The sequence below is a fragment of the Enoplosus armatus genome, chromosome 11, assembly GCF_043641665.1.
Source record: "Enoplosus armatus isolate fEnoArm2 chromosome 11, fEnoArm2.hap1, whole genome shotgun sequence".
In the NCBI taxonomy this organism is placed as follows: Eukaryota; Metazoa; Chordata; class Actinopteri; order Centrarchiformes; family Enoplosidae; genus Enoplosus; species Enoplosus armatus.
The window spans coordinates 10,536,365-10,596,197 of record NC_092190.1 but is presented as its reverse complement, the minus strand read 5'-3'; the positions used below and the strand labels follow the sequence as shown (position 1 = coordinate 10,596,197).

General features: G+C 39.8%; 5 protein-coding genes across 5 annotated transcripts; 3 read left to right on the top strand and 2 right to left on the bottom strand.

The window, feature by feature from the left end:
- The first annotated feature begins 2,575 nt into the window (after positions 1–2,575).
- Positions 2,576–5,265, top strand: LOC139292955 (B- and T-lymphocyte attenuator-like). The gene is made up of 6 exons (XM_070915365.1): positions 2,576–2,663; positions 2,991–3,323; positions 3,408–3,446; positions 3,528–3,656; positions 3,757–3,788; positions 4,966–5,265. Exons 1-6 carry the CDS (start codon positions 2,576–2,578, stop codon positions 5,263–5,265), a joined length of 921 nt encoding a protein of 306 aa, XP_070771466.1.
- Positions 5,266–10,104: 4,839 nt separating this feature from the next.
- LOC139292895 (OX-2 membrane glycoprotein) lies at positions 10,105–18,951 on the bottom strand. Its single transcript, XM_070915295.1, has 6 exons — positions 18,870–18,951; positions 18,448–18,768; positions 16,664–16,993; positions 12,790–13,074; positions 11,669–11,770; positions 10,105–10,198 (listed from the first exon to the last, which is right to left on the bottom strand). The coding sequence occupies exons 1-6, from the start codon at positions 18,949–18,951 to the stop codon at positions 10,191–10,193; spliced, it is 1,128 nt and encodes a 375-aa protein (XP_070771396.1). The 3' UTR covers positions 10,105–10,190.
- A 1,521-nt stretch (positions 18,952–20,472) lies between these two features.
- Positions 20,473–26,320, top strand: LOC139292384 (Golgi pH regulator). Its single transcript, XM_070914712.1, has 14 exons — positions 20,473–20,579; positions 21,728–21,787; positions 21,931–22,034; positions 22,121–22,227; positions 22,354–22,455; positions 22,611–22,731; positions 22,870–22,950; positions 23,039–23,148; positions 23,274–23,362; positions 24,534–24,626; positions 24,808–24,903; positions 25,241–25,330; positions 25,448–25,513; positions 25,613–26,320. The coding sequence occupies exons 1-14, from the start codon at positions 20,538–20,540 to the stop codon at positions 25,817–25,819; spliced, it is 1,368 nt and encodes a 455-aa protein (XP_070770813.1). The 5' UTR covers positions 20,473–20,537; the 3' UTR covers positions 25,820–26,320.
- Positions 26,321–26,870: 550 nt separating this feature from the next.
- Positions 26,871–31,385, bottom strand: pdzk1 (PDZ domain containing 1). Its single transcript, XM_070915165.1, has 7 exons — positions 31,179–31,385; positions 30,063–30,276; positions 28,239–28,571; positions 27,958–28,154; positions 27,657–27,881; positions 27,258–27,581; positions 26,871–26,924 (listed from the first exon to the last, which is right to left on the bottom strand). Exons 1-7 carry the CDS (start codon positions 31,383–31,385, stop codon positions 26,871–26,873), a joined length of 1,554 nt encoding a protein of 517 aa, XP_070771266.1.
- Positions 31,386–39,084: 7,699 nt separating this feature from the next.
- cckbrb (cholecystokinin B receptor b) lies at positions 39,085–59,204 on the top strand. Its single transcript, XM_070914789.1, has 5 exons — positions 39,085–39,247; positions 49,175–49,426; positions 53,678–53,939; positions 55,237–55,364; positions 58,666–59,204. Exons 1-5 carry the CDS (start codon positions 39,085–39,087, stop codon positions 59,202–59,204), a joined length of 1,344 nt encoding a protein of 447 aa, XP_070770890.1.
- The last annotated feature ends 629 nt before the right edge of the window (positions 59,205–59,833 follow it).

Genomic DNA, 59,833 nt, shown 5'->3' with positions numbered 1-59,833 from the left:
ATTATAGATTTAGTTTTACCTTTCCTTTTCTTCTTTATCCTGTCAGTAGAACGAATTGAAATGATGAGACCACAATAAAGGCACAATCATTCATATCAACATTAAACATAGAACAATAAAACTTAATTAGTGTGGGATAAATAAAAAGACTGGTGATGATAATTTAACCTCCACTTAGCGGGTAATAATGTCTTAAAAAAATCATAGAATACTATCTACTATCAGTTTTTTACGGGTGTAGGTTTTACCCCACAGCAGTGTTTCCTTGACAGCTTAACAGATGACGTGTGGTGCAACAGGAAGCACTTAACATATGCCTTCAACCCACATCTGTTTATATCCAACTGCCTGTGTCAGTGACAAACAGCACAGGACATGGAACTTTGAATGCTTCTAGGTCAACATCATAATGTTATAATAAATAAATATTGTAAAGCTGCAAATTCTTTATGTTGACCTGTCGTTCACAAAGACAGTGGCTGAAACTGAATCCGTTCATAACGCTATTTCCTTGATGAAGCAAATGCAGAAGCTGCTTGCAGTAGAGCCAAAATACAACATTGTTTAATTTGGACAAGTACATCCAGGTCTCTAATATTGTTTTTTTTTTTTTTTTAATGATCTTGACCACATTTCCTTGTAATTTAATCACTCTCATTTTAAAGATGTTTTAGATGTGAGTGTGCCCTCTACTATGTGTATATATCTAAGGATGATTTCTTACCTTGAAGTGCAGTTTCCCATAATGTGCCCACAGAATCTGGATGTTCACACTGTATTTGTCGGCAGGTGGCAGGTAGCAGAGCTTGGTTGCTGTAGAACAACCCCAAGCTTGACACTGTGGTAGACACTGATCTCACTGATCTCTCTACTGCTGTATCTGAGTGCACACACACACACACACACAGAGAGAGAGAGAGAGAGAGAGAGAGAGAGAGAGAGAGAAGGGGGGAGCATACAACGGCCTTTTTGTGTGCTATTTTGATTTCCTGTGCACGATGGTTTCTTACACCACACACACGCACATGCATATACTGATGTTGCAGGAGAAAACCTCAAATACATTAAAGGCTCAGTTCACCTGAATCTAAAAAATACAAACAAACAAAACACAGCCCATCGATTTTTACAAAACAAACTGATCCACTAAAAACTGTTGGTGGTGATATCTTTGAAGTTGCCAAGACTTTTCTTCCAGAAAGACTGGAATGAGTTCAAATGTCATTTTTTTTCAAGCCTCAGCAGCACATATCTCAAAACATATGCAAGTAAAACCAAATCTATCAGCTTTGCTAGATACCGCAGGGGGGGTAGTATAGATCGAGCTTGAGGCAAGCTGACCCTTAACTGTGATGTTTGCTCTTGTAGCTGTATTGTCTCATTTGCATGATTATGCAAACTTTCTTGATGAGGAATATGAGGAAGTCACAGACCTATTTTTGATGTTCAGTGTACAATCTATGTCTTTGTCAAGAGTAGAAATAGACCTTTATGGATGTAAGGATCATTCAGAGATATTTCTGTAATATGCACTATGCAGTAAAATCAGTTACTCAGAATGAGGATGATTCACTGTACTGAAAGTTTGGATCAGATTCAGCTAAATGTCAAATGTCAGATGTTTGATATCAGATAGATTTTTAAAAAATGTACATGGTGTATGAATTAATTCTAGACCATGTATACATATGAAGTAGATGATACTATGCTGTACACTGGAGGGCGCTGTTGGAGCAGTCTGGGTGATTCACATACCACTGAGCAGGAACATGCCTTATAGAAAGTTATGGATCATCTTACACCATCTACTGGTTGCATTGAAACAAACAAGAAACATAGCACATCAGTACATCCACATCCACAACTGTGATGAAAACAAGTAATTGCCATGTATATTTAGTAGTTTTAGAAATAGTCTTGGGTTGAAAATTGTTTATTCAAGTCACAGTAACCGCTTGTGATTGCACTTTGGCAGACTTTTGGTCATTTCTGCATCTGCAGGAGCTGCAGATGTCTGCACAGATTGGATAAGGGAAGCAAGCAAGCATCTTATTATTTCATAATAAGATGTTCTAGTCTAGTGTTCACTGCTGACTAATGTTAGCTGTTCACATGCATGTAGCCACTCATTGGAATGATATGTACCCAAGGCCTCAGTCTGACTTTGAGGCCACAACTTCCTGCTGGGCCTCAGCTGGGCTCCGAGTGCTGTTGGTTGAAATGATGAATCTGTGCACATTACAAAGGTCAACCCCAGTCCCGTGACAGAGAGTGACAAACCCACTTAATAACCTTAATAACAGTGTCTCAGCTTTTGTATTGAGGATTACCTACGTGTGTAAAGAAGTGTTTTTTTCAGCGTGTATTACAAAATTAAAATGCAAAGAAACAATAATACACAATGTGCAGTTTTCACAAGCATTCAACTGTGTTTCATGACATTGAAATACACACACGTGCAGGATGGTCTTCGAATATATGTAGGAGGACAGGAAGTGGTGAGCTTGTCACAAGTGAAATGAGCCCATGCAGTTGCAACAGTTTTAGACCCTCTGTAAATTCTCAGGTAACGAACATGTCAAGCCTCATGGATAGACTGCCGTTCACCTATCTGCCGATATTTTGCTGTTTTACATTTGTCTGTATGTATGGAAGAGCTCATGGTAAGCCTTAACACTCTTTTATCTTGTGATGTGACTTTCAAGAGAGCATGAGGGAACATTTTGAGTCATTAACTGCGAAAAAGAGAAAACAGTAACACTTTAGATTACAGGCCGTAAATTACAGTGTAATCATTTAGTCTATGTGGGGTATCATTACAATAAGTATTGGGTACCAACTGTATATGCAAGTACAAGGAAAGAAGGCAAGATGTTAGGGAATAAGTGGTCAACAACTTATTGGTGAAGTTAAGTTCTGTTGTCTTGTATCAGAATAGACAAGACTAAGGATTTTGAGTGTAATTTGATTGACATTTAATTTTATTTTAGGCTCTATTCCTTCATGTGAAGTTGGGTTGATGGTCCGAAGAGGCATGACACGGAAAACTGCCCCTCGCCAACCTCTGACAATCAGATGTCCTGTCAAACACTGTGGAGAATCACTGACTGTCACCTGGTGTAAACTACTCGACACAAAATGTGAACCGATTAATTACACAGAGAATGTAGAAATAATACAGATCAACAAACTTCCTAAGGATGAACTGATCTCCCTTTTGACTTTCAAACGGATATCCATTTCTGACGACGGCCTGTACAGGTGTTATTTAAAAGACAACAAACATGAGGAGATCAGTCACATCATCAACATCTCAGTTTCAGGTAGGCAGTTTTTTCTCCCTCAGAGCCAAATTATGGATTTAAAATGTTTTGTTTCAAGTGTTAATTCTTTCTTTCAATCTACAGACTTAAACCAGTGGGTTAAAAGCTCTGACAATAATGCTGGTAAGAACCTGTATTTGTCAAATACATATATTTTAATGGATACAGACTAGGACTACTGATCTGATTCTTCTTCTTTTGTAGATGAGTTACCAAGCGCTGCTGGTGAGAAGGATGTGTCCTGGCTGCCCTACTTCTACATCTGTGGAAGCATAGCTCTTCTGGTCTTCACATCGACAGTGTTAATCCTCCTGAGTTCTTATGGCTGGAAAAGTAAGACCATTAACATGTATTCACAGTTTGAATTACTGTGACAACATTTCTAGATCTTATCTCCTAACAATGGAGCATTTGTTTTATGTCTTCTTCACAGGAATACTGACCTTTAACCACACAAAGGGGCAGGTAATGTGATGCAGTATTGCTAACTTTAAGGAATAGTTTGACATTTTGGGAAATAAACTTAGCTACTCCCTTTCTTGCTGAGACTTAGATGAGAAGATTGATACCACTCTCATATGAAGCTACAGGCAGCAGCCAGTTAGCTTAGCATCTCTAAAGCTCACTACTTAACTCATTATATCTCGTTTGTTTAATCAAGACAAAAACCGAAGTGGGAAAATGTTGTGGTTTTATGGGAGTTTTCTAATGTTTTTCTCTGAAAGGTTTTAGTCGCTAGAGACCCAAGTTTTTATTCAGAGTATGCTGGATGTAAGTGATAACAGGTAATGTTGAATGACAAAGCTAGCTCAGACACATGAGCTTTGAATGGCACAACGGTCAAGATACCGACCAAGTGGCGGTCCTAAGAGATGTTAGGACTGATGAGGGAACCTCATGTAGTTATCTTGAGTACCTTGACCCTGCACAAGTAGTTTTCCTGGCCAAACATCCTTGACCTTCAGCTGTTGTGGCCATCGCTGGAGAAAAGGAAAGAGGTGCCACGACTTCCAAAAGCTGATGGATCCTCTAAAAGTCTTTTGTTTGTCCAGACACAGAACTGTATCAGCTGAGGAACTCCTGTCTATCTACGCTCAACTGCAAAAAAAAAGTAGAGCGTGTTCGCAGTGCACACAGCCATGTTACAATGATCAAGCAAATAATTTGTCATTACAGTGCTGAGTAATTTGGGTTTGGTTGGTGCCAGTCTATGAGACGTTTTAGCAGTCTATGTGTTAGGTAGAACAGAATAAACTAACAGAAAAGTTACTACTTTTGGAACATTTTACAAGCAATATGTATGTATAAATATATCTTCCTATGATAAGGGTTAATTAGTGAGCTTCAGAGGTGCTGATAGGCGATTTTGTTACCTTTGGACAGAGCCAGACTAGCCCGTAATTCCTGTCTTTGTGCTAAGGTAAACTAACTGGCTGCTGGCTTTTAGCTTCATATTTGGCTTACAGACACAACAGTGGTAATGATCTTCATCTAACTCCTTGGCAAGAAAGCAAATAAGCGAATTTCCCAAAACGTTGAATTTTTCCTTTAACTCAGATGTTCAAGAGTCATGATATTGTCAAGCAAGAGTAGGGTATTTTATTTGCTAACCTAATCTTGTTCTGGTGTTTTGGTGTCACAGGAAATTTCCACCCATGTGATACCTGACCTCCCCAAGGGGAATGCTCATTCCACTCTTGGCCTGCAAACCCACTTTTCCATTCCGAATGACATCTACTCTCCGAAAACTGCTGAAAGACCACTATCACGACCTCCCCTGATGACCAATGGGAACCAGCGGGCTGTGGCAAACACAGCAGATGAAAGTCAAGTGTCAGACCATGCAGTGTATGCTGTCATCAACCACCGGCAGTCTGGGATACCTGCCAGAGAAACGAAACAAAATAAAAACGCAGAATATGCTGCCATCAATGTTTCCTGAACATCTTTGATTTGTCATCGTCACATGCAGATGAAAACATGGCTGGAAACTTCTACACAAGAAGGTGGCGGTGTCATGGAACAGGCAAGGAAGTGAAGCGATCAACCACACAGCAGAAGGGGTGAACGGAGGAGGCTTGTGGTGGTACAGTACAGTCATCTTGAAGTACCCTGGCTAGACCAGAAGCAGCATTGCATTTATTCTTTTGCCCCCTTTGTTCCAGACAATTCTGCTTTTTATTATTAATTTCTTATTTCATATATTGTTTTTTCCCTCCAGTCATTTAACTTACGTGACTTGGAGAGCTTTTTTTGGACTCATTTAACTTTGTTGGCTAAAGCATTGGTGGTTTGTACAAAAAAAAAAAAACAGTGGGTAAGTAGATGTGTCATGTGCAGACTCACTGAACACTTATTGTGCATACTTATGTCTGATTTGTTATTATAAAGACTGAAGTTTGGTAAAGAAAAAGAAAAAGAAAAAAGTTCCAATAAAACACATGTTGTTCTTTGAAAGGTTATGGATGTGGTGTCCTCAGTGATTATGTTTTGATTACTTTCAGCTGAGATGACTATTTGAATATTTTAAAGAAAGAATAATTTGGCCAACTCATCCTATTGTTCTTTGTGAAAGAGAGATGACATTATGAGAAAACATATTACTTTCTTTATCTGAGTCTTTATCTTACACATTTTCTGTTCCACATAGAGACCTCAGTGTATTTCCCTGCCACTGGCGGAAATGCAGTACCTGGCCTGTCGACCATACCGGTGGGGTTTAGTTTAAATGTGCAGGAAGTTAAAGAGGGGGTTGAAAGAGTTCCGACATAATTTGTGGTAGCAGATGCACCACCTGTTCTCAACCACATGTGGTTTACATACTGAGGTACTGTAGTTTAGGTAATGGTCTTATCATTATGTTGGTCACATGTTCAGCAAGTTAAATAACATACAGGAAGAAGGAATATTGATCGGCCGAAGAATTTGCCAAAACCAATTAAAAATTTTATTAAAGACAATAATATGTCACAGTAGAGCAGGGATTTGTGGTCACCAACCTTAAATATTTACCTGTGACCCTTCATCACAAGTTATGGCCTCACTGCAGACATGAGTTTTGAGCAGTTCGACTAAAGACTTTCCCTCTCAGGTTGTTCAGTTTGAAGGATTTAAGAGGCAGAAAGAGGTGAAAGAAAAAAAAGCAACATTCATAGAAAAGTAAGATAAATGAATATCTATCTTGTGACCCCTTCAGAGTGATCTATTTTTCTATATTTTAGTCAATTGTGAACAGAATCAGAAAAGCAGTGTTTGCCCTGCTCACCTTTTTTAACACCTAAATCCACAAATCATCCATCACTGCTCATCACGCTGAACACATACAGTGTGTCATATTGACAGATATGCTGATTCAGTTTTCTTTAGATGATGTCCAGTAGAGCACAGTGTTCCCTGAGTTGTAAATCCTGATGGTAATCCATTTACTGATGTTCACAAAAGGTCCTTTCACTAAATAAATGTGACCTGGCTTTTATGTTTCTTACAGTATATTCTCACAGGAGTGCATACTCAGGGGAGGAAGGTGAAAAGTTGAAATGTAGTTTACATACTTCACATGAGTTGGTCAACTTCTTTTCTGCCTCTGAGTGGAAATGTTTCATCTCAGCAGCGGTGTCTGATAGCTACAGCCCACACACAAGTTCTGCTCTTATAGCTTCTCTCTCTCTCTCTGACTCAAACACACACATGAGTAATTGTGTTTTTTCTCTGGTGGACAAAGCCCTGTTTCAGACGGCAGAGAGATGGAGAGCGTGGAGGCTTGTGCGATGGCAGCGTTTGAGACAGGCCTGATTAGATCAAGCCTGCGGTCACTCAGAGAGTGTGTGGACGCTGCAGCGACTGACAAGTCGTCGGACAAGGTGTACAGATACTGTATCTTCTGACGAGGACGTGCATGTTATTCAAATGTAAAAATCTGAACGGTATTTTTAATGTACAGTGAGTGGGAATTTACATTTAACAGCTTTAATTTTAAATCAAGTAAAGTGAAATGACAGTGGTAGCTTCAACATTATATTTTAGGCATGTGGGTTGCACTTTGATCCAGAGCAACAGACAAGTGGTTTTTAGGGTTTTGTTCAAGGACACTTTAAAGGAGGTAGAGTGGCTCTTCTGGTGGTTTAACCTGCAGTCCCAAGTAACAGGATCATTTGTTCAAATGTATTATTCTTTTTTAAGTGGGTCTTGTAACATACACTCGACCACACCGTCTCAACACTTCACCACAGCCTGACCTGCATACACTCACACTCTCCTCCTCACACACATGAACTCGCCTGACTGTCTGTGAAATGCAGACTAGCAGACACGGCGAAAAAAGGGTATCAACGTTGCAGCTTTAGGGAATACATTTACAGATTTTTGACTGTGGAATTTAAACTCTAACACACGTGCACATGCAGAGACATTCAAAGGGACTTTGAAACATGCAGAAATGTTTGAGTGAGGTGGGATTTGACTGAGCCTGAGTGTTTGGCCTACAGTCTACAGCTTAAAAGCCTTCTGATAGGTAAGCAGGAGTGCTAAATGCATGTGGTTTTGGCCCAAAAGACCTCTGCAATTTATGATGTGGACAGCCATGTTATTCAAATGACAGAAATCTAAGACATATTTTTTTAATGAACGCTGAGTGAGAATTAATATTTAACACTGTTTTAGCCACACATCCTTCAACCAAACTGTCTAATATTAATTAATTCGGACTGTAATGTGATATGTTATTTTATTATGTTTTGTATATATGTTTCATATTTATATATATGAATACAGAAATGAGTATAAGTGCTGCGTTAAATACACAAACAATGTGTCTGACAGAATTAATAAATACTGTATGTTATCCCAGAGCTTGTGAATACATCAGAACAGCATTGGCATGTGCTGCAGGCTCTGTGTGTGAATGTGTGCACAACATGTGTGTGTTTTTTTGCTCTGGTCCGCCATAACCCGTCTGGCTTGGGATGAAAAAGGACCCAAAGAATGAGCATCTGGAAACCAGGTTTGGCACACCAGAAAGGAATTTCATGTTTTTCTGAGAGGTACAAAGCTGAGCTGAAAAAGCTGAAAGAATGCCACTGGAAGATTTTAAAATGATGAAGAAACGTATATTTTTATTATTCTGTTGGTTGCATTTATTGCATCAAGTTTACATAGTTGGTCACAATGCATCGTTTCATATTTTCTTCTTCTTTTATGGGTCTACAGTTGCTCTGTACAGGGCTGGATACTATGTCACATTTCCATTTACTTAAAAAAAAAAGTTCTTAAACCACATTTCAGAATTATTCTATTGTAAGCTCTGAGCTCATAATCGGTATTGTATGCATATAGTGAAACTATGCTGCTTAAACTCTTAATTAACCATCACCATTAATTAATGGTGAGGAGTGTGATGTCCCCGATGTGCATGTCATTCTGTTGACAACTGACTCAAATTCAAATCATATGCTTTGATATAGAATATTATTTCAGCGTAAAACTTATGTTTTTAAATGCCCCTGTACACATGCAAACATGATATATCCCAAAAGCCTCATAACATTATATTTTAGGCATTTAGGTGCCACTCTCAGCCAAAGAACTAATGAGCAGGCATGTTTTTCACAGAATAGTGGCACTTCTGGGCATTTAATCATTATCAAACCACTAAGCCACCCCACCACAGCCCAACCTGTACACTCACCACACCTTCACACACATGAACTGGCCTGACTCTGTCTGACTGTAGACAGGCAACAAGACACGCATTCCTTTCAGGGGCACCAAAAAGGTTTCAGTGTTGCTTCTTCAGGGAATTGATTGAGTCTGACCGTGGAATTTAACCTCTAACAAATATGCACACACACATACACACACATTCTCTCTCACAACACACGCAAACACACTTTGAAACATGTAGAAAAGTTTGCAATAGATATTACACAAACAAGACATAAGTATGCAGCCTTCTTAGTTGAACTAATGAAGTACACCCCTGACCCCAACCAGCTTTAACAGTACACACAAGTGACGGAGACCTTTAACTGAGGTACAAGAAGTAAAACCTTAAAGGTGAGCTCATAGTGCCAATTAGCGGTGTTATTTAAAGGATAAGGCTGGCGATATTCTATATTTTTCCTATTGTCAAGAAATCCCACGTAGATAACCAAAACTATCAAAGTGTTCGTCCATCTCTACAATACTGGTTAACTAAGACGTGAATCTTTAAAAACAGGGCACACATATGGAGTTTCAACATTAAAAAGGCTAAATAATTCCCTTAAATAGGGCACTGTAGTTTATAGCAAATGGAACTTAAACAGGAGTAAATAGTGTTATTTGTTGGGGACTATTTTCAGCTGCAGATTAATACACATTTGGTGTGTTAGTGAGTATTTACTGAAGCAGGACGTGTATATGGGACCGACCTAAGGTAAACTACAGTGCCCATGTTCATGTCACCGGAGCATCATGTGGCTAATTAATGTGTTTTTAATAGTAAATCACCAGACTTATCCTTTAAGGACCTGGTAAAAGACAGAGACAAAGCATTTTAAGTGACTCTGATGTGTGTTGTGGGATGTGTGGCCATCGACTCAATCAATTACAGAGCCAGAGAGAGAAAAAAAAATTCCACTCAACATTTCCTCATTGACCTCATGTGAGGAAAACCTGGAGATTATATAAGAGTCCAGTGCAGAAGAGCAGAGATGAACGTCATTGTACAGTTGGCGCTCATACATAGGATTGTATTTGACATCCTATAGAGGTGTATCTTCCTTTTGTACCAGGACGATGATGAAGACGATGATGATGCAGGGAAACAATTCTGCTCGGGTGGCTCTGAGAAGCATCTCTTCTTTTCAACTTCGGGACTCATCTGAAAGATTAATCAGCTGAAAAGAAATGCATGGAGAAGAACAAGTTCAACTCTCAAAAACTGCTGCTTGTAAAGAAACACACATAGAGATATCACAGCTGCACATTCAGCAGCTAAATGCATACTGGCAAAATCTTATGTTACACCTGTAGGATTATTAAAAAATACAGATCCATGGTTGATTTACTTACAGAAAAAATTCATTAGACATGCCAATAAAGTGCAGAAGGAGTGCAGGTAGCAAAAAAATCAAGATGAAATGGTTGTCGTGTTCTGTGTGGATGTGTGGATGACATAATCATCATCATGCCACTAATCTATATAAAGTGTTCAATATTAAATAAATCAATAAATCTTATCATTCTCATTCTTGTAATAACAGAGTTGTATCTTTTATTTTATTATACAGTTTTAACCCTTTTCAAAAGCCTGTTTATATTTAATTTACTGCCCCCTCACCTTTCAGTCAAACACATGCTCCAGACTGAGTGTGGAATATGGTACAGAAAGCATTGAGTTACAGAAGATAGTGAAACAGAGGCTATAGCAGACGTCATACCTTCGGCTCTCTATACTGTGACTCATTTCACAAGGCCTAGGGGCATAACTGAGACAGGACACACCTCCTACCCTCTGAGATTTGCCTTTCTGACCTCTATTTTATAGCAACAGTGTTCATCCAGATGGGGCGCTGCTCCTTTTCATTGTTTCTGTAGACACCCAGGCAGTTTGCCAAAACCCACAATAGGGAGGGAACCCTACAAATTTAAATTTATTGACTTTCGAATGATTACTTAAGTTAAAGAGAATGACGGTAGAGTGGATGGAAAATCTGCAGAAAACCTCCCAAATAAATCAGGAGAACAACATCAGCTTCATAAAGGTGCAGTACTACACAAACTGCAAAGGCACCACAAAAATCTTTTTTTTTTTCCATTTCCAGCTTAATTATAGCCATAATTCTCTGATTAAGTCTCTGAAAATCACCTTAAATTGAAATAAATACAAGTTCCAAGTTATAATCCTGTGTCCCTCTCTCTTGTTATATCCCAATTAATAGTAGTATTCTTATATTAAAATGTCTCTCTTCTCTCTTCCTGTAAAATGTTAAAATATTTTTGATAACTCATCTGGAACTCGGGGTGTTAAATATAAATATATCCAATCAAATATGATTTGGGGTGACTAGCTAACCCCACCCATCATGTAAAACAGCAATTGACCGTTAGCTTGTGGGTTGTAGTAGCTGGCAGGTATTTGTTTGGATATCAGTTAGAAAAAACTTGGTTTACATTTCCAAAGAAAGTGGTTGAGGTGTCATTTATCAGTTTCTCCCAACTGTCTTCTGCACATCTGTATCTAAATGGCCCAAAGGGTGTGTGGGCATCAATCAGGTGTTTAAGAGTAAGATAATTTGTTTTCCCAGAGTTCTTGATATAAACATGAAAATATACAAAAGGCATGCCACACATACACACAAACTCACCTTCTTTGTGCAAGAAACACTTCCAAAGGCAGAAGCAGAGGGACATGACCAACAGAGCTGCCACTGTAGTGACTGAGATCAGGATGGTGAGAGCCGTCCCAACTAGGAGGGAGAAAGACAGACACATTTCTTTAAAAATAAACTACAGCGTGTAAATCCTGGCCTTGATTAAATGTCATGAGGGGCAACATGTGTGTGTCTGTGTGTTATAAGGCCTGTGCTAGTCTGGACACTGCTTTCCTTTTATGGACCATCACTGACTAGATTTGAGATTTAATTGTGTGTGCACTCCTGACCCACGAAACCAAGGTTAAACTAAATCAGCAAGCTAAAGCCATGACAATCCCTGCTGCCCATGATTAGCTGCATTAAAACAAATACAGATTTTTATTTTAGTTCAACACAGTTTGAGAAATAGGAATAGTAGAACTTCTGTAATCTCGGCTTTCCGAAGGCAAAAGTCAGAAAAAGATCTGCACGCTGTCCCGGTAGCTCCCAGTAAATTTAATTTAACATAGCAACATTTTGATCTAACAGAAATCTTCATCAGGCATTGTCAAATAAACGTCACAAAGCAGAACAAGCAATTTAGCCCACTTGGGTGGATATGGTCTGCATGATTAAGAGTAAATCTTCTCTCAGACTGGACCAACCAGAGTAGAGCTGGATTACAGTCTGATACTTCTATATAGAGGACAACGCATGCCTCTATGGAAAGGGCCAAAATAGAAAACAAAACACTCATACATACATGCATACATATTGAATCTCATATGACAAAGATCCAGCAAAATCTAATATAATCTCGTTGAAACCTTGCTCTGTTAAATTAAATTCACAGAGGGGTGTCAGTACAACGTGCAGATCTTTTGTTTTCAGTTTGTTTGTTGATCCAGAACCTGTTAAAAAATTTTGAATGCTACACTTTGTTTGTGTCCTTTACAGTCTCCAACAGTCTCTGCTGTCTTTAGTTTTCTTGGCGGTAGCCTGGTTGGCTAGTAGGCCTCTTTTTCCAATGATGACATGAAATATTTTTGGAGTTTGCCATGAAAAATAAAAACACAATGCTATCAAACAAATGTTGAGGTGAAGTATCTTATTGGAGCAAAGGTTCAACTCACTTTTAGTGTTCATGGATACAGCAATCGGTGACTCAAGGCCTTTGTGGTGCACCAAGCATTTGACGGACACATCTTTCAGCAGCCCTGACTGGACAGTCAGCGTGCTGATGACCAGAGTGGTCCCGTCGCCCTGTGGGAGCTGGGTCGTCACGGGGGGGCCCATAGTGCGGTTATCCCTCTCCACGTTCCACACTATCTCTGCCGGGGGGCGCGACACTGAGGTGCAGTTGGCCTCGATCACACCTGGAGAGGTGGTCTTGTAGCTCACCTGAGGTTTGGGCAGCACTGAGAGAAATAAACAGAAAAAGACAGAATATCACAACACACTGGAAACACATTTACACACAAATTGCTATTGCTAATCATTGCTATGATCGATGATACTGAAATGCACGAGGTATTAATTCATTCTTTCTTAAAAGCGCTGGAAATGTTATCACATAATGATCAAACACTAAGCTAAATGTGGAAAGATAAAACTGGCCAAACTTCAGACTGTAGTTTAGTTTGTATTTCTACATCTTCAGGGTGTCTTTGGGTAAATTGCTAACCTGATACCTGGGGAAAACCCTTGAAGCCTTTGGATCAGCTATGGTATGAAGATTCCTGCACACTTAGTGTAAGATCCATAAGTAAATCTCTGGCTGTTTTCAATTCTCTGTTCTAGGGGCTGAGCGAGGAATGTGATGCACTGGAACCGAGAACATTTTTGTTGGCAGGAACACGTTTAGCCACAGATATTTGGCCCTAGTAGTTTCAGCGTCTTCTCAGAGTTCTAGGTGGTGAACTGCAACCACCATCGGTCTGGATTGTATCAGATTTCGGGGTGGGTCAAACCACAACAGGGAACAATTCTCATATCAATTCAAACCATAATGCCCTATGAACGAGCACAAAGCTGGTGTGAAATTGGGGCTCTTATTTACAATAAAATTCCACAGTTTTTCCATAGCTTTCCCACATCTTATACCACATTTGTGATACTCCGTAATTCTGTGATGCAATATAAATAGGCACATATTTAGAAATGTAGGGGCATTAAGCACATTTTTATTTCTATTTTGGAACACAGTTTAAAGTGTTAACTTTAAATAGACCTTATGTCTTTAAAATACATAAACAAAAGAAGTAAACAAAAATATATTGTATATATATAGATATTCTGTAATATACTGTAAATGCATCAGTAAAAACAACCCAGTAAAATATTACACTGAATAATAATCATCACTCACAGGGGACATTTTTCTGCATGATGAGTACTTTTACTTTTGATACTTTAAGTATATTCTGTTGTTAATAAGTGCCTCAAGTAAAATTTTGACTTGTAATGGAGTATTTACACTGTTATGCAGCAATAGCAACCATGTGACAAGTTGGTAAGTCAAACTTGTTAGCAAACAGTTGCTTATTTACACATCCAGCAGTTACGGTGCAACATTATAAATCTCATGTCGTGTTTCTGTCCAATATCATCATTCTCCTTTTAGCTTAGTTTTTGGTCTCCACCAACACCTGAGGGAACATCTGTTTTTTTAGCTGCTAAATGCTCCACTATTCTCACAAGACACTAACCGTGTGTCTGTTGTTTGCTGCTGAGCAGGTAGGTACAGAGCTTTTTCACTGAAAACAGCAGCCTGCTGCAGTCAAAACAGCGCTATGAGAGCCGTGAGAGTGAACCAAAGCAGTAAAGTTATGGGTCGGACAGCTAAACGATGAGCTGAAACTCGCTATAAAGCTCTGTAAAGCCAATGGAAGCTGCACATTCAGGTGATCATTTTCTGTTGGTTTATCATTACTCATGCCTTTCCCATTATCACATTGTTTTCACATTGTCATTTGACACATTGTTATTATAGAAATAGAGATTATATCCACTTTAAGTAAAGGATCTGAATACTTCTTCCACCACTGACATCTAATGTGGTCATTTCATCCAATGTGGAATTGAACCCTTATTTGTTTCCATTATAGTGCGATTTTAAGATTACTCGTTTCGACTACTTTTTTTAAGCATTCCTGCAATTTACATTTTTTTAAAGGTTAAACCTATTATCACTTTTTCAGAAATGTAATGAAAACTATTTAATTCCATTACATTTTGAATAATTTTGATGACTCACTTCTGCTGTAAAAATAGTTTTATCACGTTAGCTATCAGTGTTTGTGGACAGTATGAGAGACAGAAGGAGTAACACATCATCCAGAGTGGGATGGGGGTGGAAGACTGCTGGCAGCAGTACACAGCAAGAAGAAGAAAAAACATTAATGCTAATCGTGCCTCACTAGAAACACCTACTGTACTGTACAGTTCGGCTTCAAACAAAAGCACATCTGTTTGTTGCGATAACTGTGAGAGAAAGGGAGTGGGACAAAAGTGGGAAAGCAAATGAGCAAAAAGAGAAAGAGACAAAGCACAGAGAGAATGACTGTCTGCTGCAAACACTGACACAGTCATGCATCAGGACCTCACTCCCTGCCTCCATCATTCTTTCGAATGCTCCATTCTTCACATGGACACACTGTTCAGTGTTAACACTGCCTAGCCAACAGCCAACAGCCTAGCCCTGCTGTATCATGGACAACCAGGAAGACAAGATCAACATTCCTGTCTAAATCCCAGGGGTACCTGTCTTTCCTACAGACTCAAAGTCCAAGTTGAGTCTCTTTGCACTCATGCACACATGTCTGACTCCTTTGTTTTTTCCACAAGATCCAGTCTTTCGCAGCACCTACATCTACTGTAAGACAGATACACTCACAACTATAGCCCTGAAAAAATGTTTTATGTATTTTTCATAAAAAATAAATTTTCTGCCAGTGAAGGTTAACTAAACTAAAGTGGCACTATTGTGAAACAAAACAGCAAAAGACTGAAACACTGATGGCTTTAGTAAAAAGAATAGCTACAAATACATTTATTTCTGCAGCATGATGGAAGTGTGTGTCAGTGTGTTGGTCCAACACTTTGGTCTGGAGTAAAATATGTCACTTAGATTGATTGCCATTAAAATTGGTGTGTAATTTGGTACAGACATCCATGGTCTCCAGGCTAAGACTCCTTATAGCCTTGTTGAACCCTGGACATTTCATCTAACGCGACAGACAAGTCAAGATCTCCACTTGTCCAACACCTAATCCAAGGGTAACTCAAAAACTAACAAATGAACTCCCATCAGCCTAAACTGTATTTTGAGATTAAAGGATGGGATTAAAGGAGTTTTTTCAGGAAGCTAATATGAAGCTTCAGTCTGAGTTAGCCAAATCAAGTGGATATCTTCCTAAATGAATGGCTTTTTAGTACAAGATTCCCTCTTAATGTTTCCACAGACAGTGTTTCCTTGCTGAGCTGCGGCAGATGTTCTGATACTTATAGGAAACGTGACAAAACAGCAGCAGTAAACCTACACGTGACTGCCGGGACGACTTGATTTGGCTAACACAGACTGCAAAAATGAATTCAGCTGAATTTAATGGATTAGTTCGACATTTTGGGAATTTTACCTAGATGTTTCCCTCTGCTTCCAGTCTTTATGCTAAGCTAAAATAACCGATTGCTGGCGGTAGTCTCATACAGACATGTGAGTGTCTTCTTCTATAACGCTCAACAAGAAAGCAAAAAAGCATATTTCCCAAAAAACTATTTTGCTTTCAAGAAAGCATTTATGCAAGGACTGTGAATTTTGTCCCTCATCTCTTACATTGGAGTTTCACTAGGAAGGGATCACTTCACAGCCAGTATGAACAGGAGGACTGATTACAGGAACCAATAACTCTTCCTCACATATTCTATTTCTGTGTGGGCCATACTTGTATAAAATGTAATGTAAAATAATCAACAATGACTGGCTGGTTGGGAAAAGGTTGTGTTTACCATAGGTGGCGAGGCAAACCGTGGAGCTCTTCGGCCCGTCAGGATGTGTGGTGTACAGGCAGGTGTAGCAGCCCTCGTCCTGGATGGCGACGGGCTGGATGGTGAGCTGGCTGTCGGACATGGAGGCACTGAGCCAGACTCTCCCCTGGTACGGTGGCTCTATCATGGGGTCGCTCCGCTTTGCAAAGGAGGCCACCTCTGTGGAGTCTCCTTGTGCAGAAGTGTGTCTCCATACGATCTGCTGCACCTTTTCAGGCAAACCATAGGAGCACGAGAGGGAGGCCTTCTTGCCACTCACTGCTGTCTTGTTGCTGTCAACAGTGACTTGCGCTGGGGGTGAAAAGAGACCGCCATCCAGTGAAAGAAAGACAGATGAGGGAAAAAGATATGAAAAAGAACAGGGAGGTAAGAGGATGAAAAACAGGACAATATTCAGAAATATGAGGCACCCAAACAGAAACCAGTCACTGGAATCTGCAACAGCTGTTTCTAGTTAGAATAATAAGACCTCCTCCCACTGCTCCACAGCTCTTTATTAACTTGACTGGCTAAGGCTCAGCAGCCTCATCAATTTGGGTGCAGAGACTAGGGGTGGTTAGGGACATCTGTATTCACATATTTTCTCAGTATATCTCCACAGCAGATTGATATTCAGGTTGCAGGGAGGAGCGACTGTCCCTGGAGTCTACAGAATTGGTTTTGTTTTATTTGAGTGGGGCGATGCAAAGGGAAGGTATACAAAATCAGTTACGCCGCGTTCACATCAAATCCTTTTTAGTGCAATTATGAGCCTCTGACTTGTAATTTCGAGTCTGAGATATCTGCAATTTTTGACACAGATGATATCTCCCACTTGGTGAAAGAAATTACAGAGGTGTCAACAATCTGTTGGCAGAATGTTGTCAAAATAAAATCCAATATTAACACTAACACAATCGATTCAGCTAATTTAAAAGGAGCTGTACACCGTTGTTTCCATCAAGTTTCACTGAACCGACTGTGGATATCTGAGCTCCTCAGTTTGCTGAGGGTGAGATCTGTCTCCCTTCAGTGTGTCACCATGATCATTGATCAACACATTCACGGCTGTGTCACAACGGCAGACTCACTTCCTGGCTTGTGTGATACGCTAACAGATCTTCCATCTAAATCTCTCCTGTCAGGGTTGAATATATGTCAGAGAACCATGTCTTTGTTGTTTTTGTTTTATCACTGCATTTCTAACTCTCTCACAGGCCAGTGTGCCATTACAGTACACAGCTTTGACCACTATACCTTTTTGTTTTTTAAGCATGTCTTTGTTAGAGTCAACAGTGGAAAGATGACATGAAATGAGGGGTGAGAGTGATGAGGAATGACATGCAGGAAAGGTCTTTGAGTGGACTAAACCAGTAAAATTGCAGTTCATGGTCAGTGCCTTATAACATCAGGGCTCCTCTAACATACCACATTGTGTGAATGTGTGTAATTATAATAGTAATCATTCAAAAACACATTAAAGACAAGTTTGTCAAAATTACAAGGTTTTTTACACACTGGTTTTTGAGCAGTACCAATAATCTCATAATCTTATTTATTTGTGCACACAAAGAAGATCCTCTCACATCTGTTAAAACTGTATATATCTGTGTACATCACACTGCATGAAGCTGAACTACACCCACCACAGAGATCCTTTGGACTCTTGGGGTTAGAGACTGTAACACATTGGTGCTCTTCTATTTGCAGAAATGAAATTGACAATAAAAATCATGAAATATAAAATCATTAATGGCCTTACTCACAGGTAACAGTGAGGCAGGTCTGTCCCTGCTTTGAACCAGAAGGATTCATGTCAAAGATGCAGGTATAGCAGCCTTCGTCACGGAAGCCCACCCTGCGGATGGTGATGGCCGAGGCATCTTTCGGGGAGGAGGCAAGCTCCACATGCTGCTGTCCACTCACACTGTCTCTGTTGCCGGGCTGGTAGGTCAGCAGGGTCTGATTCTGGACATCCAGCCAACGCACCTGCCTCAGAGACTCACCTCGATCCCTCGAAACACTGCAAGTCAGAGTGAAGGGCTTCTCCACTGGAGCTTCCAGACGCTCTGGTGCTGTCACCCTGCCTAAAACATCCACCAATATATATATAAAAAACATTAGAATTTGGCGTGACGTGAGTTCTCAATTTGAGTTTTTCCGTATCTTTACAGTTTGGCATACTCACCCTGCAGTTGTCCCACCATCAGTAGGAGTAAACACAGCTGCAGACCTGTCCTACATGAGGCCTGAATCATCATCTTCTTCATTGCTCATTTAACAGGGAGGAGGAAGAGTGGTACTGAGATGTGGAGAGATTTCACAAGTTGTCATAGGCAGCCCAACATGAACTCAAACTCATGCTTACATAATGTTTCCCTACTCCTGTGGTCACTAGATGCTAGCCAACACATTTAAACTACTCGGTGGGATGCAATGTAAAATATTTTCCTCAGGTGTTATAACATCCCATGTACAAAGATTTTCAGATAAAAAGTTATCTGTAGGTCTCAAAGTTATCAGAGCTCTTTAAACATTTGAGCAGACTTTTTTTTTTGCCACATCACTGACTAAGCTAAAATCACTGAATTTAATCTAATACAACAACTTGCAATGCACTTCATGAATAAATACAAACCTATTGTAGCCAATTATATAAAAGTTCCTCCACAGTTTTTGATTAAATGAGATATTCTGTAGTTAATCAAGATAACTGAATTACACATAGTCATATGTTTTCAATTCCCTGTGTCATACAAATCATACACCTATGAGCCTGAGACACTCACCTCTACTTGTCCTCATGCAAAAGGTAAAAGCCAGCAGTTGAAAATGTTCTACCTCTGCAACATCTTGCTCGTCCTTACGACCCAGCAGTCTTTTGTAACATCACTCCAGAACGAGCGAGAAACTATTTTTACTCATCCGAGTGTTTTCTATTCCGCGCACCACCAGCACAATGAACACCAGCCAGCGGCAGCTCCACACTTGAGTTTACTGGATGTGATGGAGTTCTGAGTGCAGGCAAAGCCACGGCCCAGTGTTGGACTCACAGCACCCTCTAGTGGCACTTAGTTTGCATTGCTCTGTGGGACAGGTGGAGATTTCAGTGTAAATGTTTGTCTCCTATTTCTACTTACGCTTCCCTTGTGGCTAAATGGCTTCAGGTCAAATTTAGACTTATGTTGCAGAATATGGTGAAAGAAATAGGCTATCACAGGAGAAAATAGCTCATTAGAAGTACTAAGCCTTGTAACTTTAATTTTCAACTTTATCATAATTGTCCCGAACTAGAAATCTGTCATAGGCATGAACACAGATTATTAAAAAAAAATAGATAGTGCTCAATGTCTAGATGAAGTAATGATAAATTGTGGGTTTAGCACTTGGTCGTGTTCATCATCAGCAGCAGCAGCAGCAACAGCAGTTTTGTCGCCCTCTGCAGGCAAACATGGTAACTACAATGCGATCCCGCAAAAATCCTCACAGCGTTAAATAAAGAAACCAAACTCATCATTTATCATCTAAAATCTATTCAGAAATGTTTTAAAGTATTATGAAATCTATTAATCTTGTGATTAACTTTTCAGGGTCTTTGGTGATACGTCACAGTTTTGCGACGGAAGTGTGTTTGTCGGGCTCATCTTGGTGACGTACCTACATGGGAAACTGTTGGAAGTTGACAGCTGAACAACAAATGCTCCTAAAATGGGCTTATTAGCAACATAACAAACATTTTGAACGGTTCAAGCCTGATTGTGTCTTCATATCAGCATGAATTGAAACTGTCCTCGGCCCTGCTGCCCCTGTACAGTCAGATATTTTGCGGACTAAAGGCTGTTTTACAGACATCATCATGTCGTTTCTGGTGGACTCAGTCATCATGTTCACCTCACAGGTAATGAGTTGGTAAAGTTAACAACTTGTAACGTGTATTTCTTTCACTGAACAAGGATATCCAGCGCATGTTGTAAGCTAACGTTTTGTTAAATGTTAACGACGCAACGTTAGGTCTGTGATTATCTTGAACTACAGCACTCTTGTTCTTGTGAGTCCTGTACGTTAGAAGTTGTAATGTCTTTTAAGTTGAAAGGGCTGAAGACGTCTTGAAAAGAGTCAAAATGTCACCGTTTTTACAGTTGATTACACCCATTTGTCAATACTGAGGTCAAACCAACCACCAGCAACACTCACGCACAGTTAATTTTGCACACATTTACATTTTACAATTTTATAAATGAAATTATTACATTTAAGCTTAAATCTAACATAACTCAAAATTAAATTAGACAGCCATTTTCGATTATATTTTGTTCCAAACGTAAATAAATAGACGGAAATTATTGTATTTTATCATTATTGTTTTATAATGTAATGTTGAATTATGCAAAAAACAATTCAAAGACAATGGTGATACATCTGGTAACACTACTTGTTGTCAGTGCTTTTTTAGGTTATTGTGTTATAAGTGACAAAGTATCCTTGTTGGGAGACAGATATCATTTTCTAATGGTAGTAGTAGTGCTTTGGTTGCATTAGTGTATTTTGGAAGTTGCTGCAAGCTGGTAAAGAGAACTGTGTATGAGGATTTTTGAAAAAGTGATCTCAGCATTGAGAAATTAGTCTAACCAATAGGCTTTTTTTCACAGCAGACATTTTAACCTGTCATCGTAGGAAATGCACAGTTGTCAATAATAACATTTACGATGGCTCTGTTCTATTTAAGTGTCCCAGTGAGCCGTGACAGTGGGAAAGTGAGCCAGCATGCACAATACAGGGGCCCTGAAACTGAAGCAGCCAAATGGAATTCAATCATTCATTTTATTGTTTACACCTGTGCTTTTCCTATTGTGACATGTCAAAATGTCCTCCATGAAAAATGCCTGTCGTGAAAGAAACTGTGGGTCTTAATTCAAAGATTTGAGATTTGAGATAAAATCTAATGCAAAAGCTCTAGATCTTTCCCCAGTTTACTCAAATTTGTCAGCTTGATGAAACTTTCCCTTCTCTCCTTCCTCAAAATTATTCCCATTTAATCCAACACAGGTGCTGTTCTTTGGATTTGGCTGGTTATTCTTTATGCGGCAGCTGTTTAAAGATTATGAGGTACAGTGTTATTGCAAACATTTATTTATAAATAACCGTTGAATTGATGTGTTGATTACTGGCCCAGGCATAATGATGATTCCAATGAGAAAAACACGAGTCCTCTGTGCTAACAGCCTCAACTGTTTTGTGCTTGTTGACAGGTGCGACAGTACGTTGTCCAGGTGGTTTTCTCCGTCACATTTGCTTTTTCATGTACCATGTTTGAGCTCATCATCTTTGAGATTCTGGGTGCCTTAAGTACTAGGTAAGTACATTTTCTGTGGAATATAACTGTGTTTTATTGCTCCCCATTGCAGACTAAGAATGTTAACCCTCATGTCTTTGCCACAGTTCCAGGTATTTCCACTGGAAGCTGAATCTGTATGTGATACTGCTGGTTCTAATCTTTGTGGTGCCTTTCTACATTGGTTACTTTGTTGTCAGCAACATACGACTGTGTAAGTATAGCTGATTAGCTGAGTATTACAAATAAAATACTCAATACTCAAAATTAACAATGCTGTTTGACAGATGTTACTTCACACATTATGTCACAGAAAGCTGTATTCTTTATGTCTGTGCAGTGCAGAGACAGAGGCTTCTGTTTGCTTGTATGGTGTGGTTTACCTTCATGTATTTCTTCTGGAAGTTGGGAGACCCATTCCCCATCCTGAGTCCAAAACATGGTGAGTGGTGGGCACCTTTTATGACTTGTTTATGAATGTGGATACTTTTTTTTTCTTAAAATTTGAGAGTCCTTTATCTGCAGAGAGTGTTGAAAGGCCGGTGAAACAATGGTGTCGCTGTTTTCAGTCTGTTGTCTTCTTTTCTTTTTTTTTAGGCATTCTGTCCATTGAGCAGCTAATCAGTCGTGTTGGTGTGATCGGAGTCACACTCATGGCTCTGTTGTCCGGGTTTGGTGCGGTCAACTGTCCCTACACGTACATGTCCTATTTCCTCAGGTAAGCTCGTATCACTCAGCCTGTTAATCTGCCTGTATATCTGCTTATGCATCAGATATTGCTATCCTGAATAACATCCCTGTTTGCACGACACATGCTGCCGTTGCTTTAATGCTTCCTGCTTTGCTGTTTTCACAGAAATGTAACAGACAGTGACATCCTTGCTCTGGAGAGGCGGCTGCTCCAGACTATGGACATGATTGTTAGCAAGAAGAAACGGTGAGTAAAAAAACAAGTATTTATTTTCTTTTTTATGAAATGAATAAAACTAATTATTGTGCCACTACAATTTCTTCTGTGTGTGTAGAATTGCCATGACACGGAGGCAGATGTACCAGCGTGGGGAAGACCAGAACAAACAGACAGGATTCTGGGGCATGATCAAGAGTGTTACCTCCACACAAACAGGCAGTGAAAGTATCCTTTATACTTATATTGAATATGATGACAAAAAGACTTAATTTTTAGCTCTTACCAGATAATTGTGCACTAATTGTCTGCAGTATTTGTAGTAGATGTCAGCCTTGACTTCTTCCCTCCAGACCTCTCTCTGATCCAGCAGGAGGTCGATGCTCTAGAGGAGCTGAGTCGACAACTCTTTCTTGAGACTGTGGACCTGCAAGCCACTAAGGTTAATACATGTGCATGCACACACACACACGTGCACACACACAAACATGCTATAGATGATGCATGCAGAAGGATGGATGGAAGTGTTGATAAGCAACTGTTTGCTAACATGTTCACCATATCAACTTAACTCAAGTAAAAGGTGATGATATATCAATGTTGTGTTCAAACTTGTTTCCGCTGCCCCCAAGTGGCCAAAGGAATCCGTTATTACAGGTTTAAGCGTACTTAATTGTTTTATATGTCTTGGGAGTAAAGGGGCATAACTGACATGTGTGCACATAACTCCACAGAGGTGATGTGTAGCAATTTCTCCAGATCCTTACCCTAGCTGCCTTTCGATTCACACCTATTTCTAAAGTTATTATGGCTATGGTGTTAGCAAAACATTTAGCATCATCACAATCATAACACACAAAGAAATAATAATGTTTCATTGGAGTAGTGCTCCTGTATTTACTTGACTTTTAGCTCTGGTTTGGTCTCCTCCAATATCTGGGTCTGGGTAGCGCACGTCAAAATGACTTCCTACAGGTGTTGATTAGAGTGGCTAAGATTCAACCTTACAGTTATTGTGCTATAAAACCAAAACAGTTAGCTAAAAAAGGAGAAAAAGCTCTGTAGAGCTGCAGACTTTATTCTTAATCATTTCACATAGCACAGACTGATTGAATGGTAATATTGATAATATTGATTATTATTCAACCACACCAAACATACTTAAACTTAGGGCTTTCTAACCTAATACCTAAACACAGCATTTTCCATGCGTATGCCTAAACTTAAACATCTGTAATATGAAACATATAAAGTTTTATATACAGAACGTCCCCTACTGTAATTTGAACCTGGTTTATTTCCACTACATATCATCACATGCAGTATTACATCACAGGATCTAATAAAAGAAAGTAAATATATAAAGTGAAATGAATGTTTGATAGCATGCTGTTAGGTCTGCTGTTGGCTAATCACATGGTTCATACAGATCAGATAGAAAAAGTAATTTGCAGCCACCCATATCATTTATACCCATGGTTTAATTTTTAAGTCTCTGACACGTGGACTAGAGAACCACTAAGCTATTCCACTGACTGCTGTTATAGACACACACATTTATCTTTACACCGTGTACGATAAATGATTTGCTAACCACCTCTCCTTATCTTTAGGAGAGAATTGAGTACTCAAGGACATTCCAGGGGAAATACTTCAACTTCCTCGGCTACTTCTTTTCCATCTATTGTGTTTGGAAAATCTTCATGGTGAGAACATTAATGCAATTATATTCTGTCATTGTGTCTTTTTCTCACACTCACTATATATACTCTGAGTGCTACAGTCCAGTTACATAATCACATTTTGTTTTGTTTTTTTTGTTGTTTAGGATGTCGTTAAAAAGGTACTTTGAATTATTTTTAAAAATCCCTCTTCTGTCTATTATAGGCCACCATAAACATTGTGTTTGATCGAGTTGGAAAGACGGATCCAGTGACGAGGGGTATTGAAATTACAGTGAACTACTTGGGCATCCAGTTTGATGTAAGACACACACACACACACACACACACACACACACACACACACCTGCAGAAATAGTCACATGTCGTACTGCATGGCCTCCTGTAAAGATAATTACCGGCTCATCATCATCTCTCTGCCGGTTTTCTCTGCAGTGAACCCGTCATGATGGCTTTCAATCTTTTCCCACGTAGACAATTATTTGTTCTCACAGCTCTCAATAATAGAGCACGGCATTACGCTGAAATTTAAATGAATAAATGATGACGGCAGATTGAAAGTTGTCATCCTCTGTCCCTACTGTAATTTCATTTCTTTGCTTTTCATGTTGTTTTGTTTGTCTTTCTCCCCGTCGCAGGTAAAGTTTTGGTCCCAGCACATCTCTTTCATCTTGGTGGGAATAATAATCGTTACATCCATTCGTGGCTTACTCATCACCCTCACTAAGGTAAAACTATCACATCATACATGTTGAAATGACTACAAATATTGAGGTTAATAAATCTGTGAGATGTTTTTTTTAATGGTACGTCTATTTAAGATTTAATGCTTCTTCGTTTTTTAGTTCTTCTATGCAATATCAAGCATCAAGTCCTCCAATGTCATTGTGCTCGTCCTTGCTCAGATCATGGTGAGTGTGTTGCTTTATAGTTGTCTTGTAACGCAGAGCACAGCCTCCAAACAACAGACAAACTAGACCTTTCTCTCTCCGTTTGTCTCACTCCACCAGGGGATGTACTTTGTATCATCCGTACTGCTGATGCGTATGAGCATGCCGCTGGAGTATCGCTCCATTGTGTCAGAGGTTCTGGGAGAGCTGCAGTTCAACTTCTACCACCGTTGGTTTGACGTCATCTTCCTGGTCAGCGCCCTGTCCAGCATCCTCTTCCTTTATCTCGCCCATAAGCAGGCACCAGAGAAACACATGACCCTCTGATTCCCTACACCTCTTCCCATCTGGATGTGACTCCTGACCCCGAGGTGACTTTGAATCAAGAGATAGCGGGGTGTTTTTTATATAGGACATAATTATCTGGACTACGTATTCCTGAATCAGGAATGGCTGATTGTTGGATGCAGGTGATGGGGAACTATTGGAGCACATGAGGAAACAACTTTGAAGTGGATTCTCTTGAATTTAAGTATTTACAGAACAAACATTACTATTAGGAATTAAATTTTACCTGCAAATGCAAATACTTTGTTCTGTGTGCTCTTAAATTTTCATTATTTTGGCCAAAATGATCTTTCTTTTGTCTGAACACACTGGAGCTGTACTGTTCACAGCACGTCCCTTCTTCACCCTTCCCCACACACCACTGAGGTGTGAATGGACTAAATGAAGGAACGATCAAGATGTCACTCATGAACTCCATCCTAAAGTGGCTGTAATTTAATTGGGAACAAACACAAATACCCATAAAGGAAGTTTAATTCAGATAGTATGTGTTCATTTATTTGTGTTCATGGAAATGTTCATTTATTTACTTTTATTTAGAAATGGGAACAATAAAGTTAAGGTTTTTAGAACATTAAATAACGGCAGCAATCTTTGCATAGAGAATAAAGTACATGAAAGGCCACAGTTTACTGGCCACAGTTTACTGGCAACATTAATAGCGTTAGCTTAAGTTCTGTAGGCTGTAGTTATCTTGGTAACATTGGTAATCTCAGGTTTAGGAAAGATATTACTCAGATCATTGCACAGACTCATCTATAAGTAGATCTACTGTTTGCATCAAAGAAAGACAAAAGTATTCAGGAACATGTTATGTTTTATACATGCAACTATACTGCTATGATTGAGGTTGAGAGACAGTGAATTTCAAAAGTCTCTAGTGTCCTTATTCTGCTTTTTCCTTCAACTCTTTGTCTCGTGATATTAATTGGAGGTGTGAAGCCCTTAGAGCTGATTGTTTAACAAAACGATGGATCAACATTAGATTGACAAAGGCCAAATTGGGAAAACGGATGCTTTCAGTGGATTCTCAGAGTCTCTCATCGATACTGTCTTGAGATGAAGATGATGACGTAGATGAGGTCTAGAAGAGATAGAAAATAAAATCACAATTATTTTAGACAACTTTTTTTTTTTTAATGCAGTACGACAAATGTCAGGGGGTCACCAAAGTCAGCAGGACACACTGCTGGGGAACCATTAATATCTGTACAAAATGTTGTGCCAATGTCCTCCTGGTGGCGCTAGAGGGAAAAGTCAGGGGGTCACCATCGTCATTAGGATTCATCATTTGGGGAATGTTTGTACAAATTGGTTCTTGTGATATTTCAGTCTGGGCTGACCGACAAACCAATATCCCTATAGCCACGCCGCTAACGAAAATGTCACCTGTGAACATTTATAAAGTGCCACTCACCCTCTCTCTTGCTGCTTCAGTGGGGGATTCAGGTCTGGCTTCCTCCTCACGTCTCTCCTCCTTGCTGGCCTCTGGAGTGTTGGCACTGTGGACCTGAACATAAGATGTTTCCCTGAGGAGCAGGCGTGTGACAGTCACTCCTTTAGCTTTGAGTTGGTCGTAGACGCTCTTTTTAGCCACCAGCATCTCCAGAGAGCTGCCACTGCTGCGGATCATTGCCACCACCTCCTCGTGGCTGCTCTGCTCCACATTTACTCCGTTCACCTCCACCACGATGTCGTCATCCTCCAGGCCCGCCCTATCAGCTGCTCCACCCTTCACCACCTGAAACAAAGTGTGTCTTACCACTTTGATTTCAAATGGTAATGATTAAATGGCTGCCATTCCTGTAATTCTTACCTCCTTGATGTACTGTCCAGACACCCCCTGGATGCCGTTCAGGTGAAAACCATAGCCAACTGAGGTCTTCTCCATTTTACACAGCTTAGGCTTGAGTTCCTCCTCTCTTTTCTGAACAGGTGTGGATGGTCGCACAGGAGCAGGTAAATTGATGGCCTCTGTGTAACTGGGCGGTGAGTTGGAATCCTTCATCTCGTCCCAGAAAAGCATAGGAGATACTTTCGCCTGAGGGACACAGCAATGGCGTTATACAGATTGTCTGCAGTCTATATCAAAGTTTGTCAGCGGCACCTTGACTCACCTGCTTATACATTTGATCCGTGTCTTTGTCCACCACTAGGAGGCAGCATTTGTTGCCACTCTGCCTTATCTTGTCTGCCACCTGCTCATGGCTGCAGCCATCCACCTCCTTGCCATCCACAGCCACTAGTCTGTCCATTTCCTTCAGACCTGCTCTTTCTGCTGGGCTGCCTCTGTCTATGTCCTTTATAAAGTGGCCTGCATGGATTTAATGAGCACACTGTCACACACTTGTTAAAAAAGCAGTTATCTGTAATATTAGCATATTTATTATGGCCTTGCCTGTTTGGTTGGGCTCCTCCCTGAGCAGGAAGCCATAGCCATCAGATTCCTTGGTCATGTCGATGGTGCGTGGCTTGTGTGGGAGATACTTGGCTGTGGCTAACCATGCTCCTATCTTCATATGCTTGTTCTGGTAGTACCTGTCTGTTTCCTCGTCAACCAACAGGAACATTATGCTGCTGCCAGCCAGCTTGATCTTGTCCACTACTTGTTCGTGTGTGGAGCCTTCTACGCTCTCCCCGTTGACCTCCAGCAGCCGGTCGTGGACTTTGATCCCCGCCCTGTCGGCCACACTTCCCGGGATCACCTCTGTCATGAACAAACCCTGCTCACCTAGAAAGGATGTTATAGAAGATATGAAGAAAGCTAAAATATTCAAACATACAGAGATTTCAGGTTACGGAGACAGTTCTGTACGGTCTGACAAAAATAGTACCACTTTATAATAAGGCAGCATTAATAAAGCATCTACTAATACTTAATAGATTAAGCCATTAATAAGAATATCTTTTGGAGACCAGGTTATGCAAATCCCTTCGCCTGGTTTTCATCCTCCTCCAATATGGCACTTGCTTTTGCTTTCACTTTGCTCAAACGGACTGTCTGACCTCCGACTTTTTGGAAAAGAGCTGCAGAGCAACTGAACCAAAATACCTTTTTTAAAGGCAAACTCCATCAATTTTACACATCAAAGCCTGTTTACAGGTCTTGGGGAGTACTACTGCATATGTGGAAAAAGTTGTTTAAAGCCTTTTGTGGCTCCAGATGGAGCTGAGCAAAATCAGAGATAAAATTGCCTCGAGTAATGTCACTTGAGTCAAGTGACAGGTTTGAAAATGAAAAAGAAAAAAATCTGGGGGTGTGGAGTTAGAGAGAAGTGAGTTTACCAGACCTCTGCAGCTCGCTCCTCATCTCTGCTCGAGGCTACATTAGCCACTACTAGCATAACACACGACTCTCCGACTGAACTGGAGAGTCGTGTGTTATGTTGACTTGCATTGTTGGTGATGTGGGCACCAGGTTTTGACCAGAAAGAAGAATAGGTGGAATAAATACAGAATATATCTCTGTATCTGCTGCATTGATTTTGATACTTAAATAAGACCAAAAAACTGTCCATCGAGAGGTCGACGTTTTTAGGAGTACAATTCTAAATTGTTGGAGTACTCTTTTAACTAAATAGTAACATTTACTTTAATTATTGTTGTTTTATCACTTTCTAATAAGCCATGTCTTGTAAGTGTTAAGTTGGAGTTAAAGAGTAATTTAACACCAGGCTGTAGAGTTTTACTGCTCTCCGGTTGAAAGTTTCAAGCCACGGGTTTGGCTGGGTGTAATCAGAAGTGTGCTCTGTTGCACCTGTAACCACACCCAATAGTGATGCCACTGGGCCCTGGAGTACACCTGTGCATCACTGCAGCAAGGTTAGAAGTTAAACCACAGGAGGTCAGCAAAAACTGACCTAAATGCAGTAAGACAAAGAAAGTGTCATTCTGGAGGAGGATATAAATAACCAATGTGAGACTTCAAAAACTGACAAGCCCAAAAGTTGCTCTTATTAATGACTTGATACTGATCTATAATACTGGAAAATGTTTTTAACCATTAATAGAGCCATTTGTTTCAACCTATAAACCCTTCATAATGGATTATTAGAAAGTGACTCTAAAGTTACAAAATCTCAGCAGGATTTTATGATCCAGTTCCACCCACGTAGGCAGATGAATTAAACAGGTTTATTTCTATGTCGTTATTTGTCCTTTTTAAAGGATCTCTTTTTGTCTTCCTAAATTGTGATTCACTACCCCAGCATCCCCAGCTCACCTTTGACTGAGCGAAGAGAAAACCCAAAGCCTAAGCTGGACTTAACCAGGTAGCTGAGTTTTGGTTTTAGAGCCTGTTTGGCCACACCATTGGTAACTGGCGCGCTCTGAGGATCGGCCAGGTTCACTCCTTGTGCTTTGGCTTGCTTGTAGGAAGCTTCGTCCATGATGTGGAACGTGACTGATGCTCCACTGTTTCTCACCATATCTACCACCTGTCCCAAGGGAACACATACAAAGTCACAGCATAATGCCATCAGTCTATGGAGCCCCGAAACTGGCAGACAAGTCAAAAATGCATGAAACACCAAGCATGTATCATGTATTCTGTTGTAAGTGTAAATAGAAATGTAAAGCTTTTTGCTTTTTCTTTAACCACCAATTAGTTGATAATTAAATAAAACTTTATTTTACTCTTCTAGTAGTATTCTCAACTAGCAACATTTCCAATTTTCCTCACTGCTCTTGTAACTGTAGCTTAAAAATCTTAGCAACAGCAAGGTAATGCTAACGCTACTTGGAAGTTCACAGAGGCGTCTGTCTTCATAACATCATCTTCGTCTTCAAGTGCATATCTTTTGTCTTCATCATGGACCACAATGGAAATAAGTCTTGGACTATTTGTGTAATCTGTGACATGTTGTAGAGTTAATGTCTCTTCTCATACTGTCAAATATACTAAACTAAAAAGGTCTAAGTAGTGTTAGTTTGCTATCTTTGTTACCTGCTAAATCTCATTATCATATAAGCAGTAGGAAATTTAAAATTGGGTGAGGAGAAAATATGGAATAGATTAATGATGAAATGTGTGCCAAGACCTGAAAATGTATTATTTTAATTTCATTTATTTTATCAACTGATTGGTACAAACAAACAGCTTTTTGCTTTTTTACCAATTAATAGGAGGTTAAAAGAGAACTGCAAAGCGTTATGTTTCCTGTTACACTCCATTACATTGATTATTTAACTAAAATTATTATTTATTGATGTTTTCAGTTATATTTTTGACTTGTCAGATAACCTTTTACCACATGTTGTCATGTCCGGGGCTCCATATCAGTCTGGGAGTTATTATTGATTTAATTAATGCACTGAAGTAATTTCACATCCCACTTACCTCTGAATGGGACAGTCCATCAACAAATGTTCCGCTGACCCGCAGGATACGATCTCCATCTTTCATGCCGGCCAGTTCGGCTGGACCTCCCATTTCCAGGCAGCGGATCAGGTGACCCTCCTCACTGTGCTCCACCCTCAAGTAGAAGCCAAATGTATGACCCGGCCTCTTGGTCAGAGAAATCACCCTCGGCTTGTTCCCGGCCATGTCCTACCACGGAGGAGAGGGTTACATATACACAAATTATATTTTTTTATGTCCTTTTATGAGATGTGGTCCTTGGGCTCATTACTTTTATCTCCAAATATTTCCAAGTGATAAATAAATATAATGACATATATGATGTAGACTATTGACATCTTGATGCTTTGAGGCTGTGATATACAAGATAAACAAAAGAGACAGACATACAGTAAGTGCTATGTGCAATTTGTTAATGCAACCCTTCAGTAAAGGAGTAGCTGCAGTTATTGAATTTATTAATAACCTTTAAATGTCCTCTCCCCCTTTTCCTGTCACTACTGTCAGTCTTTAAACGTATAATGTCACAAGTCATTTGATAGCAGATAACCCCGGCTCTGAAGGAGCCATAGAAGTGCTGATAGCTTCAGATGAAAAGTTAATCTTCCATGTCAGCGCTCGAGTTGTGGTTAATGGTTAACAGCAGGCACAGCTGACCGTGGTGACGACTCTCCGTTAAAAGACAGCAAGGAATGTCCCTGTAATCCTCGCACCATACGGGAAGGTCGTACAGGATGTGTGTGTGCCTACTGACTGACATGTTAATGTAGGATACTGTATGTTCTGTTAGTGTCATACAGCTCTTCCCGTGTTAAAGACACAATACATCTTTATCAACAGTTCAAGAAAATAACAGAAATAAGAGAAACGATTGTAATCTCCTGGATAAACTGTATATAAAAATATTTAAAAACTCAGTGATCTAGAAGAGTACAGTAAAGAAACAGTAATGCCTGCACGCTGACCCCAAACAACACATTTATTTAAACAGACAGGTCAAAATGAACTAACCCACAGCCTTGCCTTTCATGTGATGTGAGCATAATGACATAATTACACTGCACTAGATTCAGTATCAGAATTACGAGACAGTTGAGATACTATAAACACACCTCAAGTTAACTATATTACCGTCATAAAAGTTTTCCTTATTTAACAAAAGCAACACCGCTCACCCTCAACAAATTAACTCATTATCTGTGTTTATATAGTAGAAGAATTTAGATTATACTGCATGTTAGTGGATCCAAAACCTTTTGGCTTGTGTGACCCCTTAAAACAAAGTTATGTCTACTTGTGACCCTTTTATAACCATTTGTGACCACAAAAAAGTGAACTTTTGCTTTGGTTTTCAGAGGCTTAAAGAGGTACAATTATCCAGTAATTTACAAAAAAGATTGCTAATATTAGAGGAAAGTCTGAAAAAATAAAACAATAAATGGCAATAAAATCTCGCGACCCCTTGTGGGGGTTCCGACCTCAAGGTTAGGAACCACTGCTGTATGTGATGTTGGATATTTTTAGCAATCTGAAATTGGCCTTTATATACATTTTTTTGCTCTTTGTTTTGGTAATGTTTTGAAATGAAACTCACCAGCTCCTCTCTGCTCAGTGTCCCAGTCCAAAGGAGGAGCTCACCTGTCACTGCTTCGCTGTTATCTATTATCTATCTTCAACCTGTCCTCCTCCCTCCCCCCTCCCTATATCCCTCTCTCTGCAGGGACTTTGACAGGCCAAAGGTGAGCCTAAAGGCTGAGTTATTTAACAGTGTCTCGTGTCTGGAATGTCTCAGGAGGTGATGGCCCTGTGCAATCCGTCCCCAGAAAGGAAGATAGAGCCATGAAGCGGTTTGTTTGGTGGTCAAAGGTACATGACGCAGGTGGAAATCGGCAATGTGAGAAATCATTGTAGTACGCTCGTCACAGTAAGCACGACATCAAGGGAAGTGCATCAGGTGCATTCTCATTTGCATAAATCTCATTGCTATAAATCTCCTTGATTTGTGGAACAAAAATCTGTGTGTATAGTTAAATCTACTGTATATGTTGTAGTATTGCATTGAAAACAGGAAAAGAACATGATTTTGGGTGTTCTTGGTGTATGAACATACTTTCTTAACATAGAATAAAATTTACTGGTTTATGTACCACAACTTATAAACAGTCAAACTTGCAACACTGGAAATATAGTATTCAAAAAGTACAAGAGAAATCTTTCAGTTTGATCCATATGTTACATTTTGACACCTTTATTAGTTTATTAGGTACACCTTGCTAAAACTGATGCAGTCTAACTCAACAGCCCTGAAATAAATCCTGCCTTCATGGAGGTCACGATGTTCAGGTTTTTGTTAAACTGTTTCAGTGAGGTGGTGATTCAATGTTATGGTCACTTAGGAGGCTGCAGTTTGGTGCTGTTGAATTTTACTCTGTTCTACTTTGTTTCGATTAACTTCATTAGATCTTTATCGTCCCCTGGGGAAATTTACAGTATTTGTAGCTCTAAACAAAAACAATTCAAGTGCAACTCAACAGCCACAACAACAAAAGCAGTAGAAAAACGAAATGTGTCTCCTAAAACGTGGAGCCTCTTGAGACGTCACGTCGAGACAAACCAACAGTGATAGTCTGATTTCAGAAACAGTGGTCGTCGTTGGTGGTTGTCCATATTCTACTCAAAGATGGGCACCTTATTCACATCTGTCAGCATTACAGTTGATCAAAACTTGCTGATATAAAAGCCTCAGTAAACATTATAAGAGTTCAGTGAGTTTGTTAAATCAATCTTAAACTAATTTTCAAAGAGGTAGCTCCAAGTTTTAACTTACTGCCTTCTTGCATCACTTGCAAAAAACACATTTTCCATGTCATTACGATACAATAGTAAGAATAATAGAAGAATAGAAGTCTACTTGAATGGACTTAGTGGACATTTATTTTCAGAACTACATTCACAAGGTTCACAAAGTTCAGGGTAAGTTGGGGTGTAGTTTAGTTTTCCATGTTTATGGTTGCTGCAGTCGGTAACTATGGGAGAGTCCTTTGGTTATAAAAGGCTTATGATACTGCAGTCCTTGGGATGGGACAAAGGTGACAGAAACTCAACCAAAGCCAAGCAAAACAAATCTGCAAAGTTAATTCATTACTGCACTGATGTCCACAGCCAGACTTTTCTGTAGAATGGTTCCGTTTAATAATTGTACTGAATTAAATTGACAGGATTGTGATATCATCCTTTTTTTCGTAAAGCTTCCGAGGAAACTGTAGTTCTCAGTTAGGGTAACGCCATTCATTTACTCGGTGATAACAAGACTTTATGGTCCACTCAGTCATCAGCTGTTCTTCTCCTTCCCTTTCTAAAACAAAAATCCTTTTGACATTATGGAAACAGAGTCAAAACAAAGGATGTAACTGCTGTGGACTGAGGAGACATAACCAAGCAACACCATTTAAAAACCCACAAGACATTCTTCTGTTGGAGTGAGCTTTGCCAAACATGTTGCTGCCACCTACTGTTGTCATGTTGCGTGTGTGTGTGTGAGAGTGCACATTAAAGAGTAAATCCTTTTTGTTTAGCCAGATACAGAAGTCTCGCTCAAGGAGAAGTATCCCTCTGAAATCTCACAAGAGGTGAGTTGTTGCAGGAAGAAGACGTTGGAAAGTCATCTTACTATTTAACAAAAAGGTCTGTCTCTGCAGGGATAATTTCAGACACACAGAATAACAATCTGGGCTTGTCAGTGGCAGAAACAAGCCCTTTTATTGGGCATACTTTTCACAGGCGTAGTTGCCTGCAAGAATTACATTGCAGCCATTGCAGCCCGTTCACGTTAATGTAGACACCAACATTCGTAAAAAAATAGGGCCCAGGTTTAGAAATACTGGAATTACCCTTTAAAACATGGTTTCATTTACAATTTGCATTTCTCATAAAACATTGACTTCCTCATAAAGCACTTGCAAAGCCTTTTAGTCGATGCTTTGAAGCCTGCATTCATTGCACTATTATTTCTTCCTCCCCTTTTTGGCACACTGCTACCTTTTACAGCGTATTACCTCCACCAACAGTAATGTACTGTATATTGACAGATATGCTGAACTGTTGGTGGAAAGATCGACGGATCTCCATTACCATCCTTTACAGTCTGCAGAAATGTGTATCAAGTCGCCCCATGCTGATGCTGTAAGTGTGCACACACAGGAACCCTCTCATTAAACATCAAGCTACAGCACTCCACCTTTAAACCTGCAAGAACACATTTTTGTGGCCACTTGGGGGCAGTGGAAACAAGCTGTGAACACAACATTGACATATTGACATATTTTTAGCCACCTGTCGAATAGAAGTCCAATATTCACCCTCTTTTAGCTCTGTTTTTGGTTTCCACCACCTCCTGAGGATAATATCTGTCTCTTTAGCTGCTAAATGCTCCACTATGTTCACCAGCTAGTTGCTAACTGTGTCTGTCTGCTGTTTGGTGCTGAGCAGGTAGAGTACAGTAGGTTTTTAGAGCTTTTTCACTGAAAACAGCTGCCCGCTGCATCTGGAAATGGCATGATGAGAACGTTGAGAGTGAACTAAAACAATAAAGTTTTGGGCCCGACAGCTACACAATTAGCTGAAACTCGCTATAAAGCTCTGTAAAGCCGAGGGGAGCTGGAGATTCATCACTGCGAGTGACTCCTTTCACCGCCATTTGCTGCTTTTAAAATATAGAAATATTGATTATAGTGGTTTTAAAAATTGAGTACATTCATTACTCTCCACCTGTAGTTCAGTGAATTCACACAGCACTCAACGGGAAAACATGAGGGTGCAGGTCTCTCCGTCACAAACTGAGAACAACAACAGGAAATGGCAGAATCTGTGCAGGCTTGAGGGCGTCAGTCTCCCTGCTTCTGCACACAGACACTCAGATACAGGTGTTATGTACCTCCAGACCAGGCACTTATGATGGCTGATGGTTTGGTGCTCTGAGCTCCCCCACGATAACACACTTCCAACCCTGTAGCCGCACGCTCACTACCGGCCTGGAGACATGTTTGAACAATCGATCCCAGGGGTCCAGGAGCCACGACCAGAGGAGAGATGAAGTGAGTGGAAGGGGACAGAAATTCTCTTCAGCTCGGCTTAGCACTGATGCATTCACTATCCATTACCCTCAGTCATCACCTTGTGTTTGCCAGAAAAAAAAAGGAGTGTTTCCGTGACGCTGACTGCCTGGATTGATGAATCCTCCGCAGCTACAGTTGTTTATTTGATCTGAAACCTAATCTCAATGGTGTTTACAGTAACAGCAGCAAAGTATGCATATACTGTAGCGGCAGAGGATACAGACATGAGCTGTAAAGTGCCACCCCAGAAGTGATTATCTCCAACCTGTCTTCATCAGCAGTGGGGCATCAGCAATCAACACGTCATGCCAGTTTGTGATTACTGCACTCAACTGGGAGCACTAGTCTCTCTCTTCATCTTGATTGGCATCCTAACATGGCTTGTTTATCTGGGTTAAGTGGCTCTGCACATGACCTGCCTGAGCCAGCTAATTAGAGCGGGAGAAAGATTAGAGGTAGGCCGCTTGAAATAATGCCCCCCCTTTTTTTCTCTGGGAGTCATTTGAGCATTCAGAGGCCAAGCAGACGGTCCCCGCTCTCCACAGCAATAACACGCCTCACAAAGCAGCGACATTTCAACCTCCCACATGTACAGGTGGCACGGAAGAGACAGCTTCTCCATTGCCTTGTAGGAAAAACAAGCATGTAACCTTTCCAGGCCCAAAGCACATATTCCATCAGTGGCTCATCTCCAGCTCAATGGTGCAACTGGCCGAAAACACATTATGTTGATATTTTAAACCTCGATGAAAGGATTGATGATGATGGCCTTACACAAGGATGTGAATGAAAATGATATATATCTGTCTCAACCTGCAATGGTACTCTGACCAAAACGGAAATAATCATTAATCATTAGTCATTAATTAGAACATGAAGCATATCTAAGAACTTGTTGTCTTTTTGCTCATTCCCAAAACATGACACATAGTGACATCTATCGCTGCTGACATGTCTTTAGACGACACAAGAGTGCAGTGGGGTCAGGGATATGTTGTGCTTTTATTTATATCATTATGATATAATTGGACGGATTTTAGTGATTCATGCTAACTGCAGTTAACTGTATGTCGGTCATGACTAAATGACCGGCATACAGTTAACAGTTACGGTACCAGAAATACCAGCCTCATGTAACAATATTCTATAAAAAAGTAATCATAGCCAAGAAACGAGACTTATCATTATTGTCCATAGTTAACCAAAAAGAAAAAAGAAAAAACTCTGTCAACGTAGGTAGCTAGTTTAAAGAAACCAGCTTTACTTGCTGGTAGGAAATATATGCTCTCGTTCACACAGACCATCTGAGCGACTGAGTAAGCATCAACACAGAGCTCCGTAACAACATGTCCAGCCTTCATCCAACTGGCAAATACAGGAAGTGCACTCACACGCCACATGAGGGCGACGGTGCGCATGTAAAAGCCACTGCAGCCACTCTTGGTCATATTTAAGGGGGCACGAGATCATCCATCCATCAATTAGATATACATTAGCTTATACGTGAGGGTCGGGGGCCAATCCCAGCTGGCATTAGGCGAGAGAGTCGAGGCGCGTCCTGCAAAGGTCGCCGTGCTGACACAGAGAGACAGACAACTACTCGCGCTCACATACACACAGTCGACAATTAAGCGAACCTGCGTGTCTCTGCACCGTCGGAGGAAACCCACGCAGGAGAACACGCAAACTCCACACGAGCTGCTGAAGTCTTGTCTCCACAATCTCAGCCATGTAAATTGCGCTGCAGTTTTAACAGTAGATCCAAGGTTAATTTTGTCACCAGCAAATTGAAGAGATAAATTAGGCCTGTCACGAGGCCTATTTAGATATGACCAGATGATAGCTTATTGAACTCACACATGACAGATAGTGGTGGCGTAACAAAAAAACAAGGCTTTAACTTCTTATTCGTTAACACAGTGTTACTGTTCTTATTGCCTCCAGCTCATTAAACTCCTTAATTACTTTTAACCCCACAGTGCCATCTATTTCTATATTTCATACCTGAAGAAATTAATTACTTCTCCTTATAAATGATCGATAATGTGGTTTCAGGGCAACATGTTTCATACAGGGAAAAATTACCTTCCAAACATTTTTATTTTTGTGGTTTTTAGTGAGTTTTTTTAATCGAGAAAAACAATAAAACTGCCTCATCTGAACATCTGTAATTGTAGAGGCTATTTTAGAATATATGCGATAGGACACGTGTGGTGTGAGTTTACACTTACAATCAATAATTTGAGCATTAATGTGCCCAACACTGATGGCGAGTGTCCACCTACAGACCAATGATATCCAGCCCTTACACACACACAATATGGCATTAGTCTTCCTCACTCTGGGCTCACTCGCTCTCTCCATGCGGTTCACTTGACGGAGCGCAGCGGTGCGCTCCTCCTCTCTCCTCCTCCTCTCTCCTCCTCCTCCTCCTCTCTCCTCCTCCTCCCTCCTCCTCTCTCCTCCTCCTCTCTCCTCCTCCTCCTCCTCTCTCCTCCTCCCTCCTGGCGCACACCGATCCTTGATTAACGCGCGCGATGCCAAGTGAGACACATTTACAGTAAAGGCGAACAAATAAACGATAAAGAATCAAAACATTTTTTGTTTTGGTTTGAGAGGTTGGGAAGCGACAACTTGCCTCGGTCACAGGTGTGTGGAGGACTATGGAAGAAGAGTCCAGTTATTTTACCACTTTAGGGGCTCAGACGAACATTGACAGCAGGTCTGAATCGAACTTTTTGTAACCTTAGAAACAGCATTAAATCAAAAACATGGATCTCTATGTGCGAAATGAGACATCTACGTCCCCCGAGTACGTCGGAGCGCAGATTGATGCGGTACAGAGCGCAGCCGGTAACGGGAGCTTGGAGACATCAAACATCACCGGTGGCAACGTCTCCACACTCCTCACACCTCAGCGCGTGAGGCAGAGAGGTGAGCGGACACACAGATAACATTCACCACGTGGAGGTTAATTAAAAGCTGCAAATATGACCTCATTTTGTATTGAGTGTCTTTATTTTTATAGTGCAGCGCTTTTTGGTGCAATGTTGACTTGACGTGCTTACCTCCAGCTGGTGACCACAAGGAGACGACTGTGCAAGTAATTATAGCTTTCCTTCAGTTTAGGTTGTTAATGAAGGTTGACTGAGATATTTTAGGCTGAGAGGCAGATTCTCTCTGAAGTGAGAGGAAGGGAAACTGACCTTATGGTTTTCACTCCCCTCAGATAACTACACAGACAGAAGAGGCATTTGTGTGGAACTTTTAAAAGCAATAGCTCACTTAACATTCATCAATCAAAAGCCGAACAGGCTTTAGTAATTATCTAGGACTAGGATATGATATCGTGATTCACTCACTTTTTTCAAAGCAAAGCTGTGTTGTTATGTTCTGTTTTGCTTTAAGGGAAAATCAATGCAAATGCAGTGCAATAGGGATCAGAGAGAGAGAGAGTGACACAGTCAGGAATCAAATCCTGGCCACACAGGGGATTTATTCATAAAAAAAAGTGTGCCACATGGTCATGCTGCTGCTTCCTGATTTTTTTATATATATATTTAGTAACTGTTTCTATTTTCCAAGCATTTCCGGAGCACTAAAATTGATTGTAGTATAAAGATGTGTCTGCGTGTCGTACATTGCACAGATTTGTAAAACCCCTTTGAGGCAAATTTGTGATTGTGGGCTGTATTAATAAAACTGACTTGACTTGAGCTTGCGAACAAGAAAGAACATTAACGTGCGTCACCACTCTTGCAATTTCCTCTCAGTCCTGTCTCCACCTTCTGTTTTATCAATCAACACTCATGCTATTTTCATCCACCTTCCATCCCTTAACGGTTGTTTGTCAGTGTTTCAGTGTGTTGATGAGGTGTGTGTGTGTGTGTGTGTGAGAGAGATTCTTCACTTTCATTATGCTGCTGAGTGTTCAGCTCAACATCATGAGCGAGTGATGTTTCTTAACTGTTGATACACACTGTGTTATCTTATGAATGATTTCACTCCCTTTTCAATCATTACCACGATTAGCTCACGTCCTCTAGACCTGCCAGTGATTAATAAAATCAAGCACCCAGTACCCAAATCAGTACATTGTACAATTACAAACCCACTGAGGACACATGTGACAAGTACAGATGTGTCTCTTGCCTGGTGAGAATTGAAGCAGCATTGTTAAATTGGGAGCTTAATCCTCTTTTATGCTTCACTATTAAGTTATCACTTCTTTTTCAGCTTGGATTTACACTGCCTCATTTATCTTTATTCAGCATTCCCACAGTATCTTCCAACAGGACCACACACCCATCTTCTAAAGAGAAAAAAATGAGGATGTCTGATGCTGTCCAGCTGCCCATCATTACTCACTCTGTCACTCCAGAATTTGATCACTTCTTCATGGCGTTCGTTCATTCCTCCCATCTCCTCTCCCTGCCCATCACTCTAACGCTCTGGAGCAGATTGAGTTTTGTCAGATTCCCGCTAGGTCGCGCACATTATTTCTGCAGACCGTGGATGTCAAAGCATGTGCCATGGACCACATACTGTATCGTCTTCCTATATATAGTCAGCAGGGTTTCATTCTCATCAAAGAGGTTTCACAAATTAATTCTTTGACATTTTTTGTGATCAGTGAAATCAGATGGGGGTCATGTTCAGACTTTACAACGACACATAGAAGCGTTCTCTGATCTGACGCCCCTCTTGGCAGGACGACATAACCCGTTGGTTCCTTCCAAAACTGTTACAGAATCAGTGTTGAAAACTAAATGAGTTTTATGATGTCACATCGCTGTGATTAAGGTTTGGTTAGGTTCAGGCACGAAAATGACTTTTGGGGTAAAATAAGTACTTCAATAAGGTTAGGGTAACTTTGTTGTCATGGTTACAACAATTATCACGTGGTTAAGGTTAGATTAAATAACATTAATCATCTGTAGCAAACGGGAAATAAATAGCAGTCTCCCATGTTAATGTCCGACAGAACCAAGTCTTTGGGCACAGAACGACTTTTAGGGAAACAACATGGTGGTTTGGTGTAAAATTCCTTTGTTAAGGTGGGGAACTTTGTTGTCGTGGTTACAACAATTATCACGGTTAGGGAGCGATCAAGGCTATGCTGCCAATGTTTTGATGATTCATCCATCAGTCCCGACTTCCCCCCTATGCAGTCTGTCGCTCTATAACAATAACGTCATCTGACTTCCTCCTTGCTCCCAGTGAACTTATCACCACGACTGCAGGAGGGCTTTTACCACTTGAACGTAAACAAATGTCACTTGGTGAAATGACTGATGCTGTCATTTTTTTCTTGGGAGCACAGTCGCCAAAACATACATTACATTACATTTTCTGTTTAATGGGGAACTCCACCAATTTCTATACATCAGTATGAATTTACTAGTCATTGGGAGTATTGCTCACCATCGTATAACGTCTTTTTTGGCTCTGGAGGAGCTTTGTGAAGTTGAAGTAAATGACCCTATGGATTTCACCAGGCTTCGTCTCTGAGACTACAGTTTATTAAAGGAAAGGCTGCGTTATAAACTGGTACCGTGGTGTTTGAGAGACGTTTAACCAGACATCCTCCTTGTCTGTTAAACGTCAAACATTCTTTTTTAAATCTGTCTGGAGCATGGAGTACCCTTTTTAATGGTGCACATCTCTGTGAAACATTTCAGTGTTTAAATATGTCACTGTTCTGTGATGTTTTTCACCAATGATCCTGGCACACCCACCAAAGGCCCATCGCTGGGAAAAAACACATCGCTCAAACACTCGTCAAAATGTCTTCACACTGGATGCAGCTCAGGTGTTATTTCTGATATGGAACAAAAGCCTGCAGACTCTAAGTGCATCATGGCGCGTGGTTTGACCCCCCTGCTGTAGACTTGATATTAGTTATAGTGACTCTCAAGGAAGCTTGTCACACCTTATTTATGGCAAAAGATGCAGGTTAATGAGTATATATTTATAATCGATGAAAATGTTTATAAGTTATCAAGGATGCTGACATATTGTAGTTCAATTCATCATACAACAGTAGGAGGTCATTACTTTTGAGAGGTTAATGACAACAACAAAAGAGGGGTTATCAGTCACAGCCAGGAATAAAAACACCATTTTCAATCCTAGAACACAAAGCAGTTTATTCCACAAAAGGCATTTAGACAAAAAAAAAAGAAAATTAAACCCTCCTTTGCTTTTCATTTCCCTCTTCTTTCCCACGACTTCTCTAAGCGCTCTCCTGTTTGTGCGTATTACACTATCTCCATCGCTCACACTCTCTCATCTCGCTGCCTGTTGAGAGCTGAGGTGTTTAATACATGCCTGCACTGTGTGCCAAGCAACCAACATGTTGTTTTGTAGTCCAACCGCCGTGACCAGGGGCTGTGCGGCTCGTGTGATGTAGTCTGTCAACAGAGAGCGGTTTCGTTCAGTACCTCCATCAACTGTTCTGGGGTGCAGTTGGCTTAGTGACAAGGCTTAGATGACATTTACAATGCTGGATTAGCCACTAGCTGTGACATTTACCAATACCTCGGTCTTACAGCAGCAGAGCCGGCTTTACCCTGATAGGTGCAGCGACACGAGGGCCAACTGGGATTGAAAAGTGACATGCGCTGCATATGTATTAGACAGAGAGGGGGAGGGTAATTCATCGTCAATGTAATGTCTAATACACTGAATGAGAGAAACAGATGAAACCTTAAATATTCATGTGTGGAATATGAACCTCATTATTAATTCATCCACTATTTCACTGTATATCTAATAATAGCTACTGGCACTGCAGTTAACTTTTCACTTGACTTATTTTAAAGTTAGTTAGCAGGGAATCTGTCCACCAGCCTTTCACATCCAACACTTTAAAATAACAGCAATGATGTGTTCGAATTGACCCTACACAAGAGGCGGAAAAGTTTTTATTGAGTTTGCATTTGCACAATTGCCAACTGTGTATAATGTGTATGTGCACAAGGGTGTCCAATATAGCAGGCATCCTGTATGCATGTGACAGAACCAAATAGAGATACCTTGCTGAGATAGTATATGCAGGTAATGCACTCTAATAAGATATAAATGGCAGATACATTGAAGCAGTATTCTCCGACCTGTCAAGATTAATTCGTTTCATATAAATGCAAGTCGAAAACCACTGGAGGTTGTCTGTGTCTGTAAACAGAGAACAGACTGTGTGCCAGAACAAATGGTCAGACATGTCTTATGGGCACTGCACACACTCATGAAACCAGTTCCCCACACCTCAGGCTTCCCTTCTGTCATTTGGCTCTTTAAACTGAAAATAGTACTCCAATTGGTGGAGCTGAGTGCAAACTAAACATTGCCAAATGGGCAGTGTTGGTTTCTGTATTGACTTGTGTTCTGCAAAGTTGTAGTAGTAGTATAGTTGCTTCAGTTTTTCATGTATTGCATCTATGGAGTGTTTTACTATAACAGAACAACTCCATGACGTTTACATTCAGCCTCTAGTTTCATTGCGGTGTGTTGTGAGGTGTGGGCTGGCAGAAACAGCAGCGGTGCGGTAATGAGACTGAAATAGTGGGGCAGAAATAAAAAAGAGCTGTGAGGCTTGGCCCTGTGCCAGCAGGTCAGCTGCTGGAACCAGACAAACAAATCAGATTTACCAACAGCTCCCGGACAGAAATAAAAGGACAATATTTTGCTCCATTGTCTTAAAAATTAGAAGGGACATGAATGTGTTTACCAATCTTTATCTAATAGTTGTTGAGATATTTCCTGGACCAAAACTCTTTTTAACTATAGTATCCCCACTGGGACTTATGACATATTATATAATATTCCAACAGTAGCCTTTGATATGTTTCTAGCTTTGTATTAATACCTCTTGACTTTATCCAATGTAATATCATATAGTAACACACATCCTGTCGTAGTCCAACAGTGAGTATATACTATTTTTCTCAGATTAGTTATTAGGACAATATTGATAAGTCTGTCAGTGTTTAGGCTCTCCAGATAACGGGGATTTGTCTGCCAGTTGTCTGTCCCAGGTGGTGACACACTAGTCCAAGCTGATCACTGGAGGTGGAATATTCATTATACACCCGCATCAGGAGCACCACATCCAGCACAGCTGTGTAAACCAGCGCCAACAGGAGATTCCATCACAGTGAAACCATCACACCACTGCTGCAGCATTGTCGGACAAATTTGTCAGTTTACTACAGTGAAACTAGAGTCTGTATGTTTAATAGTTTATTTATTAAATATTGAATATTGTATCATATAGATAATAGATTATGAATATATACAGTATATAAATATATATACACAATAAACACAATTCATACTGTGAACTTGTTAGCAAACAGTTGCTTATTTATATGTCCAGAAGATGCAGAGCAACGTTTGGAAATGTGATTCTGATAAAAGTCTGATATACAGCTAAATGCTCCACGGTGTTCACCAGCTGGTCACTAAATTTGTCTGGATGCTGTTTGGTGCTGGGCAGGTAGTGTACAGTGGATGTATCAGAGCATTTTACCTGTGCAATGTTGTCCTGATCTAGAAAAGATGCAAATGAAAAGGGTGAGATGGAATCACAACAGCAAAGTTATGGGCTGTCAAACCAAAACAGTGAGCTAAAGATGCTAAAATGCACCTTAGAGCTGAGGGGAACTTAAGAATCTGAGATATTTCTCTGTGGGCTCATCACTTAGAGTGGTATTACACGTTGTCATTTGATCCATTGTTAATAAAAAAATATTGATCATAGCAGCTTTAAGCCTTGTCCTAGTCTGTCACTTGCAATTGAGAAAATCTTCTGATTATATGTGCCTACCTCTTTAACTGAAGAAGCTACTGGTCAACAATTTAGACCAAAATCCAAGCAATTGCACCTGCATACAGATACGAATACATGACTTAACAAATACAGACGCAGATACCAGGGGTGGAAAAAGTGTTCAAATCTGTTACTTAAGTAAAAGTAGCATTACCACAGTGTTGAAATACTAATATGAGTACTCAATATACAGAATGGCCCATTTCAATGTATTATATTTTTTGATGCGTTAATGTATAAACATCACTTTAATATTGCTGGTAAAGGTGGTGCTAATTTGAACTACTTTATGTACTGCTGGCTGAGTTTTTAATTTTCATTATAGGTTAAGTTTTATCTTAACCTATAAAAATACACCATAATGTATTTGTTGATTATATGCTGTATTATTAATCTGAATCTATCAGTGTTTCCTGCGCAGCTAGCTAGCACACAGGAAAACTAATTGGCTTCGATTAGGCAGAAGCCAGCGTAACATATTTCATTAGGCGAGAGAGACAGAGTAACAAAGGCAGAGAGTTCCTCTCTCTCTCCAATCATCTGTCTGCACATTTTCATTATGCTCATGCAGATGTATGTGCACACACACACACACACACACACACACACACACACACACACACAAACACACACACACACACACACACACACACACACACACACACACACACACAGAAGCTTAAAAAATGAAACACTTTTAGTTGCTGCCTTTTACAAGCCAGCTCTGGTGCAGAAACCCTGACGTTCTGTCAGCAGAACTGTGCCCACCATATTAGAGGTTACTGCTTTATATTTCCATAGGAGTGTGTGAGACAGATGGTGAAGCCTCATGTTGTTAGGTGGGAAGACTGTACAGTATGTGTGTGTGTTTCTGAGAGAGAGATGAGAGCGAAGACTTACTGACTTTTGCTGACCAAGCTGAGTCAATCGCTAAGCCTGCAAGTTATACAAAGACATGTCAGAGTGGCTGAGTGGAGGCAAGAGCAATAAATCAATTAACTGACAAGCCATCATCCTACTTTCACATATGAACCACATATCTGCCCATATGGATTTGGAGAAGCCAAAATCCCGTCTTTGATGTTCCTCTTTAACTCCATGCCAGGTATTGTGCAGCAGTGTTCAGAATTTTTAACTTCACGCTGCATTTTGATTAAACACACTGATGAGTGGAGGTCAGATTATTATAATTATTCATATATTTGCATCCCAGGTAAATTACGCTAAATCAATATGAGTGCGGTTCAGGAATATATGCATATGTGACACAGGCCAAGGGAAATAACCGCATTATGTTTTGTGTTTTTATACCATTTGTTGTGTTGAAAGTCAGTGAGGTCTGACCGCATTTGATCCTTAAAGAATAACCTTGAGGGTACTGATCAGCTAGAAAACATGAATCAATGACGGTGTAATTACCCTCTGGTTATTACAAAAATAAAAACATTCAGATGGCCTGTTGTCAGAACACAATTCTTACTGTTATTTTCGAAGAGTTCTACTTTTAATTGAAAGTGGAAGGTAAGGAAACGGAAAGAAAAAAAAAGCGAAGAACGCAAAATGCAGGAGACTCCTGAAATGGAAAAGGGTAAAGATCGAGGAGAGACGCCTGAAAGATGAGAACACGCTGTGAAAATAGCCTCATAGAAGCGGGAGCGCAATGAGCGAAAAGAAGAGAGAAGAAGAAAAATAGAGAGAGCAATACATTTGGTTGGTGTTTTGCAGGGAACAGACCCTCTCTAGATGTATTGGCAGATTTTAGTCTATGTAATTTACCAGTGACTTCAAGGAGCTGTTGGTAGTGTATTTTCAGGGGATTAAGGCTCGAGTGTGTGTTTGGTTGCACATGCCTCTGCAACTGTGTCAATGAAGTTTGGGTTTACATGTGTGATGTGATTTGTGTCCGGCGGATGTGACTCACATGGGTGCCTCTAATCCCCAGGATACAGACGCAGTAGGTAACCGTTAAAAAGTGTTGTGTCTAAGCGGGGGGTGAGGCGAAGATAACAGAGAGAGCCGATAACATGGACTTTACAGGATGTGATCCAGTGAAGCTGCTAATGGCTGAGGGCTCAGATAGGCTGTGGGCTGCAGGCTACAGTATTTTGTACTTTACAGCTTTTTGTATTGAAGGCGGAGGGCTCATCTTGTGGATGGGAGATAATATTAATGTATTTGGTAACCAAATTTGTAGTACAAATGGCCCTGAAGGACTGAAAACATGGAGTTAATTAATAGTAATTGGCTGTGATGGGCTGTCTTTGCACCAGCTAAAAGCAGTAAAGGAAGTCTTACGTTCAAGATGTCACTTAAGTAACAGTACAAAAGTATTAACAGCAAAATGTCGTATTAAAGTAAAAGTAGTGTTTTGTTGGACAGAATGGTCCCTTTCAGAAAGTTATATTATTATATATATGTCATATGTTATTGGAATATTATTACTGCCGCTTCAATGTGTAAGCAGCATTTGAATGTAACGGATGTGGAGTATATTTTAACTACTTTATATACTGTTGGATGGTTTAATCTAAAGCACAGCATCATATTTTATATACTGATCATTTGTTTTGTTTGTGAAATAATATGTAATATGTAAAGTAACTTGTAACTCCAGCTGCAAGATTAATGTAGTGGAGTAAAAAGAACAATATTTCCCTATGTATAAAGTATAAAGTAACATAAAATTGTACTTGAGTACAGTACTTGAGTGTACTTTCCACCACTGGCTACAAGCTATTAGCAACTGATTTGACCTTTGACAGTATCGCAGCTAAATGTAATGTCTTTCAGAGTGTTGCGACATTGAACTACATGTGCGTACAAAATTACAATTATAGTAAGATATTGTTAGATATTATTGCAAATGTATTTGTAACATTATTGTGATACCTCAAAATATTAACTCTTGTTTTCTGTGTCATCCAATATTGCATCAACACCTATTGACTTTAGTGACTTGAAAAAAAGATTTGGACTTATATTCATGTAGGTATTTGTTTAGCCTATCCTCACGGTTTTAACAGCATTTTATTTCAGTCTGAGCGTCCTATCCAGATGTTCTCCAAATGAAGGGGAAGAGATTTGTTGGTCATTTGGATACAGCTGTCACAGGAAATAGCCACCAGCAGCTGGGTGTTTTCACTTTAAGATTCCAGCTGGACAGACTTAAAGGACTAAGTCATCTTTGTTTCTGTTGCCATAGGCCAGTTTATCTCCACTCAAACATTTTCTTAGCTGTACTTACTCATGTTGTATCGTTGACATATGACTGATTAATGTCACCTGGCTGCAAACCAAATTCCCCCCCTGGGGACAATAAAGAAAGACTAATTGATTCATTGACATTAGATGAGCTATAATGTCCAAGGCAGTGCTTTTCCTTTTCCCTCTTCCCACCTCCAATCGGGCTACTTTTCATGAATCATAGATTGATGCCTTCATGCAGAAAATCGAAAATGTCAACTGACATGAAAATTAGGAACTTCAGTTCAAAGCCTCACTGTTCCTTCTCTACATTATGTGGGCTTATTTGCCTGCAGAGTCAGCAGCTGATGGTCATTTCCACCTCTTGGACTAGAACACTTGCCATACTTTATTGCTGTCTTTATTGTGGCTGTAACGTGCAGTCTTTCACAAGCAACTCATGTAACTGACATTTTATGAGGGTAAAACATCAGAGTCTAGCATTACATTATTTTCAAGAAAAAGCACTGTGCTACTGTACAGCAGCAACAACATGACATTGTAGTGCTGTTGCAGTGCAGTCACAAACTCCACCCTTTTGAGACAAATGTAACACAATGAAAAAAAGTTTTTGTTTTGAAGACACACACACACACACACACACACACACACACACACACAGCCATGAGAAATAGCTAGCTACACAGCACTATCGGCTCGAGGCTGTTAGGATCAATAAAGACAGTGTGATTGTATTGATCATTATGTAGAACAGAGCAGATGAGTTGATTCAGTAGGGCAAACATGTTCATACTGATATCCTCTGCTCTTGTTTTTTCCTGTAAAAGATGGAGACCACACACTGCGTATCCTGCTCTACTCACTCATCTTCTTCCTGAGTGTGTTTGGCAACCTGCTAATCATCGTGGTGCTGACGGTCAATAAGCGCATGCGCACCGTGACCAACACCTTCCTGCTGTCGCTCGCCGTCAGCGACCTGATGATGGCCGTCTTCTGCATGCCCTTCACCCTCATCCCCAGCATCCTCAAGGACTTCATCTTTGGAGCCGCCATGTGCAAGATAGTGTCCTACCTCATGGGTGAGTGAAGGAGGGAGTGGTGAGGAAAAAGGGGGGTGGTTAGAGGAGGTGAAGAAAGACTAGTGATGAGAAGTGATGGAGGTGAAAAATAGTTTGAATAAAGATTTTCTATCTGTACATTAGCCATCACGTCCTTGTTCTCTTATTCAGTTTTGCCTACATACTGTAATAGACAATCTATGGTTTACTCTATAGTGAGCAGTGAGTTGAGATTTCAGATACATGGACACTTTCCATTGTTGGCAATACATAGAGCATGCATTTCATGAAAATATAATGAAATGGCAGAGGCACCAGGTACCAGATATGGAGGGATTTTGGACACAGCTCTGGACTCAGTTGTTACATCTGGAATAATCAAATGTTAAGAAGAATGAAGGCTTTTGCACACTTTTTACACTTCACAGTTCACATTGATTAGTCAAATACCTTATTCAGAACATCAGTTACATCCATCAATGACTAACCATAATAAGCACCACTTCCTTAATGGTCATCCATTTTTTAAATTTGAAAAATTTAAGTGAACAAAGTCACATTAAAAACGGTCAATAAAAACACCAAGAGCTCTTTTTTAATTGCTTCTTCAAACATTAAAGTAGCTTTAATTAATGTGTCCTGATGCAGGATAATTCTCATCTTTACATCTAATGATATTCTTACATTCATTCATTTATTTAGTGCTTTTAGTACTTTTACTATGATAAATCACATCACCGGGGCATTTCAGTGTATGAATAATAAATGACACAATGTTAGTAATGTAAAAAGCAGCCTTAAAAAAAGCCTTAATTTATTTGTTACAATTCCAACAGAGGAAGTGTGTCTTTTAGATGGAGCAATATCCATCTCTGTTATTGGTTTTATTGGGTTTGACTAACCAATTCAAATCTGAAGAGATTAAATACAACTCTTTCATTATAACCTTGACAGGATTTAGCGGCACATGTGGTAAGGGCTGATAGTAAAACCCTTTCCTGATAGAGCAGGTCTATACAGTATCTTCTGTACAATGTAAGGAATAATCTTTTTCCTGTAACCTTTACTTCATAGCTGAAGCTTTTTCAATGGAATTTACTGTGAAAAGACATGTAAATTTGGTGGAACTGAATTTTTAGGCAGCTCAGCCATACTGTAATTATTTGGGGTGAACTCTTTCAGAGAGGAGGTCAGTCGCCTTTTGATGGAGGTTAGAAGTACATCTGCTGATGAGAATTTCACTCAAGATATGGAAAGACATGTTTGGAATAATTTTCAGAGGAAAATGTAACACCTGCTTAAATACAATGAAAATTAAGAAAATGGGATCCATTCTTCACTTACTGAAAGACGACCCTCACCCCTTGTTCAACAGGTTTGCAGTGAAAGTTTAGACCCATTCCATTCATCAAACACAATCTAGACATTTTCTTACAATTAGGACTTCCTTGTCTCTGATTATGACTTAGTATCTTGTAATCATGAGAATCCACCATAACGTTTTGAATAAAACATTTTCATTAATGTTCATATCCATATCCACACAAGATGCCAGGCAGCTAACTGGTAAACTGATATATAATCTTATATATATATATATATATACATATATTGTGGTGAGCTATAAGGTAACATTTATATTTACAATGTTGTTAATTAAAAAATCTCTGGGTTTTTGTCTGTTAGTTGGACAAAACATGCAATTTGAAGAAGCAGGCTTGTAATATGGGAAACAGTTATGGACATTTTTAATTTCTTTCTGGGATTTGATGAAGAATAGCCTACTCAATCAGCTGAAAAACAATCAACAGATTAATTGATAATAAAAACCATTGTTAGTTGCAGCCCTACTTGTCTTATTGTCATGTATCAGCACTAGCAAGCAAGCATGGCTTGATAGGAAACATTGTGTAAAATACAAGCAATAATTTCCATGAATTTGTTCTAAGCAGCACCTAATTTTAGTTTGTCTTTGTGATTTGGGGACGAGGGTTGTAAAACAAAGGAAATCTCAGAAAATGCAAAATTCTCCTCTACAGATATTTTTCCACAGCTGGTATCTTTACACCAAGATATCACATATCTTTCATGGTTTTGATGAATCACAATGGCACTTCCAATTGCTCAAACTGGTACTGAATGTTACTTTTTTGTTATTTCATCAATTTTCAAAGCAATAAAATGTTTTGACTCCTCCCTTCATCTCACATTGTAGCCCAGTTTTGCGTCACCTGCTGTCCCATTATAACTTGCCTTTAAACCTGACAAAACTGAATCACTGCCTACATCTTTCTTGTGTGTGTTAATTAAATAGAAACAAAATGACATTTCAGTCTGATTACCAGGCTAATCCCATATTGCCTTGAGAGGTGATTGACTAACTACACCGCAGCCCAATATTTTACCGCTGAACTAAAACTCCATTCAGATGCAGCTCCTGTATTGATTTATTTTATTTGTGAGCCTGAACTGCAACAACCTTGGAAACAAGCAGCAATCAGGAAGTTAACAAGTTCTCTGACCTCCGGTCCACTACAGTTATAGATTGCCATTGAAGAGTATCACATCCACAGACCATTTTCATTATCTCCTATTTGTGGTTAATTGATGAGGGGATGTGTTTGTGCCTCTAATATTCACTTTCAGTGAGAAAGGGGTAATTCTCCTAGTTCACATCAAGGGGATATTCATGCCTCAAGGCATAATAATGAGTTCTCCTCCTCGGTGCTACATCTAAGTGACTCATCTTCAGTATCTTCAGTATCTGTCAATAGAAGACTTAAGTCTCTGGCTTTTCTTGATCTACTACTTTTTGTCCAGTTTGTGTTATCAATCATTTAAGGCAGTCAGGTTTTCAAAGGATGAAATTTAAACCTTCATCTAAAGGTCTTCTTACTTGAATGAACAGTTTGACAATTGGAAAATATTCATATTCACTTTTTTGTTGAGAGACAGAAGAGACGATTGATACCACTTTCATGTTTATACGGTTAAATATGAGGCTACAGACAGCTTGTTAGCTTAGCTTAGCTGGTTAGATCTGCATATTCTGCAAATTTATTAAATTGTATTATTGTATTATTTATTCATAAGTGATGCATTAACATATAATCAGCATTGTGGTGTTGTAGCTTGTCAGGATGGATTTAGTTTTAACTACTTTACATACTGCTCTGTTAAATCTACAACAATACATCATACATACGACATACAAAAGTTTTTATGTAAAAATATACAAAATAACAAGAAACTATAGCTGTGAGAAAAATGTAGTGGAGTAAAAAAAAAGTGTACAATATTTCTCCCTAGAATGTTGTGGAGTAAAATCATAAAGTTTTATAAAATGGAAAACAAAGTACAAGTACTTAAGTAAATGCGCTTACTTACTTACCACTACTGACTTTTGCAGCACACAAGGAAAATAAAGAGAGGGAGTTCGGAGTGGAAACATTTCATTAAGTTGTAGAATAATAAAGCAATTGATTAAAAATAAACTCAGATCCCTAGAAGTAATAGAGGTAATGAAATATTTTCATGCTCTCCTGCACACGGAAATGAAATGCTACACTCATATATGAGAAGGAATAAAACCAAATATAGAGTGGAGAATAAAAAAAAAAAAAAAAACGAATCAACAAAGTTAGCAACAGAGAGAATTACAACACAATGATTATGATTTTGTGAAAGTTAGAGACAGGAACAAGAACAGGAACATTGTGCTGAGAAGAAAAATCTGTGAATGAAGGAGAGCCATCATCATGATGTACTGAGGAAAAGTGGACAAACCCAGGGGAGATAGTGGCTGATTGTTCTTTGTTTCACTGGGATCTGCTCTAAAGCTGCCCTCAGAGGTTCAGAAAACATAGTCTAGGTCCTGACTCTCTCTCTCTCTCTCTCACACACACACTGTTTGTATTCTCGCTGAGGACATGGATAAGAGAGGTAAAGAGTAATTTCCCGTCTTGCCCTGTCAGGAGGGAGATGGCAGATCACGTCAGTGGCCAAGGCCAACATCATTTCTTCTACCAAGACTCAGATAACCATCCCCGCCTCTCCGCCTCGCACTATGTTCATTTTCGAGCACATCTCCACAGAGCACCACGTTTTGTTCTCAGTTATGATTGCAGATATTATGTGCACATCAACAAACATGTTTTTATTATGGGGTCCAAACTCTATTCTGAGCACAGAGCAGTAATAACTTTTCATTCATCAAAATAAAGTATATCTGAGAACAGAACAAATGTATGTTTCTGCTTTGTTTTCCTACAGGCATATCAGTGAGCATCTCCACATTTAGCCTGGTTGCCATAGCGATTGAGCGCTACAGCGCCATCTGCAACCCCCTGAAGTCACGGGTGTGGCAGACCCGCTCCCATGCCTATCGGGTGATTGCTGCTACATGGGTGCTGGCCTTCATCATCATGATCCCCTATCCAATCATCAGTCACTTGGAGTCTTTTCAGCGTCCCGACAACACCACCGCTCACCAGTGTCGCCACAAGTGGCCCGTCGCAAAGGCAGAACAGACCTGGTGAGTGTGTGCAAGTTAACATAAAACTTGCAGTTAGATCATCAATCTTTTTTACTTGCTTGCCATCTGGACAACGTGCTGTTTTGTATCAAATAAACTTCAGATGAACTGCGTCTGAGGTGTGTGTGTGTGTGTGTACTTTTAACAAGGCATGCCACACTGAAACATCTAATTTACCTCCATGTTTGGACCTGGAGCCTGCTTTAAGCAGCTCTTTCTGTCTATTAGGTGTTTTGTCATGGAAACATTCGGGCAGATGAAGAGACCAGACGGATGTTTCAGTGTGTTTTTGTTTTGGAGTTAGGATGGAACAGGCTTTGGGATAATTTCAGTCAACTGTGTGCATATTTGCATGTATTTGTGCAGAGAGAAAACTTTGTCTGAGTAAAGCATTGTTTTTTCTAAGAAATAACTACCCTATGATCTTTGAAAATCACAAAGGGTAGTTTTTCAACATCCAGAACATACAGCTGTTCTGAAGGTATTTCCAGAATCCCTAAAGACCTACCATCTGGATGAAATAATGCATTGTCTGCTGCATGATAAAAAAAAATCCCACCTAAAACCCAAAAAATTGTTTGGGGCATTTCATGTCTTTAGTAGAATGTGGCTGTGTCCCTGGAGGTAGAATGGGTCGTCCATTAATCCTGACGACACTGAAGTAGCTTGAAGGCCAGCGCCTTTCACGGCAGCTCCACGGCCATCGGTGTGTGAGTGTGTGTAGCAAAATTGTAAAGCACTTTGTCCATTAAGGTAGAAACGTGCTATGTGAATGTTGTCCTTTTACCATTTACCATGCATTAGTGGACGGAGAGAGAGACAGTAAAGGTCCCCGTCCAGATTAGGGGACGCCCCAGTCAAAAGTATTTTAACCAGTTTCCCAAATTGCAACCTGCGTTATCCAGGACACCGGAAACTGCAAACTTTTTTTTTTACAGCACAATAAAAATAAAACGTGTTATTTTCTATGAAAATATAAAATAATAGACAGTCACATGATAGATATATAAACTATTTATGATATAGATATATGAAACTGATAATGCAGCTTTGATTGACATTGGATATACTGAGCAAGGTCATTTTTGTTTTGGTTTGGAAGGAATTGCAACGTGGAAAACAGGTTGAAAATCTTTTAATCATCTTTTAATCATGCAGTCAGTGGATGCAAATCTACAGGTAATGGTAATACATGAATACATAAGAGGTACAAACTGATGCTACATGAGTGCCTGTGTGCACCATTATCCTTACACATGGACAATGGTATTTTTAACCTTGTTTGTGTCTCTTTCAGGTACATTCTGCTTCTTCTTGTGCTGTTTGCAATCCCAGGGCTGGTGATGATTGTGGCCTATGGACTGATCTCCAGGGAACTTTACAGAGGCATCCAGTTTGAGATGGGCCACAAAAAAGACTCTACTGGTGAGGCCACGTACACCACGTGGAAAACACATAAAAATAGTAGGGTAAAGCATGTTTTCACTATTTTTCCCAGTAGGTTTTTGCTTTTCTGAGAGAACTGAGATTACCAACCCAACAGATGTTAGAAGTGACTCAATGAAGGAAGTATAGAACATTTTCAACAAATACATGTCAACATTTAAACTTCTGAGCTTCCTTAAGAAGAACAGTCTTTCGTTTTTGAAAATACAATCAATGAAAATACAATCAATGTTGGCATCAAAGGTAAGCCTATCATCCTGGTTATTAAACTTTATCTAATAAACTGGCAGGTCAATCCATGTGAACTGATGTTACATCATGTGTAATTCATCTAATAACTCCTCATCAGAGGAAGGAAGGGATGCAGGTGGATGGGAGCAGAAATAATTTTCAAGCTTTGGGAAAAATAAGGTACTGTAATAAATAGATTACATTAAATAACTTTATTGATATCCAGAGGGGAGTTTGTTTGCCTCTATTTGCATAGAGACAAATAATAAAAGAGACACAAATCAGACAGATCACCGCAGACAACATATGAGAGACATACTGCCACTACAACATAAGCACCGCGAACACTCAAACTAACACATGTTCTGAGAAGACATTAATGTTGTTCAGCAGCCTGCCTAACCACTAACTTAAAAAAACGATGTATTTAATACAATCTATCAATTAAAAAATAAAAGGCTAAACATGCACCTGAAAACGGATCCAATAAAACAGACAATGAATATGAAACGAAACCTTATAAATTGTGTCCAAAGCACAACCCATATCTCTGGAAACAAGCCAGTATCACATGTCATTAAAAGGTTTCACAGGTGTCGACACAAACAACCATCTAAATCGTTATGTGATGTGATCTCAGCATCCTTAACTGCTCATTCAACACCTGTTTTAGACAACTAAAAAACCTTTTCTAATGAAACAGGAGTCAAACCTATAACAGAACCAGCCTTTTTAAATAGACTTAGACTTTATTAGACTTAGACTTTATTTATCCCACAGCGGAGAAATTTACAAGTCACAGCAGCAAAGACAGAAAGGTGCAGAAACACACAGCAGACAAGCACTGTGTCAATAAAAACCATAAGTTTTAAAAAAAAAACAAAAAACAATATACATATAATAAATACAGATATAAAAAATATGGGGAACAAAAGCAGACCACAGCATAGAAGATAGCCGAAGCTACCACAGTGTCATAAAAAGTCCGGAGCAGTTTGCTGCACACACCGAAGGACCTCAGCCTCCTCAGCAGGTGGCCCTTCTTGTACAGGGCCTGAGTGTGGTCAGACCAGTCCAGTTTATTGTTCAGGAGAACGCCCAGGAATTTGTAGTTCTCCACCACCTCAATGTCCAAACTAGATGTGTTAATCTTGTTCCTGTCATTGGCGGTAATGCTGTCAACATACACCAGCATAAAACAAGGCACTGGCCACAAAACTCAGTCTATTGACGTCAAAAGACTTGCGTTTCCAGAGGGAAAACAACCTGGACTGTGCATTTTTAAACACAGCATCAACATTTGCTGACCAGTTCAGTACAGTTGTAAATTGGCTTGTTATTTCGATAATGTGAAAACACTGTAAATATATAAATGTGTCTAATCAAGCAGTGTTCCATATTGTACTTTAATGATGTTTTGATTGCAATGTCATTCAATTATTGAGTCAAATTGTGTCTCTTAATAAATGTCATCATACTATTCAGCACCTACCAACCAGGTTCTAATGTTAGCATTCACAATTTTTTTTGCATGATTTATGTAAATGATGAGGAATTTCATTAGTGCTACAATCACTGTAATGTGTGCGGGTTAAGTGAAACATGACCTTTTGTGGGCATATGAGAGTGTGTCTGGGGTGATAGCAGCATGGAGTGTGTTTGCTGGTGCTCCATTAGAGGATGGAATTGGCTGGCAGCTGCGGGCCTGGACATCCCCATCTGTTTGGTCTCAGAGAGAAAGAGGTTGTCCAGAAGAGGAGCTTGAGAGACAAAGAGCATGGCGAAAATAATGAAGAGGAAATAAGCGAAAAAATGACAAAATAATAATAATAAAATCTAAAATAACCTCTTGGAAAATGTGCTTGATTTAATAATCCAGGACTCTTTCTACACGACCACTTACTGTTTGTATTTACTTGTTTTAGGGCTCTTATTACTGTACTCAGTGCACATTGTCCTTTGTAGAAGGAAAGCTGAACTATTACATTTTATGAATAAATTTAAATGTCCCCTGACGGATTATTACTGTGGCTCAGCAATACTTGCTAGTACCTCTTCTTTCCATTAAAGTTGGCTGCTGCTCATGATTCACTCATTCAAGAGCTATGATTCACTCAAAACAAACCTTATAAATGGATGCATGTGTTCTTACAGAGCTGTGATGCTTTGGCTTATTTGATTTACTTCTTTAGTACAAGTATTACCAGTTGTGCCAGGTGTAACTACTTTAAATACTGATTCATTCTTCTGGGTAGTTTAAACATTAACATTACATCTTATTTTCTGAGATTTTCATATGTTTTGTGTGTTAAATCTCCAACCACTCCTGATCTATATAAACAGAAGTGTGTCCGCTGGGGACACCAACATTTGGTGGAGATCTGATACCAAGTAATACCAGGGACAAAATCATTGACATTGATGCCGATTCCAACTTTGTATTATTAAAGCATGAATTATCATGCAGGGGACAGCCTTCTGTCATGATGAGATTGAAACATCATTAATATGCCACTTCTAAATGTTCATTTCTACTGAGTGGGCAAACATTAGGCATTTCTTTTTACCATTCTCTGCTACTAACTTAATTACATGTGTGTTAAAATACCCGAGAGATTTTAATGGTAAATTACAAATGTTTACTGTGTGAATTCTCTGAACTAATGAGCTGATCGCTGCTTGCATGCACACAACAGCAGCAGAGGAGAGTGCATGCACTAAGAAGTGTGTTCATGTGCCCAGAACATGTCCTGATAATGTGAAATGGATAGATCCATTTTTTTGGTATCAATCAGATTTCATGCTAGTAACGATATTCAAAACAAGACTTAGTATCGATAGTATTAAAACTTTAGGTATCTGGGAAGTATGGGGAGTATATCCGGCCCTTAACCTATGTCTACAAAGTAAAGTAAAAGCATAAAGTGTCACAAAATAGAAACATTACTCTCATATTAGGGGATCACGTTTTAGATACAATAAAGTATGTACTTTTGTTACATTGAATTCACAGAAAAACTCTCCTCTTATACTCTGCTCTGCCATACAGATGTGAAGAATGGACTGACCTCCACTGTGTCTAGTGGCAGTGATGATGGAGATGGTTGCTACGTTAATGTCCAGCGGCTGCACTCGGTGGAGATGTCCACCATGGCTGCATCCGGCAGGGCCATCAAGGCAGAAAGACCACGGAGCAACACATCTGAGGCAAAGCTGGAGGCCAAGAAGCGGGTTATCCGCATGCTGGTGGTCATTGTGGTCCTATTCTTTCTCTGTTGGATGCCGCTGTACTGTGCCAACACCTGGCGAGCTTTCGATGACCTCTCTGCCAAACATGCCCTCTCAGGGGCACCCATCGCTTTTATCCATTTGCTGTGCTACACCTCCGCCTGCGTCAACCCAATTATTTACTGCTTCATGAACACACGTTTCCGCAAAGCTCTGCTTGCCACCTTCTCGTGCTGTGCCGTGCCTTGCCATCGTCGCCGTCCTCACGGGCTCCGGGACAACGAGGAGGATGTTATGGCAACGGGTGTGTCCATGTCCAAGTTCAGTTACACTACAGTCAGCACCATGGGAACCTGCTGAGCCAGATGGATGCAGGCACAATCCAGAAGAGACAGTTACTACGGCAACACAGCACCCCACATCCTTTATCTTTAGGCCAACTCTGTGCTCATAGGGACAGTAATGTGGAGTGGAAAAACAGGCCATATAGTGTAGCAGTATATAAGCTTCACCCGTGACTGTGAGTAAAATTATATAGGCATTATTTAATGAAAACCCAGTTTTACAGTGTAAATACCTGCATAGCTATATTGAAAAAGCACCCAAAAAAAAGAATATAGTAATCTCTTGTCACAGTGGACTGAGGCAAATTGTTTGCTTAGATGTTTACAACAGGGCGTGTGTGTTTGGATGTAGTGCAGAGGATGTGAGTTGTGACCGGCTGTATATGTGAGGGAAGCAGCTTGACTTAGTAGTCATTATGTAGCTGTAAAAATAAGAGGAACATTTACTATGTCATTTTTAAATTGTGTTTTATTTTTTGCTGTTTGTTGTTTATCTGTGTTTATGATGGTAATGCAATTGCCTCGTGGACTAAGTGCCTGGTTCTAAATACTATGTTGTATTTGTCTGTTTGACTGTTGATTTGCCTCATTCATCACGGAAAACCATAATCACAGGCAAACTGTAACCTGAGGTGTTTGGAAGTG

What these genes read in the sequence shown, in the direction of transcription:
- LOC139292955 (XM_070915365.1), top strand. Translation starts at nt 2,576, where the DNA reads ATGTCAAGCCTCATGGATAGACTGCCGTTCACCTATCTGCCGATATTT. An exon ending in AAGCTCTGACAATAATGCTG is followed by an intron (nt 3,447 to 3,527) that starts GTAAGAACCTGT and finishes CTTCTTTTGTAG; the next exon opens with ATGAGTTACCAAGCGCTGCT. An exon ending in TTAACCACACAAAGGGGCAG is followed by an intron (nt 3,789 to 4,965) that starts GTAATGTGATGC and finishes TTGGTGTCACAG; the next exon opens with GAAATTTCCACCCATGTGAT.
- LOC139292895 (XM_070915295.1), bottom strand. Translation starts at nt 18,951, where the DNA reads ATGAAGAAGATGATGATTCAGGCCTCATGTAGGACAGGTCTGCAGCTG. An exon ending in GATGGTGGGACAACTGCAGG is followed by an intron (nt 18,769 to 18,869) that starts GTGAGTATGCCA and finishes TGGATGTTTTAG; the next exon opens with GCAGGGTGACAGCACCAGAG. An exon ending in GACCTGCCTCACTGTTACCT is followed by an intron (nt 16,994 to 18,447) that starts GTGAGTAAGGCC and finishes TTTCACCCCCAG; the next exon opens with CGCAAGTCACTGTTGACAGC.
- LOC139292384 (XM_070914712.1), top strand. Translation starts at nt 20,538, where the DNA reads ATGTCGTTTCTGGTGGACTCAGTCATCATGTTCACCTCACAG. An exon ending in CACACAAACAGGCAGTGAAA is followed by an intron (nt 23,149 to 23,273) that starts GTATCCTTTATA and finishes TCTTCCCTCCAG; the next exon opens with ACCTCTCTCTGATCCAGCAG. An exon ending in TCGTCCTTGCTCAGATCATG is followed by an intron (nt 25,514 to 25,612) that starts GTGAGTGTGTTG and finishes TCACTCCACCAG; the next exon opens with GGGATGTACTTTGTATCATC.
- pdzk1 (XM_070915165.1), bottom strand. Translation starts at nt 31,385, where the DNA reads ATGGCCGGGAACAAGCCGAGGGTGATTTCTCTGACCAAGAGGCCGGGT. An exon ending in ATGGACTGTCCCATTCAGAG is followed by an intron (nt 30,277 to 31,178) that starts GTAAGTGGGATG and finishes CCCTTGGGACAG; the next exon opens with GTGGTAGATATGGTGAGAAA. An exon ending in CTGGACAGTACATCAAGGAG is followed by an intron (nt 27,582 to 27,656) that starts GTAAGAATTACA and finishes ACTTTGTTTCAG; the next exon opens with GTGGTGAAGGGTGGAGCAGC.
- cckbrb (XM_070914789.1), top strand. Translation starts at nt 39,085, where the DNA reads ATGGATCTCTATGTGCGAAATGAGACATCTACGTCCCCCGAGTACGTC. An exon ending in TCAGCGCGTGAGGCAGAGAG is followed by an intron (nt 39,248 to 49,174) that starts GTGAGCGGACAC and finishes TTCCTGTAAAAG; the next exon opens with ATGGAGACCACACACTGCGT. An exon ending in GATAGTGTCCTACCTCATGG is followed by an intron (nt 49,427 to 53,677) that starts GTGAGTGAAGGA and finishes GTTTTCCTACAG; the next exon opens with GCATATCAGTGAGCATCTCC.